We start from the raw sequence: 54,859 nt of genomic DNA, 5'->3' as shown, positions 1-54,859 counted from the left end.
CGTTCAGTGGCACATACTCAGTAACCCAAGCTGACCAGAGGTTCATTGAAGAAATACGTTCATTTAAAAATAAAGAAACATGCCTGGTGCATGTGCCGATTTCCCCCATGAGGCAATAAAGATTATTGACAAGGTAAATGGTCTTGTGCTGCTGACATTTTCGGGACCGACATTATCCGACCCACAAAAACCCGCCATATACCTCCACTATAAACTTTTGCTGTCAGCTGTTCATCATACCAGTCCACAAATGGTTCGATACGGCTGCTTGTTCAATGCCATTGAGGCCCCCGCGAGGCCTTTCGCTAAGTATAGCCCAAGTTGCGCGCATATTTTCTCAAAGCATCGTCCATCCCGGCCGTGTTCCTGCGGTTGGGTCGGCCAACATGGATCACAATCAATTACCGGCGATGAAGATGCTTGAAACCCACCGCCTACCCAGACCACAGTCGAAGCCGCGTTGCTCGGCCACGGTATGGTCATCCTGAGCACATTCAATAGTTCCTTATAAAGCTTTGATCCCCCTACATGCATTCTTTACGCAGCACTACATATGTCGTATGGTTTTCGACTGCTAAGAGCACACGGAAAACACGTAAACATTCATAAGGGCGCGCATTTTTAGTTCAGCCCCGTTTAGCCCAAACTTGGTACGGGTATATAATACCCGCGTGTGGGCTCTTTAATGAAATAAACAAAGAAAAAAAGAAATAGCTGTAAATAATAATGATGAGCCTTAAGCAATGCTTACATGATAGCTGAAGTAACTTGAAGCCTAAAGTTTACAAGAAAAAGTGTAACGTTTAGGGGAAGGAATAATAGCCCACGCGGCGGTTACGAGCGTGTCACGCCACCCTATAGACGCTATTGCGGTTCAGGATAGGCGTTTTCACTGCAGATCTCGAGCTCTCCAAATGGCTTCCGAGTCTGAAAGTCCCGTATCCACCGTGATATTTCAGTGTAACGTATGTTTTGTGGCATTCTGGTTAAAACTGCGACACTGCTTCCCACTGCTGCTGCTGCTGCTGATGATGATGATGATGACGACGACGATGATGATGATTTTTTAGGCAATGGAACATATCCCCGATGGGCTATACTGGCCATGAAGCTGGCGGTATACTTAAAATAACAGGAATAAGTATCTACAGAAACCACCTCAGGGTGAATGTCGACGTTAACACGATTAGAGAAAATTTAGTGCAACCCATCCCATGATGACTGTCGTCGCTAAGCGTATAGCATTGAATCGACATAGCGATATAACCTATTGACACTTTAGGGAAGTGCACGCGTTGGCCCCGAGGCGAGGAGCGTGGCACGCCGGTGGCTGCAAACGCTGAGAATTGTTCCCTCGCGTGCCGCACACTCAGTGGCACGTAAACAGTGACCCAAGTTGACGACAGGATCATCGAAGAGCGGCACATACCCAGTGCATTTGTACAGCACTGCACTACCTTCAGGATCGGCCCATGTATGAGGAGTGCATAACGCATGCTTCACCTCCGCCGCGGGTCGGCCCTGAATTGCCCTATCTTCGGGATCAGCCCGCGTGTGGTGAGTGCTTTACTCTTGCTTCACCTCGGCCGCGCGTGGGCTCGGCATTGTGCTAGCTTCGGGATTGGCCCACGTATCGCGAATTCTTAACTCCTGCTTCACCTCCGCCGCGGGTCGGCCCTGAATTGCACTATCTTCGGCATCGGCGCAGGTATGGTGAGTGGTGAACGCCTGCTTCACCTCCGCCGCGGGTCGGCTCGGCATTGCACTAGCTTCGGGATCGGCGCACGTATGGCGACTGGTTAACGCCTGCTTCACCTCCACTGCGGTCGGCCCGACATCGCAGTGGTTTCGGCATCGGCCCACGTATGGTGAGTGCTTAACACCTGCTTCACCTTCGCCGCGGGTCGCCCTGCCATCGCACTATCTTCGGGATCAGCCCACGTATGAAAAATTGTCTACGCGCGGTCGCGATCAGCCAGATCCCAGTCATAGGCAGCTTAGCTGTAAAACCGTGCTCGAGATGAAGGCTTCTCTCGCGAACACGCGGATGCCAGCGCGCTGACACCGTTGGTAACTGAGCAATGTGGCTGTTTATGCTGTCGTGCCGAGTGCACCGTCTCTTGCTTCCGGTTTGGTGCAGAAGTAAACATGCACCTCTGGAATTAAGAAATGTGTCAGCGTAACACGTACAGACCCACCAATCTACGTAGCGGATGCGACGGGCAGCCTTCGGTAACGGTGATGTAAAGATGATGGCACCGCGCTGTGTCACCGCTTGCCGCCTAATGTGTACGTGCCGTCCGAGGTGAATAGGAGTTGATCTCAAATCGCCAAGGCCAGAACCGAACTATGAAAGGAATTTCCTTCGTCCTAAATTGTTTACTTATCAGTTCAGGTCCGCCGCTATCGGGTGCACGAGCTCGTCTGCTCTAGGCCAACCTTCGCTGAACAGGATCAACATTAGCTCGGACCTCATGTGCATGGCTTGAGAGGGTTGAAGCGCGTGCATTTCAACTTCGAAAGTTCGAAGGCCCATTTCGAATCATTGTGAGCGCGAACTTATATATATATAAGAATGCGCTGCGGCTATCGCATGCTCGGTTCGACACCCGATTGCACGGGGTTCGGTCGAACGATGATGGCCAGCACGCGGATTATGTCGGTGCTGTCGACAAGAAAGCCCTTCGCACTGGTACAACTCCAGCTCGTCGGTTGCGTAGTTGTCGGCCTGGTGTATGACAAGATGGTCTTATCGATAGACTGTGCTCAATAGTGGGCCAATCGTTGGCGTCAGCACCTTGTCGGTCTATCGATCACCGCACCTTTTAAAGGAGTATAAGGCTGGCACGCACTGCCACCACCAGCAACTGATGGCCGACGCTGCAAGAAGACTTTGCCAGCCACAAGTGTTTCAAGTGCCACCAAAGTGTAAGGCGGCGGTTTTTCGATAAATTCACTAGGCCTCAATTAAGCGTAGACGTACATTACGAGGTCCAGGGTGCAGTACGGACTAAGCCCTGACCGCTTTGGGTTAAAGAGGAGTAGCTTCTTACGCTACGCACGTTCTCGGCACAGTACCGACGCAGAACCACAAGTGGAGTTGCGACGTGGTACACAGCACGAGTGCTTGCTGCAGTGCGGCGTGAAGAATTCAGATGACGTAATTTAGAAGAGTTGATTGTTGGGCTAGTTGGTCGTCTATATATTAGTTTATTTTAGAGGGTAATTATTAGAGGGAGATTACGTATTTTCTGTAGTGGGTGATTACTGGATACTATCCCACACCACAGCATCCAAGACTGTCAGCAAGCTGCAAGTAGGCTGAAAATCCTTGGAGGCATTTCAAATGCAAGAGATATCAGAAGCTGCGCTATCTACTCTAGAACGAAGTCCAAAATTTTATTTCAGTTAGCATATAACACCAGTGAATGCCGAAGCGTTAACAGGAATATAGAATACAAAAAGAAGAAATTGTTTATGACTGTACAATGTTCTCCAGCCAGCAGGATATAGTGCTATGAAATATAACACCTCTCATTTTATTAAGTACAGTGAACATGGCATAGCGAGTACATGTTATAAAAAAGTACAAGTGAGTGCAAGCAGGTGAACTTGTACAGGGCAGGGAACACTCAAGGACAAAAGGAACGGTAAGGAAACAGTATAGCCAAGGCCTAACATGGCAGGCATGTGTCGTGGTGGCGGTGTCAGATCAATGTGCAATCTTGCTGAAGGTAGGTTCAGGAGGTGCTTTGTGTTGCCGTGTAGAAGTGCGGAGCTGTACCGCTACAATGAATAACGACTATACAGGTTGAGGAATAAGCTTGGTGCCATGCCAGCACTATGTTTGCAAAGGATAAGCCCATAATCATGATCTTCACAAGCTAACGTGAATGTTTTATTACCTTTAATTCACATTATATGCTTTTCGTAATGGTACGCCGATGTTTCGCATTAGCCATGATGAATCCCTTGAGAAACAAGGATAATGGATAAGGTACCAACAGAGACTCCTTCGAGTAAAAACAATTTGAAAATGGAAGGTCCAGACAAATATAGGAGTGGACGGCTGGACACCCTTCAAGTGAGGGGAATGCCCAATGACAAAGTTGGAAGGGTTTCCGAAAAGATGTGCGACCATCAGTGCAGAACCGTCAACGAGCTTTCCGAAGGAAATCACCTGATAGACGAGGCCAGCGATCAAAAATTCCATGGAAGTGAAAACGGACCGTACCACTCCAAGGGCAAATCATGCCAACAGGATGACACACACACACACACACACACACACACACACACACACACACACACACACACACACACACACACACACACACACACACACACACACACACACTGCGAACCAGCATCAGCGTACCATAACTAGAGCACAGAATGAATTAACGTGCATGAATCCCCAGATCAACCGAACGCTTCACCCTGAGCAGCGTACTGCCGATGAGCCAGCATGTTACCTGGAATTGTTTTGATGCACTTGTTAAACAGCCATGGACTCAATACGAGTGTATATCGAAATGCTATGATACAGCTACCGGGCAGAAAGAACTGTTACAGGGATATCGTTGTCGGTCGGCGTCATGTCTCCGTAGCCGTGCAGCGTCGTCGAGGCCGCACGCAGAAAGGGACTTCCTCCAGCTTAACTTCATCGGTTGTAGCAGTATGATAGACTGGCGACAGCAAGGCCTGCCAGACGACAGTCAGGACGAGGTGGCATCTCCTACTACGCAGGCGGGACAAATCTTGACGGGCGGTGGATGTCAACACAAGGGTGGCAGGCTGAAACGAAAAAAGATGCGCGCTATGAATCACACGTCAGCACAATGCCAGGGTACGGGTCGGGAGAACCCGATTTACTTACGCGTAGTCGACGTACTGCAGGGCGAGTGGCGCAGGCATCTTCATTCGCCAGGAAGCGAGGAGCTGCGACGCTCGAGCAGAAGTGCACCGACGGAGAGCCCCAGGACAGAAGCGGTGAACGCCAGCCCTCTGGGAGACGGCAGGGCGCAGGGAAATCCGCCGCACTTGACCGATGGCCAAGGCTAGGGAACTGAAACGACAACAAGGCGTCGTGTTAATCACACGTCAGCACAATGCCACAGTACGGGTTGGGAGAAACAGATTCACTTACGTGCAGTCGACGTACTGCAGGGCGAGTGGTGCAGGCATCTTCATTCGCCAGGAAACCAGTAGCAGCGAGGCTGGAGCGTAAGTGCACAGACAGTCAGCCGATGGACGACAAGCGCTGAACGTCGTCCGTCTGGGACACGGACGTGCGCTCTGGGCGTTGGTGAAGTGTGCCACACGCTAAGGCCCAGGTTATGAACCTGAAACTAAAAAGGGGGAAACTTCTCGAATAATGACTAGAAACAGAAAGCAGGTACTCACCATGACAGGCGTCGTCGCGCGAGCGGTGATCGATGAACTCGTCAAACATGGTCCGCGCGTCGAGCGACAAAAACACAGCGTAGCACGAAGAATAGAGAACAAATTATCCACATACTTTGGCCGCAACGCGCCGCGCTGCGGACCGAAGGCAACGTCCATTCTTCAGTGACGCTCTGGAATACGCCACTGGTTAACCCACACACACTCCATTTCCGGATGCCATTTACTTCCGCGGTTCAACATTTCGCGCCCTTTCGCGTGCGTGGTCGCGAAATGGTGGCCGGGAAGCAATAGCACTCGGAACGGGCCGACATCCGTGTCGCAAACGTGAGAGGACCCCTGCCAGCTGTTGCCTACGAGCAGCGCCAGCTACCTTCCTAGTGTTAGCTCAGCCTGAAGCTACAATCGCCCCACCCCGTCCTCTCCGCTTCCGTCACGGCGACGACCCGATGTGGCTGCGGCCGTCCTAGGAAGCTCGTGCCGAATGAAGCACCACAGTTAACTGCACCTATTTTGCCAATATTGTCAGTCAGTTTTTTTGATAAAGTTAAGAGCCGCGCCGCCCTCGCAAGCTATACGCACGCACACACACTTTCCCACCTCGTGGGTTAGATGCCGAAGCCACGCAGCGACGACGGTAGCTCCGTTGTCCCGCAAGGTAGCGTCACGGTCACTTGGTAGCACGAGCTTCACCTATGGTTGAGAAGATAAAAAGAACAAGTCACCGCAAGCACGGGCGTTCTGAAACGTACGTATGCGCCCGTAAATATTGCGGCCACGAATACAAAACGAGGGCGTTGGGACTTTTTGGTCCCAGAAAAGGTCATTGATGCATGCATATATACGTATTGCATGCGCGTTACGAATACAACGCCAACTCATGTCGAAGAAGGAAAACTCATAAAAGCGCATGCTCACAGGGCTTTGTTCATCGTTACCGTGAAATGCCGCTTCAAAACGAAGTCAAAGGGCGGGCTCTGACGTTTCACGTGCCGGCGAGAACGGCGTGACCCCTTGTTCCCACCAAGGTTATTGGACAGACAAGCGCCTCAAATATGCCAGCGACACAATCGAAAGCGACAAAAAGGCCTTTCCCGGTGATTCACCGCGAGAACATTTATGCGGCAGTAATACAGCGTTCTAAATCAGAATACGGCGCAAAAATACGCAGTCGCAGCGCGGGCACGGCGAGCTGGAGTATAGAGTTGCGCAGCCTTATCTAGAGCGCACCGCTATAGGGTGGTGAGGTGCAAGACAGTGCTATCTAACGCCAGCTGCTGGGCTCGAGCAGCACTGCGCACGCGCGAAAAAAAAAAAAAAAAAAGCCGGGTGCCTCGTCGCGTCAGTGTCCAGTTCCCACCTTGCGCCTTCGCTTATTCCCGCCGCCATGGCTGCGCTGAACGTCTATGGTTTTAATTCGAGACGCGGTCACCCGCCACCACTCGCGCTTGCTTGCCCGGCCGCCTTGTTACACGCGAAAGACACGGCGGCATGGTGCTGCGCTGGCCGCCGTGGCCACGTCGTCGTAAAGCCACGCAGACATGCAGCCCGATCACGGCGGCGACAAGCGAACGCACAAAAATTAAGGCAAGCTCGACAACGAAGCGACGAGCGGGCACCCGGCTTAACGCCGCGCGTGCGCAGTGGACACCAAACTGGAGCCCAGCGCTTAGCGTAAGACACGTAAAATGTCTTTCTGCCGCGTTGCATTATCTCGAACTGTTCCAATGTTTGCTGCCGCAGTGAGAAGCAAGGTTTTGAAATCGGTGTCCGCCGTCGCGTTAAGAAGTAGAACTGAGTTGCAGGCTCTGCTATGCTCCGCAAGCAGCAGGATACTAAAGGGAGAAATTAGCGGCGCCATACTGCCTTTATTTCTTCAAACCCTTCAACAAGCCTTGAACAAGAAATGCACACGAGGGTGTCACTACAGACAGCTGCGGCAACGCTGACTCATGCGCGAGAATATGCGGTGCACGGTGCTGTGAAGTTCCAATTACAGTTGCACCCTTGTGAATCGGGTCGGGGTGACCGACCCGAGTCACTGGTCGGGGTAACCTCCGACAGACTCCGTTCTTGAGGGCACTTAGGACAAGCCAACGTGCTGCTGTTATTTTCGGAGATTATAACTTTCACAACTGTATGCATGATTTCACTACGCTGTGAATTTTCCATAGGCGGCTATGACACGTCGGAGGTGCCGTGGCATGCACTCGTAACGCGACGACATTGTAGACCCCGACCAGTGATTCAGGTCGGTCACCCCGACCCGATTTGTAAGCGGCAACTGTAATTGGAACTTCACAGCACCGTGCACCGCACAGCTGCACTTGATTTTGCATTCTCGCGTATGAGTCTGCGTTGCCGCAGCTGTCTGTAGTGACACCCTCGCGTGCATTTCTTGTTCAAGGCTTGTTGAAGGGTTTGAAGAAATAAAGGCAGTATGGCGCCGCTAATTTCTCCTTTTAGTATCCTGCTGCTTGCGGAGCATAACAGCGCCTGCAACTCAGTTCTACTTCTTAACGCGACGGCTTACACCGATTGCAAAACCTTGCTTCTCACTGCGGCAGCAAACATTGAAGCAGTTCGAGATAATGCAACGCCGCAGAAAAGCCATTTTGCACGAGTCATCTAAAGGCGTCAGAGGCGCCAGTGCGGCGCGCGATAATCCCCCCAAAGAAAGAATGAAAGCGAAGCCCGGCGTACGCGCGTGCCAGCCCAGCCGCAACCGCTGCGTAAAACAATTGCCTAGATAAGACGGAACATTGAAAACGACGCCCAGTGGACGTATAGTCTACGAGCACCATAACTTTTGCTCATGGGTGTACGTGACAGTGTCAGAGAAAGGCACTCTTGCAAAGAATCCGAAGACTTGGCGAGGCGCGTTGAAAGGCCAGAAATATCGAGGGGGGGGGGGGGGGGAGCGTTATATTCGTGGTAATACTCTACTAACGTATTAACGGCTAAGCATAGGATGAGGCACGTGCAGTCATAAGAGGGGGAAAAAAGATATGCATAAGAATAGCCGCGCCACCGTAAGATATATATGGCGTTCCAGCTAACGTTAGACAAGCTGTTACAGGGGGAAAAAAAACGAAGAAAGCACAGTGCAAGACACTTAATGCCTGCGGTGTTCGCTTGCCGGAAACCTGATGACAGAAAACGACAAGCTTTATAATATTGTCTTGCACGGTAAATTCTAGAGCTTTTTTTTTTGTACAGTTTAGATAACGTTAGCTGCGACATACAGTATACACCCGCGCATACACACATACCCGCTCACCTCAGACGTTAGTTGAAGAACGCGACGACGACAGCTGCTTTGTTGTCCCTCCCAGTTCGTCCGCGGGAACACGCGCACAAAACAAAAGACCGCGGAAGACGCGACTCTAAACTTATCGGCAGCAACGGCTCAAGGCGTCGTCGGCGTCAGGCGTGACAGCTCGTGCGTGAGAACGGATGGAATGGTCGCCGTGCGTCGCATACGTATTCCGAGAGCTCCAACCGAGAACCCCGGAGGAACAGAGAGTCCCGTAAACGCACTTGCAGAAGTCCAGGTCTTGAGTGGAGTAGCCGCGACGTAAAGCTTCGATGCAGGCTTTGCAGCAGAAGTGACTGGCGGAACCCATGGCTGTTTCGGAGTCGGTGAAGTGGCAGACACCGCGCCTAACGTCGACAGTCGCTGCCAGAGCGTACGTGGTACGACGCAGAGGATCAGCTGACGCGGGCGGTGGCGGCGTGAAACGCAGTATGGCGAGCGGGACTCCCGGGGGCCGCTTCTTACAGCAAAATTTAAGCGCGATTCTGGGCTGTTGGCGCATGCGCTGCTGTGCCCAGGCGTCTTTCCTTCGTGCGCCGTACGTCATCGCTCGTCGCCGCCGATTCGCAACAGCCGTTATCGCCGATATCAACTCCGCGCAACCGCTGGTCTGCAGAGAAAAAAAAGAAGCAAAGAAAAGAAGAGGAAAAGTAAAAACAGAACAAAAGAAAAGACGACGAAACTTACCGAAAATCATCGTTGCCAGAATCTGGCCTTCCATAATCCGCCGGTTTCGGAATATTACAGTAGCGTCTATCTACTCTGGTCAACTACGGCTCCGTGCCGCATCGTCTATCTACGGGGGCACGCGTACGCAACCGCCGCTCCGCGTACTTCCCGCCGCCGTCGTGTTTGCGATACGCCATCACAAACTGTGTGACTTGCAATCCGCGGGCGCGTATACTGCGTAACGTGTCGGTACCCCTTTCGAGCTTCGTTATCGATTTCATTTCTATTCGCCCCATCTTGTTATACGGACTACTATATATAGCTATACCAGGGTTCGCCGTCCATTTGATGCGACTCCGCATTCCAATTATTTTGATTTCATATCGCGCGCACTTACATTGTGACACCGACATCCTGAATATGCACGCTACATCGCTGTTAATGGTAGAACAAATAATAATAGTAACGCAAAGGTCTCTTCTTCGATGAGGCCGACCGTCGAGGCGAGGCGCGCGTCTCGACGACGACGCTATCACGTTGCGAGAAACAATTAGCGGCGACGACACGGATGTTTGATAATGGCTGTTTCTACGCCTGTTTTTCAGAGCCTGCTTTACCAGCTCGCTGTGCTTTAGCTAGCCGCTCACCCTCGATATACGTATATCCTCGAGCTGCCCGCCGCAGCTATGGCGGTGGCATTCTGCTCCCCAACACGAGGTCGCCGGTTCGTCTCCCGGCCGTGGCGGCTGCCACATTCTGATGGAGTAAGAAAAATTCCCGTGAACTTAGATGTACACGGTCGTCCACTTCCAATTTGAACACGGCTCCGGGCGTCCGGCGAACCCAGCGCTCCGCGGAGCGCCGCTCGTGGGCGCCGGCCTCGCCGGCCGCGCGGAGCCGTGTTCAAATTGGAAGTGGACGACCGTGTACAGTCGGCGTCACCCTTATGTAGAGCGCGGGAACGGTGGCTGCCGGGGCGCCTAGGATCCAGCTAGCGATGTGTAACGCTAGCCGCTGGGCACGTTTGGACCAGCAGCTACCGTTATACGTTGCTGCCTGGCTCCTGAGCGCCCCGGAGGCCTCCGTTCCCGCGCTCTACACAAGGGTGACGCCGACTGTACGTACGTCTCTTTAGATACAAAATCCCTGCCGTCGTCATGAGCGGTCGCGTCCGACGTTTGTCATGTCTGGACCAATTCTCTGGCATTTTCTATCTTGATCACGGTTGTCAACAACACAGAGCGCAACGCTTGTCTTACCGTCAACGCATCATTTGGGTATTTTAGAAGGGTAATTCACGTGCGTCAAGGAGGAAAATTAAAAAAAAATATAGTAAGAAGACAACGCAATACCGAACGACGACCGCGACATACCAAGCATACCTACACTCTATAAGGTTCTATCCTACAGTGTCATTGTCATACCATAAATGAAGCAGGTGTGCTGTCCCAGCTTGTTGACCTGACCATAAAAGAAAGGTCATCAGGCGCTGATGGAATGCTCAACGCCTTTCTTTTGAGGTATGCCGAACGATGCGCTAAGTTCCTCTCCTTTATATATGATAAATTTGTCGCGTGGCAATTACATTGCATTGGAACCATGCAATAAATATTCCTAAATCAGAAGATCGCTCGTTCCTTCCTCCGACCGTCCCATATCCTTACTTTGTAAGTGATCAAAAATACAAGAACATGTGTTATTTAGACTCAGCTTGGAGCCTGTCTCACGATGACTATCGACGTTAACGCGATTAGCATTCAACCAATGCAGCGACGAATGGTATTGCTGAAGAAACCTCTATTTAGAATCTGTAGTGGTCGTTCTGGGATTTGTATTGCTTCAGCTGTACACCACATACACTGTCTCCGGGATCAGCCCACTTTGCAGTGACACTAGCTTGCTATGTAGGGTCGGCCTCAGGCATAACAACACATAATGACAGCTGTACGACGACCACCCCTGCAAACCACCCCTGCAAGCACACCAGTGTTCTCGCTGAGTTCCTGTGTGTGAGTAACGTTCAGAACGGTAAAAGCCAAGCCAAGACCGACGGTTCCCCGTCGCTCTCGTCTTGTGCCCCATCGAAATGCGACACCTGCTGCTGCCAAGCGCTGTTCCTTCTCTTGCGTGCTGCGTACAATTAGTACCCCGACTAAGGAGTTGAGGTGGTTCAAGCACAACGACGAAATCTATTGCTTCGCCTATTACTTTGTCCTGGCTCTTATCACCTCCTGAGTTCCGGCTATGGGGCATTTGTCCAATATCATCATCATCATCAGCCTAGTTACGCCCACTGCAGGGCAAAGGCCTCTCCCATACTTCTCCAACTACCCCGGTCATGTACTAATTGTAGCCATGTTGTCCCTGCAAACATCTTAATTTCATCCGCCCACCTAACTTTCTGCCGCCCCCTGCTACGCTTCCCTTCCCTTGGAATCCAGTCCGTAACCCTTAATGACCATCGGTTATCTTCGCTCCTCATTACATGTCCTGCCCATGCCCATTTCTTTTTCTTGATTTCAACTAAGATGTCGTTTACCCGCGTTTGTTGCCTCACCCAATCTGCTCTTTTCTTATCCCTTAACGTTACACCCATCATTCTTCTTTCCATAGCTCGTTGCGTCGTCCTCAATTTCAGCAGAACCCTTTTCGTAAGCCTCCAGGTTTCTGCCCCATATGTGAGTACTGGTAACACACAGCTGTTATACACTTTCCTTTTGAGGGATAGTGGCAACCTGCTGTTCATGATTTGAGAATGCCTGCCAAACGCACCCCAGCCCATTCTTATTCTTCTGGTTATTTCAGTCTCATGATCCGGATCCGTGGTCACTACCTGCCCTAAGTAGATGTATTCCCTTACCACTTCCAGTGCTTCGCTACCTATCGTAAACTGCTGTTCTCTTCCGAGACTGTTAAACAATACTTTAGTTTTCTGCAAATTAATTTTCAGACCCACCCTTCTGCTTTGCCTCTCCAGGTCAGTGAGCATGCATTGCAATTGGCCTCCTGAGTTACTAAGCAAGGCAATATCATCAGCGAATCGCAAGTTGCTAAGGTATTCTCCATCAACTTTTATCCCCAATTCTTCCCACTCCAGGCCTCTGAATACCTCCTGTAAACATGCTGTGAATAGCATTGGAGATATCATATCTCCCTGTCTGACGCCTTTCTTTATAGGGATTTTGTTACTTTCTTTGTGGAGGACTACGGTGGCTGTGGAGCCGCTATAGATATCTTCCAGTATTTTTACATATGGCTCATCTACACCCTGATTCCGTAATGCCTCCATGACTGCTGAGGTTTCGACTGAATCAACCGCTTTCTCGTAATCAATGAAAGCTATATATAAGGGTTGGTTATATTCTGCACATTTCTCTATCACTTGATTGACAGTGTGAATATGGTCTATTGTTGAGTAGCCTTTACGGAAGCCTGCCTGGTCCTTTGGTTGACAGAAGTCTAAGGTGTTCCTGATTCTATTTGCGATTACCTTAGTAAATACTTTGTAGGCAACGGACAGTAAGCTGATCGGTCTATAATTTTTCAAGTCTTTGGCGTCCCCTTTCTTATGGATTAGGATTATGTTAGCGTTCTTCCAAGATTCCGGTACGCTCGAGGTTATGAGGCATTGCGTATACAGGGTGGCCAGTTTCTCTAGAACAATCTGACCACCATCCTTCAACAAATCTGCTGTTACCTGATCCTCCCCAGCTGCCTTCCCCCTTTGCATAGCTCCTAAGGCTCTCTTTACTTCTTCTGGCGTTACCTGTGGGATTTCGAATTCCTCTAGGCTATTCTCTCTTCCACTATCGTCGTGGGTACCACTGGTACTGTATAAATCTCTATAGAACTCCTCAGCCACTTGAACTATCTCATCCATATTAGTAACGATATTGGACATCAGTAATATATTGGACATCAAATACTCCGCCACTACCCAGGCCGCAGCATGTTTTAGCCCGTAAAACCGTATTGTCCAATATTTCAGACACCTACTAGCGCCACCTATGAAGTTTTGTTGAAAATGCATTAGTGTACGTAGTTTGGCCACCGGGGATGTTTGCAAAGGCGCCATTCAGCAGCAGGGCTTTCTACGGCGACCGCCGAAAAAGTAAGTTCTATTTCTCATACTTTATCGCTATCGTTCTTTTTCTGTGATGCAATTTTGATTAATAAACAGATTTTGCACTTTTGAAGCCATTTTTAATACTAACTGTGCCCTTTGCTACTGCACACACACTAATCCAAAAATGACCGGGTAGAGTTCCAGTGTCCAATATATTGGACATCATGCTGTGCTAAAACAGCCGATAATTGTGAAATACTAAAATTCACTTTTCGTCTCTGTAACGTATACATCAATTTCTGAAAAGCTCACAGTAACCTGTGAACATTAAGGCACCTCAAAACATGGGTGAAGAGCGGTTTGCGTATCCGAAGCGCTGCATCAATACGTCTAGCATGACATCCCTAAAAATCTTCGTAGTAGCTCCGACAATCCCAAATGCATTACTGATGTAGTTATTCAAAACTTCTGGTAAATGTAAAACGCCATGAACCTTAAATGTCACTTTGCTCGGAGCGTATGTCTTTTAACCCAAATTCATAACTCTTTGAGGTCTCCAGTCCATGATTTAAGCCGCGTTCATCACATTGCAAAGTGTTGTTTAGGAGCTCGCTCGGCACATTGTCCGGCTTCTTCGAAGAGCGATGTGCAACAGATGGTAGTCCGAAGAAGACCACCGTCAATTGCAGTATTTATTGGCGGAGAGCTCCACCACTAGATAAGCTAGCGCCACCGTCGGCGTGACATGGCATGAGGGATCACGTGGACACAGCGGCAGCGTCGGTTGCTTCGGAAGCGCCAAAGCGAGCTGAAAGCGAAAGTTTAAAGTCCCACTTGCGCCGCGGTTCTGATTAAGCGGTGGAGCTTAAGCGCCTTGGGTGTCAACTTGACAACATCTGAAACTACTATAATAGGTAGTGGCTGCCTTTGGAGGAGTGTAGCATGGTAGGCTACTGCTCGGTGCCGCAGTGCAGGACGTACGCAAGGGAGCCCAGTGTCAGCCTTATTCACACGTAGCCGCAGGGCAAGGAGCTGCGTGAAACTTGGCTGGCGAACCTTAGAACTGGCAGACAGCCATCGGCTACAACTCCGGTATGCAGCAAGCACACACGCGAGGAAGATTTCTGATACGGCGCCGGGACTGCGCGATGTTCGACGAGTAGCAGAAAACGCGCACTGAGACGCTCGCCCGCGCCCGCTGCCCGGCTAATGTCAGGACGGTTTGGTCTATGAACTTAATTGCTAATGCTAGATACTGGCAAGTTCAATGGGACGAAAAGGGAGCGGTAATACGCCCATTACAGAAAGGCATGGCATATGGTCTTGTTTGTGTTAAGAATTAATGCACTTTTTTTAAAAAAAAGGAGCAGAGGGAAATCGCACAATGAGAAGACCGATAAACATACAGTGCGAGGCAACTTGCTAAATAATATTGAAAAGTCGAAGAATTTAGAAGACAAAAGAAGATTGAATCGTCGCGACGGCACATCACAGTCGCTGTAGGCGTCGAAGTCTCTATAACGAAATTATTTTTGAACAGTTCTGATAGCGTCCACGCAACAATGGTTGTAGTGTACTGTCAAATGCTCATATGCTGCGGCTTAAAGCTCACGGCATGCACAAACACACACGGTGCGAAAATGCGCTAACAGCAAAAGCAAAACATTGTGCGCAGGCATGCATGCAGATGCGCAGTCGGACGCTGCGAACCCGTGCGATCGCTGCATTGAGGCTTCATTCCATTATGCCCCATTTGGTTATACAGACAGCCTACTATAAGGACATATTTCACAACCCGCCGCTTCACAGGAAAGCCGTCGCGAGGAGGATGATAACGATCCGGCACGTATGGCACCACGCGATATTCTTGCTCACCAGCGCGGCATGCGGCAAAAATACGGCACCCCCCACACATATTTGCAAGGGGAAGACGCAATAGATCTCCGCAGGATTCAAACGGGGGTCTACCCAAATTTATTAAGATTGAGCAAAATTTTCCCAGCGATGTACGAGCGCGCCTGTTCGTGGTGTAGCGACTCACCACCATCTTTATACTACATCTCATGGGGATGCCAAAATAGACCGCCAAATTTAAATGCCTACTTAGTTAGGTATAATCTAACCAACACACTGGAGCAATGGGAGGCACAACTCGCCAGCTCAGACCCGAAGGTGCAGAAGGCTCTTCTTGGTCACGTTCGGCTAGCGGCAGAAGCCAATGGAGCCCTGGACTTGGGGCACCACCCATAAAGCTCCTAATCCCCTATCCCCATTTCCCCAATTCAATAAAGTTATTCTCTTTCTCTCTCTCTCTCTCACATAGTTTACTTTCAGCGTTTGCCTACCTTTCACGCAACAAGCCGGTTCGGGAGACTCCATCGCGGCGACCGCGCGCAGTGGCGTTCACTGTGCGTATTCGGTAAAGAGATAGCGTCTGTAAAGAGATAGCGTCTTTTAGTTTGCCCAAGATTATTATATCGACAGTGAAAAACTTCCTTCGTTTTGAGGGTACCTACGTAAATGTACCTCCGTAACTCCTCGCCGCCAATGTTATTGCTTAGAATTTGACTTCTCTTCCGCCGTCATAATGGGGATGCCACGTTTACGGGGGTATGAGCCATTCATTGACTTACCTGACGGGCAGATTTAATTTTGAAGCAATTTAATTCTGAAGAATCGCAAGCAGCAATGCCGGGCGGATGCTGCTAACCACGCCGGCGAGCAAACTCGAGACGTCGAACGCAAGCGACAACGGTGGTCTGCGGGCACACCGTCACTGACGTCGTTCTCTCCGTCGCCACCGGACGTGTGTGTAGACTCATTAAGAAACACAAAGACGTCAAACGTCAAACCAATCCAAGCAATCGTCAAAACTATTCCAGCATCCGAAGCTCCAGTGGTGGGCCTTGCAGCCAATATACGGAGCTTTCGATTAGTGGTTCCATACATTCCATCCCAGCTACAACTATGGGAAGACCACGAGGCGGAGCAACTTGCACGCGAAAAAAAAAATACACGGCAAAGAGAGAAATTTATTTACAGAAAGGCAGAGAGGTCGGCCTGAGCTATAACTTGCTCTGGCCTGCTACTCTACTCTGGGGAAAAGGGACGGGGAGGGAAAGGGCTGATGAATGATGATGGTATAAGGAAGAGATGCGTATATACAAATTCACAGAGTTGTGGTATCTCTAAAGGCGTGCGTCCAGCCCAGTGGCTTGGAGAAAAGCTACAGCGGCTCTTGTTACCAGGGCTGCGCTGGTTGCAGTAGGCCAAGGACCTAAAAGAAACTCGTCCGATAGCGGTCTCTCATGGATGTTTGCTATGGAAGAGACAAGTTGTTGTCGTTCTTGCGCGTACGCGGGACACACGCAAAATATATGTTCAAGTGTTTCTGGCACCTCACAGCATTCACAGTTTGGGCTAGTATCACTGGCACCTATCATATTTCTATAACGGTTGGTGAATGCGACACCAAGGTGAATCCGGTGCACCATGCTCGTGTGGTTTCTATTGAACTTGTAAGGCATACGAAATCTCATTTCTTGGTCCCATTTGTGTAGTCGCTTGTGTCGTCGATCTGGTTGGGCCCAGTGTTCCAACGTAGAGTTGCGGTTTACGCGACGAAGTAGGGCGTTTGTGTCTGTTCGTGAGAACGGAATGCGTACTTCACAAGCATTATCTAAAGCAGTTTTTGCTTCAGCGTCTGCCTGTTCGTTCCCTATCACGCCACAGTGTGATGGTATCCACTGAAAGGTGACATTGTGGCCATTTCTTGTTGCGTGGTCGAGATACTCTGTAATTTCTATAGCCATAGAATAATACGGGCCCCGTCTGAGGACACAGTCAATCGTTTGCAGAGCTGGCTTGCAATCGCAGAATATCGTCCATGCGCGAGGACGCTCCTCGGAGAGAAATCGAAGTGCTTCCCGGATAGCAACAAGTTCTGCGGCAGTTGATGTTGAGCTATGGTCTAGTTTAAACCGGCGAGCGATGATCATATGTGGAATGACGAAGGCCGCAGTGGAGGCATATGGTGTGACAGAGCCATCGGTATACACATGTACAGTATCTCCGTACTCTGTAGAAATGTGCAACAGGGTGAGTTGCCTGAGGCCAATAGATGGAACGAAAGACTTTTTAGTAATTCCAGGGATCTGCAATGTAACGACAGGTTTAGGCAGAACCCACGGGGGTGTTCTCGGAATACAGTCGGGAGAGAATCTTGTCGGCAAAACACTCTGATGCCGCGTTATAGTCGTTGAAAAGCTGGAATCTGGGTGTGTGGTAGGGAGCGATGACAGAGGATGGTGCCTGTGTCGGGTCAACACGCGGAGGTACATTCGAAGAGGCTCGCAGAGCAAGTACACCCGAATAGGACAAGCACGAGCTTCCGCTATTGTTCCATTGGTTGACGTGCATCGTGGGAGGCCCAAACATGTGCGCAATGCTTGAGCTTGAATGCTCTCCAGCGCGCGCACACAACTAAGTCCCATGCTTGAGAGCGCCGGCATGCTGTACCGTATATACCCTACGAATAGTGCTCGGTACAATTGGAGTAATGACGACTCCGAGGGGCCCCATCTTGTTGCTGCCACGACGCGAAGGACGTGAACAAAACTCTTCAGCTTTGACTTCAGTGCGGCGACGTGTCTTGACCAAGATAATCCCCGGTCTATGACTAAGCCAAGGAATCTGTGGTGTGTAACCGTAGGTATCGCTACGCCGTCAACAATGATCGGATACATGCTCATTCGTTTTCGCGTGAACGCAATCACAGAACATTTTTCAGTTGAGAGTCGGAGGCCTTGACGCCGAAGATACTTAGCTGCGATTGTCACTGCACGTTGAAGCCTAGCACGCATTTGGGGACGGGTGGCTCCAGATGCCCATATGCATATGTCGTCGGCATATGTGCTAATCTTTACCGTGCTAGGAAGTTCGGATGCAAGGCCAATCAATGCAACATTGAAAAGAGTTGGACTGAGAACTCCCCCTTGTGGAACACCTCGATGTATATGGTACTGTCCGGTGTCGCCATCACTTGTCGACATATACACCGTGCGGCCACTGAGGTAGCTAACAACCCATGTATATAGTCGGCCACCGATGTCTAAATCTTCCAGTGCATCAAGGATTGCATAATGGAGTACATTGTCGTATGCACCCTTAATATCCAGAAAGACAGCTCCAACTAACCGACGTCGACTTCTTTCCTGTTCAACAGTGGAGACCAAGTCGATAACTCCGTCAATCGAAGAACGGCCTCTTCTAAATCCGTGCATAAAATCAGGAAAGCAATTATTTCTCTCTAGATACCATTCCAGTCTTGACAAAACCATTCTTTCCATTACTTTGCCGACGCAACTGGCTAAGGCGATCGGTCTGTAGGAGGAAAGCTCGTTGGGGCACTTTCCCGGTTTAAGCAGCGCTACAACGCGACTGCATTTCCAACCATCTGGAACATTTCCTTTCTCCCACGTCGCATTATAAAAAGATAGGAGAAGACGTCGTGATTCGGTGCCAAGATGGCAGAGTGCAGCGTACGTGATTCCGTCTGGTCCTGGTGCCGAGGAGCGTCGAGAAACTGAAAGCGCAGCGTCAAGCTCTTGCATCGTAAACGGTACTTCGAGCCGCTCATCAGGTGACGGGGGTGCGATGGTGACAAGGGATGAAGTCACTGCATTAGATGCGTCCACAATCAGTTTACAGTAGTCCTCTGCTACCTCCAATTCGGTCCGGCGTTGATGTAGAGCCACCGCATGGAATGGGTGTCTTTGTTGTGGAGTTGCCTGGAGACTTCGTATGACCCGCCATATTTTAGATAGAGGCTGTCTTGGATCTAGGGATCCACAGAAAGCCCTCCAACGCTGTCTGTCAAGCTTCTCCAGATGTCGAAGAACATGTCGTTGAGCTCGGCGACTGCTCGAAAGATCGGACGGTGACTTTGTTCTTCTGTATCGCCGTTCCGCGCGGCGACGGATCGCACGAAGGGCCTCATATTGTATGTCGACCGATGACCTGTGCCTCGGTATGCTGACTTCTCTAGTTTTGTCCCGCAGGGTAGAGGCAATGATGTCCTCTATTTCGGATGGAGATGTCATACTCTGACAGGTGGTGTCGACAGAGGTCTTAAATGCAATCCAGTCTGTTTGACGAATGCAACGTGAGGCTGAACGGCGAAACCAGCTAAAGTGAACGTAAGTGGGGAGGTGGTCGCTACCATGAGTCTCTAGATCCGTCGACCAGGATGCTGAAGACAGAAGGCTCCTTGATACAAACGTTAGGTCAAGACAACTGCTGTAGGACGTGCCACGAATAAATGTAGGAGACCCGTCATTGAGCACATTTAGTCCCCGACTACACATAAAGTCAGCCAAGTATTTGCCACGAGAATTCATCGAAGTGCTACCCCACAGGGGATGATGCGCGTTAAAGTCACCAATCACAATATGAGGGCCTTGCGATGCTTGCAGCAGAGACATCAGGTGCGAGCAATCGATCCTCGCTCTTGGGTGGATATATCCTCCAATCACTGTAACCGTGCGACATCTGTATTTTATGGTGAGGCATACGTAATCATTAGTAGTATGCGATGGGACGTCATGTCTGAAATACACCAGGTCGTGACGTATACAAACTAATACTTTGCTCGAGGGTTGGTCGTTACGAGACCACATCTGGACATAACCAGAAATACGGAAAGAAGAATCCATATTAGGTTCACAGATAACAATAACTGGAAATTGGTATTTAAATACCCGCTGTCGGAAATCCGACAAACGACCACGCAGACCGCGAGCATTCCATTGCATAACAAACGATTGACGCATCCGTTCTTCAAACATTATCGCCATACTTGCTTAGTGAAGAACCACTAGCAGTGGTTCCAAGACTTCAAGTAGCTGCACGGCAGCCTTGGCAGCCGGGGTATTTAGGCCGGAAAGAATCCTGCGCATGGAGCCCATCAAATTTTTCACCATACTCGTGACGTCAATGTCATCCATCTTTTCATTTTCTTCAGTATGTGTAGGAGCGGTGCATAAGGGATTTCCCACAGGCCTTGATGGTAACGAGGGCCACTGAGTCTCCGATGTGGCTAGTGCCGATGATGGGTCGCCTTGTACTTTCGCGGCATACAAAGGCTTTGAGGCACGTGCTTCTTCATTCCTGAGACGAAGAGGGGGTGGATGTTGCACTTGAGCTGTCGTCCCTCCAACGCGAGGAGGGCTGCGATCCCGTTGATGTCGGTTTCGTGAACGACGTCTGCGGTGGCGGATAGCCCTTGCCGCTTCCCTGTGCGTGGAACGATCTCTACCCATCTTCTTCAGAATACCCATTTCCTTCCTGATCTTTGGGCACTCTTTTGACGTTGCGTCATGAGCACCAGAACAATTTGGACATTTCGCAGCAACGTTGCAATTGCTGCCTCCGTGAGGTCCACCACATCGTTTGCATGTTATTGCACCCTTGCAAACTGCACTGACATGCCCAAGTTTCATGCACCTGTGACACTGTAAAAGCCTCGGCACGTAAGGACGTACCGGATGCCTCACATATCCAACCTTGACGTGTGTTGGCAAAGTTTCCGATTGGAACACTAATTTCACACATCGGGAACGTCCAAAACGGTGAAAGCTGAGCACAGGAGCTGACGATGATAGTAGTTTGGCCAGGTCAGTGTCTGTAATGTCAATGTCCACATCGTAGATGACGCCTGTCGTCGCTTCCTTGCCGTATGTGGGGAATGCGCGAACAGGGATGCTTCCCAACTGAGTGATGTTTTTCAGTGTCTCCAGTATGGTCGGCGTATCGACTTCCACCGAGAGGATGTTCTTTCGAGCGTTTATACGTATTTCTTCTACTTGACCATGGGCAGTTCGTTCAAAATATTCCGACAGGCTCTGCCTGTTCAGTGAGTTGAGGTTGTCTGTTGTCGTTGTTGGTATATATGCAATGGTGTATGATTGCTTGCCACTTGCCTTTTTCGTCGCCTGGCGACTGGTCGGTGATGTTCTTCGTATCTTTCTCTTCAGACGTCGGCTTGACACCACGGTAAAATCGCTGTCCGAGCCCATCTCATCAGTAGAGGAGCCATCAGATGACTCAATCGGGACCATGCTGGGGTCGAAGCGGTCACTCACGTCACCGGCATAATGAACTGGCCGTTCAGGACGAAACTGCTGGGCGGGGTTTGGGTCCCCCATTGCAGAGGACGACGTCCCCCAGTTTTCTTGTCACTGATTGCAGAGATCACAGAAAATAAAATAGAAAATGCAGAGAGCTCGAAGCTGTTGTTGTTGTTGTTGTCCTGAGTGGCCGTGGCACATACCCACAGTGGGGGATTGGCCAAGAATCGGGCGGTTTAATTAGGTGCCTAAATAATAATGATAACAAGGGAGTTGCTGAAGCTGCTCGCTACGATCACTTCTTCTTCTTCTCTCCTACACGGCAAAACACACACACAAACCACACAAACAAAAAAAGCACTCTAAAGCATGCTCACCACGCGAAGCAAGCAAAAGCGAAAACGAGGTGAAAAAATGGTGAAACAAAATATTTACGATGTAGACTGCTTGCGAAGTTTGATTGCATGGTAAGAACACTCGGTGTAACTAACACAGCTTTGCTGTTTTGCCGTCTTCGCGGACTGGCAGGGGCAGTGATTTTTTCCTCTTTTTTTTTCACTTTGACGCTCCTAATGCTAACGCATTAAGACACAAGAAAGCAGTCGGGAAGCAAAAAGCCATAGCCAACGGCCACAAAACGAACTAAGGCTGTGAGTTTATAAAGCACCAAAACAAACAAGGGCTATGGCCGGCCGGCAGCTAACGCAAACTGCAACTACCCCGCCGGTACGCTGGATGCTATGTTCTAGACTAAATTCTAAACTATACTCCATGCGACCACGAACTGCTTTCCTGTTTCGCACGGAAAACTACTGGTGCAACTGATAGGGTGTGGCCACAGCACCAACAAACCAACCAGTGCGTACATTATCACCAAAAGAAAACGTCATATTTATTGAACTTTTGAGTGAGAAATTTAAGAAAACAAAGAAACGAGAAATGCTTCATTCAGTCAGGAGACCAATGTATGATCAAGTATGGCTTGTCTATGGCCAGCCTCGGACAGTGACGCTTCCTGTTGCCAGAAAGTTAGCACCAGAGACCAGCGTACTTTTTTCCTTGTTTTCTACGTTGTCACGCAACACAGACGGATAAGCTGTTAATGAGTTGATAAGGATGCTAAGCAGTGATGAGGGGTTAGATGAGTTTTATCGCGGTTGATGATGGCTTGACGCGGAGGGATAAGGAATGATAAGGGCTTATATTGGCCGGAGGGATTCTGATAAGGTTGATGACGACCGATAGGGATTGATAATGGTCGGATCAAGCCCCCATAAGATTGATAAGGGCCAATAAGGGTCGGGTCATGTACGATAAGCTTGACACGATCCGATAAGGGTTGACAAGGGTCGGATCAATTCCGATAAGGTTTATAACGACCGCTAAGGATTGATAAGGGTCGTATCGAGTCTTATAAGATTGATGGGGATCCATAATAGTTGGGTCAAGTTCAATCAGGGTTAACAACGACCGATAAAGGCTGATGATAATTTACAAAAAGGGTTGATGAGGGTCGTACCAAGTCTGATAAGGTTACTAATGACCGACAAAGGTTGATAAGGATCGCATCGAGTCCGATAAGGTTGATAATGACAATTATACTAGTTGTATCAAGTGTCAAAACAGATTACAAAACCAATAAAGCACAAATGTGTAAGCAGTATACTGCTTCGTCAATCGCGGTGAACAATCAACGTCGCGTCGTATGCGCGGAGATGAGCAAGTGGTACAATGCTTATGCATACTTAGACAACTCCAGTGAAGTTACTGCGTAATTTTCTTATTAATCTGTGTCTCGTGCCTCCACGTCTACAATGCGCAGGCTGCCGAGCGATCAACCGAGAAGTCGTCCGCTCAGAGATCGCTGCAGACGAAGGGCAAAGGGCAAGCCTCCATCGCCAGCTGCACTTCCGTACCTGACGTCATTCAGAACGTCCTTGGCAAGCCAGCCGTCCGGGGCTGAGCCCTACGGCGGTTGTTAGCGGCAAGGCGACATGGGGAACGGCGCATAAAGCCGTCGGGCAGTCCACCTCAGCGGAAGCCTTCGAAGGAACACAGCCCGATAACGTATCGGCAACTATCCGTGGCGTTACCTCTTTGTCGCAGCCTGCGCACTACCAGATTCCAGTTGGGAAGGCGGCGATGACGACTGCGGATAGTATGGATGGCGTCTGCAAGCCGATGACACCTTCGATCTGCGCCGAGCGATACCAGCAAGGCAACATTAGAAGCTAAGAATGACGCCGCCCCGGCACCGCTAGCTGCGAACGAGACCGGCATCAGGACGCCTTTTGAAGTCCGTACCCCTGAAGCCACCTTGGGGATCACTATGGGGAAATGCAGACGCGGCCGGTGTAAATGGGATCCCATGGTGGCTACCAGTGTCGGTTACGTGGCGATAACGTCACGACGAGTGTAAGCGGCTTGCTGGAATAAACCTACGTGTTTCTATATCGGAGGACACCGAGGATGATCAGGCTGCCTTCCTTTACAAATAGCCATCACCGACAACGACAACACGCGGCGTCAACCTGCTAACCCGTTAAAACTAACACTTCGAGGATAACAAGGCCGCCTTAGGCGAAGGTAGGTCCGTTTATTTATGGCAACGCCGGTCAGCCTGTCTGAGGCGCTTCGCCCCCGTTTACATATGATATTTATACCCATAGTAAGCGAAGAAGAGAAAAAGAATAAAATGAAAGAAGCACGGGTGGGAGCAGAAAAGAAAAAAGAAGGGGGAGCGAGGAAAACGAAAAAAAAGAGAACGAAGGCAAATAATAATAATATTTGGGGTTTTACGTGCCAAAACCACTTTCTGATTATGAGGCACGCCTTAGTGAAGGACTCCGGAAATTTTGACCACCTGGGGTTCTTTAACGTGCACCTAAATCTAAGCACACGGGTGTTTGCGCATTTCGCCCCCATCGAAATGCGGCCGCCGTGGCCGGGATTCGATCCCGCGACCTCGTGCTCAGCAGCCCAACACCATAGCCACTGAGCAACCACGGCGGGTAGAACGAAGGCAAACGAGGGAAGAACAAGACACGCCTTTTAATTCCGTCCGAATGTTGGCCGATCCCCCATAATGGTTACGAACCATTACCAGAGGGAAAACAAACAGAGACACGCTTCTCCGTACAACACAACACTACGACATCCGTCGTACGGCATACATGTCCCCACAGTCGTGAACTGCTACACAACATTAATGAACAATGTTTAGACGACAATCGCGCGTCTAAATGCTTCGTAGTCCAAATTGATCTAGACGAGCTATGTGGCCATGATCGCGTCCACAGATAAACGAACACCGGATATATTGACGGAGATCCACGGGACATATCTTGCTTTGTTTTTGGTCAGTGTATAACGGCGCAACTTCCTCCGTCGACGAGGTCGAATGGTGAAAACGTATCCAGAGCGCAAAAGCGAGAACCAACTATTTGGAAAAGGCCTGCGATTATTGTCCCATGCTTAACCAATTCTCCCAAATATCCACTCCTTACATTCCCTTGGAGCAGAAATTTCTGCCTTTTTCGAAGAATTGGGTGACTTCTGTTTCACTAAATTGCGTTGTCCTGTAACTATCTTAAACATTATTTATCATGGATGTGCTCTGGCACTGTACCCACTATGTGGTGATGATGAGAGGGTAAATCCATTATGAGTCCGCCATTCCTCATCGTAAGGAAAAAAAAAATTTTCAAGTGCTATCTCGCCGTATTATACTGAATGTCTTCGTTGCTTATATACTGAATGCGTAAGCCTCTTGCAGTGTCAAGTATGAGATATTGTCATTGGGATGTGTGTACACCCATCGGAAAATTTCCATTGCATTTTATTTCATTACTTTATAGATTGGTAATAAAATGGGCATTATATAAAAGGTGCGTACATAAGTCACAGAGATATGTTAACGTATACACAAGTGATACAGATGTAGTCAAGTCGTAAAATGAACGCAAGTGTGAAACTTGTGACACAAGTATATACTTCAATAAACAGATGTTCAAGAACGCAGGAGATTACATAAATCGTCAGAAAATGGTATTTGTGAGCTGATAGTGGCATTGTTCCCGGGAAGGCCGTTCCAGCCACTGACTGCTCTGTAAAAACAAGATATGCTAGAAGGTATCTTATCGACACGTGGAGGGGCACCTTGAAAGGGATTACCAACGCGATTGAACACTATTTATTTGATAAAATTTGAAAACATGTATGTCATATTTTACTTTTCCGTTTGTCTTCTTAATATTATCGATATTCTTCATTACTGTCCTTTCTTGTTTGATATAGATACGCTCCACCACATCACATCTATCCACAGAAGACCCAGTCAATTTTAGACAACAACAACAACAACAAAAAAAAACACTTTCGCCCCCGGCCCATTAATTTAGGGTACATATCCAGCCAACTGCGACTATAAATGTGAGAACTGTCAAGTGCCCAACACTCTCTACCATGTGGTATGGGAATGCGAGCAGAACACATTCGCAGACACCAATCACCAACCAACCGCGGAGCAGTGGGAGGACGCTGTGCCGCACTGCGTGCCTATCGTCGAGGCAACGGACGCTCCCCCATCGTTATTCTGATGAGGTTACCCTTGGGCTGAGCTTGAAACATCCACTGACAACCTTGACATCGTAATGCCAGGCCAACTCGCCCAAATATGCGCACGAACCTCCAATGTTCCACGAAACTGCCGACTCCTTCCCGTGGGTCGAACTGAGAAATCCGGTGGCGCGCCGCACCGAGACTACTGCCGCGACGAAAGGGGAATGCGACGCGTGTGACGTCATCACCCTCGCGCCTCGTTTCTGCCGACGACAGACCGCCAAAGAGATTTAAGGTGGAACCGGCCCATTGTTAGAAGAGAGAGTCGCCAACACCCACCCGTCTTTCTGGTGCTCTCTTCGGCACCGCTACTTGTATGCCATTACATGCTATATCTGTACGTATCGTATAAAGCTTTTCATCTCCTCTTCGTCTGCTACAAGAGTCCGTATCTCGTCCTCGACCACGAGTCGCAACAGAGGACTGGCTGACCAGCTCAAGACCCGCGGCCCAGTGCCTAGTGGTGAACAGGGCCAGACTGGCCGCGAGGTACCCTTTCATCCTGGACTGATCAAGCCACCCACGTGGGCACATCAAAACTTTTGCTCGCTAATTTTCAACAAAATTTTTTCCTCCCTCCTCCCCCCCCCACCCCCCAGTAACATGACCTTATTGTTTATAAGCCACAACTGGGTATGATCCATATATAGAAGGCAGGCTCGAGCTGTCACGTGCATCGCGCGTCAGTGAGACGAAGAAGAAGAAGAAGCCGTCACGTTCGGACGTCCACGTTGGAACGAGCTCTCCAGACAGCGCAGGGTTTCTTACACAAAGCACCAAAGAAGCCACACTAGGCAACGAAAAAGCGAACGCCGTAGGGGACCTTCCATGCCGTGGCCCGACAGGACCGACGCGACCTCGAACGAGCACTCCTGGACGGAGCTACGTGGCCGTCCCGCGGCCCATGTCCAGCGAGCCGTACGCGGACGCGGTAGGGGTAGCGCTGCTGGTGGTCGCCGCGCTCTTCCTCGCTGCCGCGGTGTGGCTGCTGGTGCGCAAATACCGTGCCGAGCGGTCGCACAGCATGGAATGCACGCCGCCCAAGCTGGCCAGCCCGATGTCGACGCCCGTGCTGGACAGTTCGCAGCTGAGGGACGAAGACCAGCAGCCGCTGTCGGGGACGCCCGCAGACAAAGAGCAGAAGGCGAGCGCGCTCCTCTTTTCTTTCTTCTCTTAGTTCCTTAACCGCTTGCTTGCTTCTTGCCTTTCCTTCCTTCCTTCCTTCTTCCCGTGCTTGCACCTTACTTCCTATTTCTCCTTCGGGCAGTATTTCCAGTGCTTCTTTCGTTTTCGTCTTTCCTCTCTTGCTTACTATTTTTTCTTCCGTTCTTCATTCATCTTTGTTTTCATTTTCCTCTTGCTTAATTTATTTCTTTTCTTTCTTCCTCTCTTAATTCCTTGCTTCGTTCCTTGCTTCCTAGCTCCTTTTCTGCCTTGATGTCTGCCTTCCTTACTTTACCGATTTTCTTTTTCTTCTTTTACGTTCAGTCATTATATAAAATTAGTTTTTTGCACTGCAAACATTGCAAACCTTGGTAGGTCGGGCGAACAGTGGGAATAACCCTACAGTTTGGTACCTTACGGTAGGGTGCGGAGTCCCTCTGTATCCTACGGTGTATAACTCTGCGGTGCGAAACCACGTGGAGACCTGGGGCTCACGGAATTTTCTGAATGTGCTTTTGTGCTTTGAGACGCTTTTCTGGTATATCCAAACCGAGATCATTTACAAAAAAAATGGCTACTAGCCATAATCCTTCGACAGCAACGTCACTTCCTCGAACGTTTGCTTGCTTCTTCCTCTCCCTTGCTGCTTCCACTTTCTGCCGGCGGCGCCTGTATTTAGTCACACTGATAGTTCTGTGTACGCCATGCGTTGTCCTTAACGTATCTTGTCAAAGCACCAATATCTTTTTACTAATCGTAAAACTGCGGCAATGACGGTTCGGCACCCATAGGGGCATCGTATTCACAATAAAGAGAGTTCTCGAACTCGTCAAGTATAATTTCAGACGTCAACATTGTCGTTTTAGGATGTGACAAAATTTCCTATAATATTATCCAACTTTGGCAGGCGGTTCTATACACCCTCCAGCAAGAAGAAAATTGGTTATCCTTCAAGAGCTTGATAAAAACGATGAAACTGACATTATGATGCCCATCCGGGCACTTTGTTCACATTACGCAGCGTTAGCGTATACTCTTAAACCTTTTGCCGCAACGTTTTGTAGTTCTATGTCCGTCCTATTGTTCTACTTTGTTGCTCTAAGATCATTCACAAAGCATTTAGTGTAGCGGTACGGTCTCACGTGGCCTCACGATTCTGCTTCAGATCTTGCACTAAACAAATCTGATGTCCCAAGCCGTACATGTGGCTCGTTCCCAGGTGTTGGCAAAGGATTCCTCGGCAATAGGGAAATCGCCAAGTCGACCGCTCGACGTAGCTTCAAAGTCGGAGTCCCGTTCGAGGTCCAGCGTCGCTTCGAGGTGGCACTCAGGCTCGTACGTCGGAGAGCACGACCAGGCACCAGCCACCCCGCGAGACCATACGACGGAATTTGAGCCGACCTGGGACATACCGCACATCAGGTCAACCATAGCGACAGAGCCGATGGGCCGACAACACTGGAGTCGCTACCACTCCAAGGGAGTGACAAAAACTGGATATCAGAAGAAGCCGCCGTCGAAGGAGGTCGGGAACGGATTCAAGATCGATCATCGCGCCCCCACGGTACTTGCTGTTGCTGGAGGCCAGAGGGCGGCCACAGCCCGGGGAAAGGACCAGGACAAGGAACCACGTCGCGTGCCCCGCGAGGAGCAGAAGAGAAGGGGCAGTAAATCGTCCGGCGGATCCAGCGTGAAGTCTTCCACGTGTAAGCAGGCGACACGGTGTGCTTTCAAGGAAGGGATGGTTGAAGAATTTTTTTATTCCACTAAAGTGTAACGTTACGTGAAAAAAAATTTACGTGAGACATCCAGTAGTGTTGCCGCATTAAATTGACATGTAGTTCTTGACGCTCGCTGATGAAGCAGATATCTGTAACCGATCCAAATTCCTCCTTAAAGGGATTCTGAACAAAAATGTGAAAAAATGAGGGAAGCATCAAAATTTGACTTGAAAGGCGTTACTGTTCCGATACGCAGTGTTTATTTCACACATTTTTTAACGGATGGCTGTACGCTGGTACGCGCGGCGTTACGTCCCCACTACCGTGACGTCATGTGTACCGGCTCGCAGCAGCAGCAACAGAGCTGGGCAACGGGCACTTGCCTGGCGTCCGCGTCTCCCAGTTCTTCGTGAGCACGCGACCACGCAGGGTGCGAGTGAAAGCGACTGCACGAGTGGCGCAACTGCATAAAAGTGCGACGTCAACATGCTCTGTAGTCGGTTTGTAACGACGGAGTAGTCCAAGCGTCTGCTCCCCCCAACCTTCTACTTGAGCCAGCGCTGCGCTGTGTCCACTGCGGACGCTACATGTGCCTTGGGCACGCTTGCGAAAAGAAGTATGTGTCCAAGAAGCAACTGTGCTGTTGAGACTTCGTTCGCTGCCGTCTGGAGCCGTCCATGCGGGTGGAGAGACGCGGGCTATGGCTGGCACGCACGCCGCTATCCGGCACAGACAACGTCACAGAAACGTCACTGCAACCCTCCCCCCCCCCCTTGTTCACGGCGCGGCCGCTAGGCAGGTTATTTTGCGAAAATGCATGAAATTCCTTATTTTTCCGTTAGCTTCTGCCTGAAAACAAATTGTCAGCCACTTTCAGTACCCAACCTTTCATTTGGTCTAAACAATCTCGGTCGCAAAAAAATTTCTTCGGTATCCCTTTAATGATGTCTGTCACATACAATTGCGTAGCACTTGCATGTAAAGCTTCAATTCAACAGTCAATCCCTCGTTCCTACCAGCGTCAGCGAGGCGTCAGCGAAAGCACTCCCACCCGGAGACGCTACCTGCAGTCGATTCGGTCAAACCTTCGGCCTCTGGAAATCCGGTAATGACGTCAACCTACCATGCTCATATGGAAGCTGCAGCCGGGGCTGCTCCCCCTGCCATCGTCACGGCTACGGCGTCCACGGCTGCTACTCCTACCCGTGTTAACGCTGCACTCGCCGCAAGAAAGGATGCCACAAAGGTAGCAAAACTGCGATTCCACCAAAGCAACGTGAAAGTGATAACGCGTACGAAAAAGAGGAAGTCCACTTGATCTACGCGAACACTTGGCGACTAGCTCATATTAAGAAGGCTAACAGGCCTCTCAGGCTTTTTGCCAGCAGGCATTGGTTTAGAGGGTACGTATTAGCGTGATGTGGAAAGAAAGACTTAGTACTTTCATAGGAAGGAATAAAGCGAGCGCTAATTCCTTTTGCTTGAATGCGGCGAACCGATACGATATGACACAAGTGGCTGATTCGACGAGAATCAGAATTAATAAAGAAGACAAAATTAAAATTATGAAGTTTTACGCGTCAGAACCACGATCTGATTATGAGGCATGCCGTTATGAGGGACTCCGGAATTATTTGGACCACCAGTGCTTCTTTAATGTGCACCTAAATCCAAGTACATGGGTGTTTTAAAAGAAGAGAACATTTTGGCGACCACTAGGAGTAGTGATGAGCGCGTTTATGTTAGGCGGCCATCTCATCTGTATACATATATAGGATCACTATGGCGTCTAGCGAGCGCGGCGAGCCCCCTTGTGCAAGTGAAGGTAGTTCCCTTTGTCAAAACGTTTCCTCAGAACTGAGTCTTTCCTCGCTGGGCCGCTGTAGTGTTTCTGCAAGTATTGCAGCCGCCACGCATTCGCCTCGGCTTGCCGTTTCCGAAAGGGCTTGCGCGGCTCTGCACTGTGATCGCAGTGCCAGCAAACAAACTGGCACGCTCGATACTTGAAGAGTACGCGGTTGAGCATCCTCGCCTAACGAGCGTGTCTCGCGCCTCTACCTTGCGCGAACGTACAGGTGCGGGATGACGAGCGGTCGTCGAGGAAGTCTCAAGCGAGGAGGTCGCAGCGCAGCAAGAGCAAAGGGCAGGTCTCAACTGCCAGCTGCACGGCCACACCTGTATTTGTCCGAGACGCCACCGGCGAGCTATCCGCAGCTGCACGCAGTCCGGCGTTGCCAACCGCCATCGCCGCGTCAGCCGCTTCCTTCGGCGGGATTGCACCGAAGGCAGCTGTTCAAGAGCCCGTCAGGCCCGCGGTGACGTCACTCCGCGACCGAGTGACGGCCGAGAACGTTAACGCGGCAATGCCATCGAAACCCTGGGGCTGGGATTCCCTGCCCTCGAGTGCGTCCCACCCGCCACCCGCGAGCATCACGACGATTACTGCTTCGTCGGGAATGGAGGACGTCTACAAGACGGGCAAGGCTTCTCGCTCGTCAAGTGTCGCCGTCGAGAGGACCTCGAAAGCCGATAAGGACGCAGCCTCGGGGGCAGTGCCCGCCAGCGTGCCCGTCTTCGCACCCTTGACCACCGGCCGTGGCCGTTGCGCCGCAACCGCTCCTGGTATTACGGGAACCGACACCAATTCGTTGGTGGCAGCGCCGGACTTGCGCTCCACGGCGCCATCTTCGCGGGCTCGCACTTCGGCCGGCAAGAAAGGCTTGACATAGCACGCGGAATGTGCCGGTCCGCGATGCAACGCAGTGCCACGTACTCCGCAAAGTATGCTGCACAATTGCAGCTCGTTGTATGGGGATCAGCACAGGGATCACGGTGTTTCCAGGGGGCATCGCCGAGTCGCACGTGGTATACACCCTCGACCACATTCTGCGTGCTCACTTAGGTCGGCCAAGCCGGCTCTGTCCATGGTCATCGAAGCGGCGTCGGTTTTGTGTGCGTCATGCACCGCCGTTCGATGTCTGCCATATTGCAAAACCTTCCCAAGTTGCACATTTTCCTTCTCCTCCCGGAGAGAACTATACCGAGAACAATGGGCCAATCCAAAGCCGGATTTTAGCCGAGTAGAGCCGGTGCAGGTGGCCGACCAACTTCCACGTAGCTGCGAGCGGACAATCGCTGCTATACAGCCGCTGAGGAATTACTGCGGCACAATTTCCTTTTATCAATTTCAGCTCGTTATTTTTTTTCATCGTGTATTTGGTCCACTTCTAATTTTGGACATTAGGCTTTTATTGGTGCCTCAAGGACATGCTTTAAAATGCAACGAGCTTGTTTGATGTGAGAATTTTCTACTGGGTCGGGACTAGTGGAGTGCTTCGACTTCACCGCCACGCTTAATAAACTGATATCACCGTCCCCAAATCAAACTTGCCACTTCGACTGCATGTTCTACCTCTAATGGCGAGTTACAGTGCCTAGCATCACCTAATTAACTAATTAAAGTCGGAAGCCATGATGTTATCTCGGTTGCCTTGGGTGTTGCTATCTACAATTTGATGAAGGTGGATGCCGATGTCAAAAATGCGCGTCTATGAAACTAGTTAACCGTACAATGATTTTAGTGCTTCCAGCGATACTCGTATTTAAGGTTCGCAAAGCAGACTCATGTGGCAGTGGACGAATATTCCGAATATTGAATTGTAACCGCCGGTCTCAAGTGGAAGTTGGTGTCACGTGAAGGAATGGGCGCTTTCCAATTTAGCAAAGTGTTAATCTATTTTGGTAGCGTCTCGTTTCGATGCTACCCGATCGCCGTATGACGACACCCTGACAGGTCGCTTAGGCTTGTCCGTAACGGAGGGTCATTCGCGGCAGTTCGGTTGAGCACAGCGCCTCAAAGAGGTCGCCGTTTAAGCTGGCATTCGTCGCTCCATCTCGGCGTTCCACTGAAATGCCAAAACTCTCTACTCGGAAAGATAGATTGGAAAGCGTGACAGCTAGGGTGGAATCTATATTGCGGACGCGTGCGAGTCCCACGACGAGGTGGCTGTTATCGTAAGCTAGTTTTCGCACGATCATTGCCATTTATAATTTTCTATGTGGCACAAAAAGAATGCCTTGTTAATACTTCTTAGTGTCCACAATTGATTTACTTCTACTTCAGTCTAGAAAATTCAAAAAGTAAAAGCACAAATGCACAATTTAAATCCTACTAGTATCATTATTCAAAAAATTTACCTTACTCAAGTTTAAGTATGTTTCTTTTTATTATTATTCTCTTTTTTAGTATTCCTATCAACGCAAGGCTTACTATAGTATTGATCACTACTTTTACTCATGTATTCACAGTTTATTTTTCATCTTGGATTATACATTTATTTTACTTTTTTCTGTTAGTTATTAACCAATTTCTTTTATTTATTCAATCATATTACCACCCGATTCGCGGCCTATCCCCCATAGTGGGTTTGTGCCATTGATTGAGGCTTCATCTTCATCATCATCACCATCACCATCATCATCATCATCATTTCCCCCATCGCGAAGAGTGCAGCCGTCACATCATCATCACCACCGTAGTGCGCAAACGTCATTGGATATGAACAAGAAAAACAAGAGCGCGCGCCAACGGTCGACTCTGCGTGAGCTCGGGGTGAACTGAACGTTCTTCCCGAACCGCTACAGCAGAACTTGCGCGCACCAACCGTCACCCAGGCGTTCTAAAGCGAACGCCAAATCCCCGACAGTCATGGCCTCGACAGGCCTCCTCCTCGCGGCCGTCGCCGTGGTCGGCCTCGTCGCGCTGCTCGCAGTGCTATGGTTACTGAGGCGCAGGTACGCACTAGCACCCTCTGCCACTGAAAGAGCCGCCGGCGAGGCGCTGAGCGCCGCCTCCGAAACCCACCAACAGGGGAAGACTGGTGACGCCACGATCACGCAGTCGCCGTTACTCACGGATCACAAAACAACCGAAGCGGCGACGTCGGTGACTGCGGAGCCGACTTCAATTGGTCCCCTCAGTGGTAGGACGTCCGTTGACAAGGCGGCGGAGGGCGCCAGGTCGCGCGGCCGCTCCATCGCGGACGCGGCCCGCAGGTCTACCGTCCCCGTGAGCTGCGCAGTCAAGGAGCAGACGGCAAACGCACTGGAGGCCCTTTCGTCCGGCGCCGACGCGGTAAAGGTATGGTCGCTGACAACCCTCGCGTTTGTAGATATACTTTATGCTCTAGTTTGACGTATCGAACCAATGGAGATGACGTAGGAGCTCGGATGCCACGCAAAAGGCAAGTGCGCAGACAAAATTACTCATACGCTGACGCAGCCTACGTATGGGGAAGGCGGCTTCCCATAGCGGGGCTGGCTGCTGCCTACTGCCAGCCCTGCTATGGGACGTCAACTTCCCCCACTAATCATTTCCTCCATTCTTCTATACTTTTCCTTCGCACTTCACACTCCCCGCAGACACTGAGCCTTGCTCCCGTTAGGCCCGCAGAAGCATGTGTCTCTTCTTCACCTCAACCTCAGGCACCTCCCCTGTGTGCGTACGAATCATCTGTGTAGCTATCTTACGCGATGGAAAAAAAAATAAACTTCTGTGTAAAACAGTGGACGAACATACCCATATTAGGCGACTCCTGCGACACAGGTGCAGTAAGAGATGTTGTAATGAAAGAGGGCTTCGCTTTATGTGGGCCACCTGGGGTTTTTACATAAGGTGCTACCAGAGCTCCGTGACCGGGAGAATCCCGCTTCCCCCGTAATGAGACTCACCCAAGTTAGTTTGTCTTGCAATGAGTTGACTACAACTGAGTAAAACTGATGACAGGATAGGACACACCGAACAGGAACAAGTACTGTCGGCTCAGTTGAATACCCAGCGCATTGCAAGATGAACGAGCGCCATTACTATAGTTGGTGCTCGTTCATAAGCCAATTTATCGTTTTAATCAATCACAGCCCAGAATCGAATCGCCCCATTGTCGTGTAACCGAAGGATTCTATGAACTAATCATTACGACGGCCATTTATTGTGGTCCACGATCTGCCGATCGTTCCAGAGTATATGCTCTTGTGCCTAACTAGCCACCTGACAGTGGCCGGAGAGGTAGTGGCTAAGAAAATGACCAACAGCTCGTAAGTTTACATCACCCTCTTTGATCCTCATACACCACACACTACCAGAACGCAATCTCTGCTGAGCCGCACCGGCGACCATATTTTGTGCAACAGTACCGTGTGACATGGCTAAAATTGGTTTTAAAGCTTAGCTTTCATAGCGAACCCTCCCAGTTTTTTTTACCCTGCTGCCAATGGTTGCTACTGCTGCGGTCTTGCTTAATAGCTCAAAACAATATATCAGAACAATAATGCAGGACGGTTTGATTTCTTTATCAAATTAGGTTACCACAAAAGCTGCGAGGTCAGTTTAACTCTTTGCCATCGATGCAGCCATCACTCCTGGTACAGGCATAGCGAAGTTGTCCACACTTTTTGTAGTATTTCGTGTTCCCGTTTGTTTCAAGTATTGCTGAGATTTAGTTTTGTGTCACTGTTCACGTACCCATTGTGTAACACACTCCTGCATGGGCCCCCGAAATTGCATGCAGTGAAAGCAATAAATGAATAAATAAGTAAATAAATAAATAAATAAATAAATAAATAAAAAGTTGACCGTCCCATTACACTGCGCTAAAGAGGGAGAACGCGAAAGCCTGCGCGCTCACAAGAAATTCGTTAAATTACTGGACGTTCTTATTCGAATGCGTTTTCACTTCCTATTAGTTGTCCCCCCCCTCACCAAAGGTCGTGGGTTCGAGTGCCTTAATTCCATTGTGACGAGATTTATGGAGTCGTCTAGCGATAGCCAGAAACAGCGGTAGCAACGATAGCTACGAACTGACCCCGCGACACGCGATGGCGACGGCGCTTTCTGATGTGCCGATCTTCTTGCTCCGAGACAAGCGATGGCGATGAAACTGCATAGTGCCGTTCTTCCTTACAGCTGCTGAAAACACCCCCCCCTCCCCCCCTAAAAAAAAAATTTGCTCGCGGTGGCCCCTGTAAAGCGTGCACCACCGCATATTAACCTTTGCTGAGGTAGAGCCGTCTTTACCAGACGTGGCGAGGTTTATTGGAGTCGTCGAGCAATGGCCAAAAGCACAGCGGCGCCAACGATTGCTGAGCCGGATGGGCGAACTCGCCGCGCGACGCGCGATGGCGACGGCGCTTTCTAGCGCGCCGATATTCTTCTGGCTCACATTATATTAATTAACTGGGCCTTATTTCACTTTATTTAACACCAAAAGTCGTGGGTTCGACTTCCACCAATGATAGTGGCTTTGGCCAGCAATGGCGCCGTTATAAAATTTTGTGCCATTGAATTCTGGTCCCGCCAAAGGTCGAGGGTCTGACTCCCACCAAGTGTCGTGGGTTCGAGCGCCTTGAATAACACCGATGATCGCGGGTTCGACTCCCACCAATTGTCATTGTTTGACCATGAATGGTGGCACCATCAACTTTGGCGCCATTGTATTTTTGTCGAACCAAAGGTGCAGCGTTCGACTCCAACCAAAGGTCGCGAGTTCGAGTGCCCTAATTAACTGTGTATTAACACCAATGTTCTTGGGTTCGTGCTCCTTAATTAATCCTATCTTAATTAACTGCGATTTATTTAACACCAAAGTTCGTGGGTTCGAGTGTTTTATTAGCTCTATCTTAATTCCGTCTTAACACCACAATTTGTCCCTTCGACCAATTAATGGTGGCACCATCAATTTTAGTGCCATTGAATTTGGGTCCCACCAAAGGTCGAAAGTACTAGTCTCACAAAAGGACGTCGTGGGTTCGAGTCCCACCAATGGTCGAGGGAAGCAGCATCAATTTTGGTACCATTGAATTTTGGTGCCATAACGCCGGACTGTCCATTTTTGAGATAACGCCAGACAACAGATTTTTCGATCCATTAGCAACTTAAGGCTTTCGCCTTAAGATTTCACTAAAAGACAATATCAAGTTTAGCCAGGAGAAGCTCATGCATGGAAGGTGCGTTAAGGAGTCGCGAATTGTTTGTAAAACCAATTTGACGAGTCCGAGCGCTGATCCACGAGCAATGGGAGCATGTATGCTGACGTGTATGCTGCCTGAGGAAACGTCAATCCAAGGTGATGGAAAGTGACTGTCGTCCGCAGCGACATGGCTCAAAAGATGCCGATTTCCCTGCAACGGAGAAGTGGCGCCTTCTGTCACCACTTGGCTTGTTCCGGCTGCCGCAGCCGGAATTTGATCCCGCAACCTCGTGCTTAGCAGCGCAACAATGTAGCCGCAAAGCCGCCACGGCGGGTAGAAAAAGTCTACAACACCATTCACTTGCCGTGAAGGTGGCAAAAGGGTTTGAGATGGCTACCCGTTCGGCCTGAAACAAGTAAGCCTTGAGAGGTCAGATCCCTCCGAGGCAGTGACGTAATTTTCCTTCCATCCGTGCAGTGGCAGACGGCGGGAGAACGCGGCAGAAACCACTTCTGTGCTAAAAATTACGTGTCCCATGGTAAGGCGGAATCACGGCTCCCAACGCAAGATCCCAATGCTGCAAAGATAGTGGACCATAATCGGGCCTATAATTTTGCCCAACCAACGCGATCTGCCTGTTCAAGACAACTGGCATGTGCTTCATGTCGCCTGGCACGTGCCAAGGACGTGCACAGGTTTTCATTTAGCCAAAGACGCCAGAATGAAACGGGCGTATAACAGCCATGTTCACCACTGTTTCTCGCGTTGTACTTTACCCTGCCATACACCTCTCCTCGTCGTACTTCCCTCAACAAACATCAAACATCGTTTTCGTGCTCGTGAAACCACCGCGTCGATGCCTCCATGTGTGCATTCGCATGAAATAACATTTGCATTTCGTCATAGCCTTTGAATGGCGGAGTGCGTAAACATAAACACTGCATTAGATTACGTGTTACATAGAATAACAGTGGAAACAGTTGTACGCATCGCATCTACGTTTCTAACATTTCAGGAGCTTCTTGATGAAAACTTCCTTTCCCACAGATCCCAACACATGCATTGAATCATCACAGCTTTTTTTTTCAGTGCCGAAAGATGGTCGCCATTTGGTGAGACTGTTTGGATGCACTGTTTCCAGAAAGGGACGTGGAAGCTTGCTGCGTCGGGAAAAAAAATATTTTTTGAGTCGTGTGTTGTAACAACCAACGGGGAGATGTATAAGCCATTCTTCATACTCTCTGGGTCACGTAACTCTTCCTCCGCCTTCGACGCAATCTCGCATTCTTAGTCATCATCCCTACGTTACGGCACTGCCCCTACCACATAAAGTCATGACGAAGCAGAACAACTACATCTGCTGCACTTATGATTCCTTATTCTCTCATTTCTCGACCAACCATTCCTATGCACTTGTTTGCACGCATATACGTATATACACGCACATGCATATGCATATATATATATATATATATATATATATATATATATATATATATATATATATATATATATATATATATATATATATATATATATATATATATATATATATATATATATATATATATATATATATATATATATATATATATTTACGTAAGCGTTTATCGATGACCTAGCTACCTACATAGATACGTTTGTGCGTGCATGTGCTTGTGCGTCTGTGTATGTGTGTGTGTGTGTGTGTGTGTGCGTGCGTAATGCTTAAGGCAGCCAGTCTTTATGCAGCTCAGCGCTCAATCTCGGCACAGGTGTCGGGCCAAGCTAAGACAGGTTCAACGGGGACGCAGCAGGGAAATCCCACGACGAGCGTCACTTCCAGCGGTGAACGTGTGGCAGCTAAGGAGAAGGAGGTCCCTTCACCTCTTCCTCAGGAGAGCCAAGTTAGAACGGTGACGGCCCTCGCGGACAAGCCGGCTGATCCGCCAAAGAACGAGGCCGCCGTCCACAGAAAGGTGAGCGACGGCCCCGAAGTATGTAATTACCGTAGCTATAGCAGCTTTGCCGCGGAATCACATTCACCTGACGCGCTAGCGTCACGTGACGTCTTCCTTTATTACGAAGTGACGTTGCACAAATGGTTCCACGATACTGAAGTTGCTTTGTATGCGAGTATCTCGGTAGAAAGAAGAATGGAAAGAAGACTGATGGGTGTAACGTTAAGGGGGGATAAGAAGAGAGCAGATTGAGTGAGCGAATAAACGCGAGTAATGACATCTTAGTTGAAATCAAGAAAAAGAAATGGCCATGGGCAGGGCATATAATGAGGAGAGAAGATAACCGGCGATCATTAATGGTTACAGACTGGATTCCAAGAGAATGGAAGCGTAGCAGGGGGCGGCAAAAAGTTAGGTGGACGGATGAGATTAAGAAGTTTGCAGGAACAACATGGCCACAATTTGCACATGACCGGGGTAGTTGGAGAAGTATGGGAGAGGCCTTTGCCCTGCAGTTGGCGTAGCCAGGATGATGATGATGATGATGATGATGATGATGATGATGATGATGATGATGATGATGATGATGATGATGATGTCTCGGTGACGTATGTAGCACGGGCAAACTCGAGTCCCAAACGCTTCTTGCACTGAGGTGTCGCTTTTCGCTTTTGGCGTATTACATATAAAGCTGATTCTGCATTGTGGTGACGGGAGTGTTAAATATGGAACTAAGGACGTGAGTGGATGCCGACAGGCGCAGACATATCTAGCTTAGGCGTCACCTCTGTCGCTAAATCTCCTATTCATTGCTGCCGTTTTCGTTAAAAGTGTTTTATCACAAGGCCAGGGTGGTAGGAGAACTTTTCGCAAAAGCTTGTGCTGTCAAGGTTCGCCGTTCTTGCCAATGGCTCTCCGTTCGCTTTCATAATATTTAGGATTCTGTACGCACATAGCTTTTCTCAGATGAAATATATTCCCTAGAATGTATCGCTTCTGCGTACCTTCTGTGTATCGTTTCTGTTCTTTATTAAACGCCGAAAATCAGGTAACCTATAGGCTACCAAACATTCGGCTGTTCCAACGACGTATCCTGACTTAGTTTATGGCTGTGTCGTTCTGTATAATTTTTTTTCTGTTCTCTATAGAGCTGCAGTCGCTGTTTCCTGCCAGCACGTACACATACTTAGTTTAAACTATCTTCCTTTAATTGCCTCTATAATAGCCGTGCTCAAAATGTCCGTTATCAAATAACACGGACTCACAATGACTGCACTTTTTGCTTATTTCCCGTTCCTGGGACGGATGCGTCGACAGCCACCGGAAGCCAAATATGAAGCCAAGCCGAGCGAAACATCGCTGCCGAGTGGTGTCGATGTGGGATCGCTTCCAGACGGCGCAGCGACTTCTGCCAGCGGCGGAACCGTCAGGATCAAGGACATGTCCTCTCCAAGACGCGGTCGAGGCATTTCCGGTGCGGATTCATCCGGAGCACATGCCAGCAGTGCGGAACACGCATCCAAAGGCCACAGTACGCCATCGTCGCGAAAGCACACGTCAAACATCAGCAAAGGTGCGCATCGCCACCGGAAACAGTCTGAAAACAAGTTTCTCTAGTGGCGCCTTTAGCGTAAGATGAAAAACCAATATGTATATTAGCAATTGGCACCGACTGCAGGGGATGGACGAGCAAAATCGACAAACAGATTCACTTCTTCGAGAAAGCAGCGTTGTCTCGGGAGCGCCTATCTAAATACACGGGAACGGGGAAGTTGTTTTCCTCTGTAACGTACCGGTCATGGTTAGGTTGGTTGCATTTAAAAGGAAAAGTTAACGGTACTTGCAGGAAATGCATTTTTAATTTGTCATGAAACGCATGTTGTTTTGTAATATTTGAAAAATTGAGAAATTTCAAGAACTAGAGTATCAAGTTTACAACTCTGTGTCAAATCGATAAACAGCGGTACCACAGTTAAACAAACTGCGCCTAACAGTACATCTAAAGCTGACAAAACTGATGCATTATACACCGCTCTGGAATGTACCGCTACTCTGTGAGTAAGGCTTCTGCAAAATTCCTCGTACATTGTCACAATTTCAATTAATCTAAGTTCATATACCACATTTTTTCAATTACGATGTCTTGCAGCCGCGGTTTAAGAACTGCGAGATTTGTTTGTGGTAGAGAGTTACGAATTTTTAAACATCGTACGTACTTTCTTGTTGTTGTTGTTGTTGTTTATTGCTTTTTGACAAGTTTTGAAAAACCCTCGTGGCCTTAAAATACAACTGTTACCTACAAGAACATAAATTTACCTTTCTATCTCAAATGCAACAATTTTCATTGAAATTGGTCCAGTCGTTGTCTCATTAGTGCCTTTCTACGTTTTACATATTACTTGAAGAGGGAAATGACATGCTGGCCCGGAGCGGGAACTTCTATTAGACAGATCCTTCTAGCCCCAACGCTTCAAAAGATAATAAAATTAACTTTGGTAAAGTGATACGGACGAAACGCTAATTTGATGTACACAGCAGAATCTCGGTGAACGGAAATCGCTGAAACGAAATTGCCCCTCGAAGGGGACAACAAACTTATTGTTGGTTGGCTTTGCATTAAGTCAACGCAATAACAATACGGAAACAATACGTGAAATGGAACTATATTTTTAAAAACTACGGGTAAGCGGAACTAAATATATATCTGCAGACCAAATTGAGCGGCCAATATCAGCGGCATCACGATACCCATCACTGTTTGCGCCTCTCCTGCATGTCTTCCCACGTTCTCGTTATGGCGGCTTTTGTTAGCGCCTTCCACGGTTTCTCCGTCATTTTGTGTCGGCAACACCGGTGAGCTGCGAGTTTTGCTTGGCGTTTCCGATGGCGGCACAAAAAGGCCCGCACAATGCGCTCGAAGCAGGACACGAAGATCAACGTTATCGGTGACTTCGAGAGTGACTGCTTCGCTAAAACGGCTATTTCTAACCAAATTACTGTTCTTCTTTTTTCCTTATGTAGTTGTGTTTCGTGCTCCTAGCTCTAGTCGGCAGCTGCGCGCACGTAGAAAGACGGAGATTTGTGACCAGATCTGCTAAACCCATTATTAGCTTTTGGCAACAAAGTATCTGCCCCTTTCAAAAAGTATCTCGTGTACCCTTAAGCTCAATCTCTCGGTAAATTGAGCGTCTGATAAACGGAAACCCATTTCAACGGTCCCTTGAGGTTCCGTTAAACGAGAGTCCAGTGCGTATCTGACAAGTATATCGGTATGCCTCAGGAACAGCCTCAGCAACTTAGATGATTAACTGAGCCTTGTGCCCCCATTCATATCCGGATATCCTACAGCACAGAAAAGCAGGGACGCTTACGAGAACGAACCATTAAGTTTGAATCTTCGCTCTCTTTCAAAGACAACAAATGCTCTTAGAAGTACTGGATTAAATGTATTGTAGTACTGCGCTCGTGTAGTGTTTCTTTCTCGTATTTTCTTTACGGCGCTATTCTTCGTCAGTAGGAGATGCTCCCGCGAGCGTTCGTTCAAACGAGGACCGGTATGGCCACTGTCTATGGCTAACTCTGTCTCATGACAGAGGAGTTAGCAAAGCACCGAATGAAAGCATGAAACATTTTGCAGGTATGCTTCACGTAACATTCCCTCTTTTCACGACGATTTTCACGGTGATTACACCTCACTTCTAACACTGTACACATCTGTATGTCTGTTCCTCTTGGCATATTGTGGTTCAAGTGCGCCATTCACAAGTATGCCGTTAGCGTCCTCTCCGGTGCAGCCTCTCACGCTTGCTCATTCACTCTGACGTCAATCCCGTCGTCGGTGTGCAGCAGTGCAGTCTACCGCTAAAGAAAACCGACGGCATTTAAGCGAAGACAAAATGTTTTCACGAATATTGTATACTCGCTCGAGCTCCTTGCAAAAGCTGCGCGTTCGCTTCCGACAAGCATTTTATAAATGTTGTGATTTCCCTACTGGTAAGCTCCTGGTAAAGCATAATTATCTTTGATTTTTCACTGAAGGCCGTGCCAATGCTTACGACAAATTTGTGACCATGGCCATTACTCCGTTTACGAGTGACCTTTGAGAGAAGCCTTACCTTGGCTTTCGAAAAGCTCTTGACGAAGGTTATGAAACCCTCGCTTTAAACAGACCTTTGGGAGTCTCTGAGACTGCACCTTCGCTTTCGAGAATCGTTGCCCAAAGGCTGTGAAACAGCCGCTTTTAACGCCTTTTGCGATTGATGGACATTCGCTTTCGCCAAACTCTTGACAAGCGCTGCACCTCCACTTCCGACAAACTGCTGTTAAGGCATTCACGGCCTTCGATTTCTACAAACCTTTGACGATGTGCGTAACTCTGTTTTCAGCGGACGTTCTTATAAAGGCTGCACTTTGACTTTTTACAAACTACTGACGAAGGCTGTGAAACGCTCGCTTTCGACATACTTTTGAGAAAGGCCGCACACTTCCGCGTCCGCTATGCAGGCACTCCTTCCTCGAAACGGAAGCGCAAGTCTTTGTCTCAGCCGCAAGGCGAAGTCGGAAGCCTGACCTCGTCCACACTGGACAAGAAGCAAGCCGGCGGGAGGCCCAGGGCCTCCCTGTCGCGCAGGAGGTCGTCGACAAGGTCCAGGAGCTCGCGGAAGTCTGCCCGGAGCGACATAAAACCCGTGAGTAGAAGGGGGGAGGGCGGGGGGGGGGAGGGCTTGGCCTCTCGTGAACGCACAGCGTCAAGTTGACGTGGCTGAATAAACGTACACTCGCCAACTGAAAAAATTCAAAACACAGAATGACGTTTCGGCGCCCAATACGGCTGCCTTGTTCACAATGAACGAATGCATGATGGTCTTTATTATATACGCGTCGGAAGACGTAATGCGCTTGCGTACAACTCAGGGAGGGCTCCCCTTGGCCGGTTTATCGCGTCAGTAGTAGATTGTATGCAGAATGATTGAAGGAGCAATCGGGATTATAATTTTTTCTCTCTTTCGATGATAGAAGCCGAATGCCAGTTAATACTGTGTCCAGTCTTTTCGTGATGCTCTACCAGGGCGCTAGAAACCGTGTGTCCTTTGGCTACATCATTGCGATGCTGCTGTAGCCTTCTTTTAAAGTTCCCCGTCTCGCCTACGTAGCACGCATGGCAGTTCTGGCAAGGAATATTGTAGATGACGCCCGGAAATTTATCTTTTTCGAGGCTGTCTCTCACTCGTACGAGTTGTTGTTTTAGCTCGCTGGAAAGGACGTGGCAGATTTGTACATCATAATCTTTGAAAATTCTTGATATTGACTCGCTCACGCCTCGTGCATAGGGGAGAGACGCCCGTTTTCTCGTTCTCATCGGCCTTACAGGGGGTTCAGCTGCACGCCTTTCTTTCTTCAGTCTTTATAAACTGGCCGGGGTAGCCATTGCTGACCAAATCCTACGTCACTCTCTTCAACTCAGCTCTGCGTGTGTCAGTAGTTGAGCACAATCGGAATGCACTGGTGAACAATGTCGAGGCAACAGATCGTTTTTGTCCAAGGGGATGGGCCGAATTAAAGTGCAGATATTTCCCTGTGTGGATAGGCTTTCGGTAAACACTTGTGGAAAGGCCGGATGCAGTGCGCATGACTTCAACGTCAAGGAAGGCCAAGCGGCCATTAATTTCTTCTTGAACGGTGAATTCTATTGTGCTTTGGAAAGGGTTCAGGTGCTGCAGAAAAGGTATACGACATCTTCGCGGCGGATAATGGAAAAACAGTCGTCGACATACCGCAGGAACAATTGTGGTGCGGGCTGAAGTGTCGTGAGGGCTTTGTCTTCGAGGGCTTCCAATGCAATGTTGGCACAAGACACTGACACCGATGCTCCTATTGTCGTTCCAAACACCTGCACGTTTATTCAGCCATGTTCTTTCCTCGCCAGACGAGTTTTCGTCAAACCCTAGACTTCAGCGTCAAGTTGACCTAGCACAAGGGCATACCCTCAACGACGCTCTCGCAGGCGGTTACATTCGAAGCTCGCCAGGGCGGTGGCTTGGGCGAACTGGTGAGGCACGTTTTTGTAGGCACAGCGCACACTAAATTGAGACACGAAAGAAAAAAGAACAGCACGCAAACACAGCGATGCGTCTTTCTTTGGGTTTCGTCTTTGTGCACGCTGTACGTAGAAATACAGAATTGTCACAGTCTGGCAATATCATACTGTATACTTAGCTTCATCGATTTTGTACAGTGCAGCGAAGGCTATGCCTCGTGTCAGCCAATCAGCAGCCGCGCTTGTACGACTGCGGCTCTACCGTGCCGCGTTTCCTAGCGCATCGCGCTAATGCTTTATGGGACAGCGTCCAGTGTTTACACGCACAGCTTGAGACGACGCATGCCCGGTCTTGAAGTACTCTCTCCTGGCGCATCAATGCGACTCGCCTTCCTAGCGTATTAGCGCCTAATACTTGGATGCGATGCGCTAGACGTATGACGCGAAGGTCACGGCGCTCGCATTTCGATTGGAACCAAACGCGAAAACATTCGTGTACTTAGATTTAGGCGCACGTTAAGGAACCCCAGGTGGTCCAAGTTTGTGGAGTCTCTAACTATGGCGTCCCTCATAATCAGATCACGGTTTTGGCACGTAATACCCCACAATTTAGGAAGTGTGACGCGATGCGCCACTTGTGGCATTCATCTCAAAGGGCAACTCCGGCGATTTTTCGATATCCACTGATCTTAACAAAATTTTGAATATAGGTTCTCTTTTACACTCTGATTATCTGAACCAAGCAATATGGCTGCGAGTCATTTAGTTTTCCTGAAAACGAATTTTAAAGATTGGTTGCATTCCCGACTCACGACTTTCTACTGGCCACCTTGTGTTTGTGACGTCAGAAACTACATCACCAGCATCTCTGAAATTGCCGCTGTATAGTTCGGAAACTCTGTAAAAGCTCCCTTTGTCGTCAGAAGACATCATCGGCTTCGCTTGTTTGGCGTTAGCCTCATGCGTACTTCGTGTTCAGCACGCTTTCTGCGTGCTTACATTATGGTAGTGTATAGGAGCTGACGTCATCGACTCATCGCGACGTCACACGAAGCAGCTACCCATTTCGGTTTCGGTATCTCGTTTTTTGGTTATTTAAAATTATCGATGAATTTCTAAGCAAATTGAACCACCTCACAGGTGACAGGACTGTCAATGCCACTTGAAAATGACAATATTCTAATATGGTTAAAAAATGCCGGAGTTGCCCTTTAACGCCGCTATAGTAACGATAGCCGGCGGCAGGTTACACAGAATTGAGGAAGGTTGGCCAATTGTGCACAACTAATCATTCTGTGAATCTTGTAGTGGCCTTACAATCTGACTTTTTTTTTATCAGAACCAAGACCCAGAACTTGCATTGAAACAATGGCATCCACTATGGGGCCGGGTGCTTAACTTAAAGAGAACTTTATTTATGCGCAACCCCGACCATGCTTACACAAAGACACGTTTAAGAGATGTCGAACCTTCCATATTCCTTCCTAAAACACATCTTAAAGGATGCATCCCTAAAGAGCTACATCATATTGCCTTAGAGTTGTAAGGCATCTTCAAAACATGGAAAGTGGTTGACTATACTAGTGGGACAAATGAAGACATAACTTGCCTTTATTAATTCGGGCAGAAACAAGTTACTTCCATTATTTGGGTCCTTTTGGCACTGGCAATATTAACTGAACTCGCTATGTCAAATCTTTTGGCTTTCTTTAATAATTAAGGTATCCTTCAAGGGTACACTTTTTTAATTAGGCCCTAATAAACGCTGCCAAAATACATAACGTCCAGGCGTGCTGGTATGAGAACTTCAATGTGGCCCTGCCACGTATCTTTCCTTCTTTCTTTTCCGTATTTCCTGGCTTATTAGGCATACTCTCACAGTGCGTGTGGCCGCTTTGCTATTGAACAAGCGTAACTTACGAATGCAGTTCAGTTTAACGATCCTCTTTCGTGAACCTTTCAGAATCTTGCATAGGCTGTGCCACGAGACTTTCCAATGAGCAGCACTGCAGAGAACGCTAGACGTGGTGGCTTAGTGGCTAGGGCGCCGTGCCTTGGAGATCCCGGGTTCGATTCCCGGCGGTAGCCTTGCGATGGATGCGGAGTGAAAAAAAAATTGCACTCGCGTACCGTGTTTTTCGGTGCCTTTCGAAGAACCCCAGCGGCCACAATTACTCCGCAGCCTCGCCACTGCACTGACCCTCATAACCCACTCCGCGGTTTCACGGTTTGCCAAACGCGACAGTTCAACTCGATATTGCGGAGAAATTTTGATTGCAACAGAACCGAAACAACGAGGCCAGTCTCGGCGGGCTCGTGTACCGTAAGGGGTAGGGGGGGGGGGGCGCTACAGCGCTGTTATTTCTAACTCGTCCTCTTCTTGCTACAGGAGGGCGCATGGTCTGAGGACGTGTCCCCTCCGCCAGGCTGGCTAGATGCCTCCATCATCCGCGACCAGAGTTCGTCCACCGGGCCCACATCTGTCGTCATCCCCCAGGGGCCCCCGTCCGCGGCGGATTCCTCTCACGAGTGGCAAGTCTGCAACACGTAGTTCAAGGCGACACATTCGCGACGTGCGAGATATTTGCAGCGATCGTTATCGTCCGATTGGCCTCCTGTTATCTACTAAAGGGTGTCGGTATGAGGCAATGCAGTAGTTCAGAAGCTGTGGGAATCAAGAGCATATGCCAAGGATAATTTCAAGCGTAGCTTTCTTTGTCTCTTCCTGCCATACTGCGGGTGCTGTCTTCCCGACTAGGCAACATGGGCAGCCGGCTATGGGCCCCAGTAGACGGTTTGGGCCATTGGTTACGTCCAGCTCGCACTGTGACACGACGCTGTGCGCGCACTCTTGGACAATATTCTAGAAAGGGCCTGGGCCACTGGGCATGTTGCCAAACAGACAAGCGGAGCAATAATAAAACAGGTTACTGAGCTAATATGTACAATGTTGGCGAGCTAACATTTGCTTTAACATTTGCGCAAACATCAAAGAAAGCATCGCTTCACTCCGATTTCCACGTAAGCGCAGCAACCACCGAATTTTTTTTCAACAATTAGACAGCGTTTCCCCTAAACCAATACAGTGCGGCTTCTCATGATTGCTATTTCTTGTAACCGCAATTAGTTCATTATTACCTTGTCTCCTATATGTGCTTACGTATGCCCACTTCTTATGTAACATCCCCGTGAGGGGTCTTTAAGATAACAAAATGAGACGAAATGAAAATGAAATGAAATTTCAGGTCCGAATCGACTCAGTGCCAACCTCGAAATGTCTTTTTTTTTTTAGTTTTAGAACAGCGAAGCGTGTTACGGGGGCTCACAACTGTTTCATTTGATCTAGCCTCATTTCCAGCGATGATAAGATCGACACTTTCGAACATGTGAGGCGAGTCGCTATATTGAAATGATCCCCGCGGTCAAGCAAGAGGATACCACCTGATGAAGTGAACGTTACGACAGAAGCGCCTGTATTCATCGAGGCTCATTGTCAAGTCTCTTTGTCGAAACATTGGTTCCAGTTTATTCTCTCTCTCTCATGGTGTTTATTACAGTAAGTAAAGTGACATGCACAAGTATCGCCACCTCATATTTCTGACATTAGTGACAGACACTGCAGCAGAATAAACCAATCACTAGATGTGAATACTATAGTGGCATTGGACACGATTGTCATAATGACAATCACAAAAAAAAGTGTACCATTGCGCCGTTGATATTTCCAGCAGGAATGACTTGAATAAAATTTACATATTGCAACATACAAGGGTGGTAAGCCTAAGCACCGTCGAAAGTCACCGTCGCCACAAATATATTCTATAGGCGGACACTCACGTAAGTGAAAGGGAACCGTGAAGGATAACTGGCTTCGACGTTGCGGCCTGTCAGAAGCGTTTTCCACAAAGAGCACCGCAGAAAATATAAAAGCCTATCTAACGGTCCATTATCATTAAATGTTGACAGCAGCTCTATCATAAAAGGCTGTAAGCCCCATATCCAACAATCCCATAAGTGCATATGGGGATACCACTTAAAAACCCGTATATATTCCCATACACCATATAGGACACCCTCTAAAAAACGCCCTTCTACGTCGCATAGGTATTGAATGGCGAGCCGCGCTTCGCGGTGCTGCCTGTGTAATCAGCTTAATTGAAGGAATAATTTGACGCCAGTTATTCTGATCTGCATGACCATTTTAAAATGTAGAAACACAGGATTAGAGATTTATGACGGTTATCTTCAACTTTCCAATATCAACGTGCCGTAAAGATTGTTGCTAAAAAGTTATTTAATTGATCTAATTTAATAATTGAATGAATTGGTATGGCTTTTCTTTTCTTTTGCAAATGATGTCAGCACAGGTGATTCATCGGGATGAACGTTTAATATTGTAGGCATTCTTTTAAACGATGTGTTAAATAACGTACTATCACATGAGGGGTGCCCGATACAACCGGATATATTGGAACATTCGTGTGCTTATACGCGACACCCATAGGTTCACATGTTTTGAATTTGGGTCTATCTGACAGGTTGTCCCATATGTGATATAAGAGAACATGTGAGATTCTATAAGGGATCTCCATATGCGCATACGGGATTATTGGATATGTGGCATAAATATATATTTTATATAAAGACAAATGTGGCCTAGACTCACCCATGCATTCTGACGCGATCCTCGACTCGAAGCTATTCCTCCACTTACCGAATTAAGCAAAGCGCCATCTATCGGCGGAAGAATACGCTACAATTATCAAGAATTGTCGCGGAGGGTCAATGAAGTGCAGTGACCACCTCTGTCCAGGTGCGGCACTGCCCTCCATTGCCTTGCATGCTCGGTTGAACTGAAGTTGAGTGCAGTGAAATATCTAGGTTGAGTGTAAGAACGTTCCAGAATACGGGTTAAAAATACTTGTGCCAGGGACGTCTCAGGCTTGAGCCAACGATTCAAGCTCCGCGAAAAGACGTAGGCTCCATGCAGCCTAGGGTATCATCCTTTCTTTTTTTGCTTCACTGTTTATCGATTCAAATCTCCAGCTTTCTTTCAGCCTCTGTGTTCTAATTATAGGTGACTGGTTGAGAATCAACACCCAACATCGTTATTTCCTGGATTCTAAGCTATTCTTTTTTTGCTCTCATCTTTTTACAAACAGCCAAATGATAGAAACTGGAGGCTGAATGTCGCCTTTGAGAGAAACTTGCAGTGAGAACTTAGCTCAAGAAATTTCGCTCGATGACACGAGATCCCAGTTTAGATGGATCCATGCACTGTACGCCCATCGTTTGTTTCTGTCAGTGGCCGCATGGAGGTGGCGCACGTAGGCGCTAGCGCTGACTTTTCCTCTCGCATCCTCGGTATAAAACTGGTGATGTGATCGCCACTTGTTCACGCGACGAGGGCGGTATATAACATGAGAGCGGCAGTTTGAGAGCGCGGATAGAGGTGACGTCGAGTTCCCAGCCCTCTGACGCCACGAAAGTTAGCTGTCCGCTCCGCGCCGGTTTCCGCCGTCGACGCATACGCATGTAAATATTGCATCCTGACCTCTGTATTGCGAAACGTGGAGTTTTCCTACAAAAAATTACTTTTGTGAATTCTTGTTCTCCCGTCGTTCATTTAGCATGGAAATGATGGTCAATACATGCGTATGGCCTTCGCACTTGGAGTTTCAAATTCTCTCGTGACATTATTTATTAAGCTTGATCTTCCTGAGTTTCTAAGCAATCATAGTATTTTCAACACAGCAAGGCACTTATAGCGTCTGCCAACGTGCACAAGCGTTGACAATTGTGTCCTTTATAACGCTATATATTGTTGAAAACCATCAATTTGCAAACCCACGAAGCCGTTTGAAGCCATATCAGGACAAAGTTTAAGAGAACCAAATTACTTCCCATCATTTTCATGCTGGCTAAACAGTCATACTTGCAGTTCCCCTAAAGACTAGCGCCACTGTTACCTCTAGTAGTTCTTGTAAGATACACTATGGTGCGAACTACGTCGGTGTCATCTGTCACAGAACGCTTGGTCAATATAAACACACTGACGTCATGCAGTTAGCTATTTCACACGCAATTTTAGTTCTGTGCCTGTAACGGCGTCTGTTTCACCCTCCGAGATGACAGCGGTATACAAAATGGCGTTTCATGTGAATATAGCTTAAAGCAGCCATGGGTGATGCACCGGTATAAGTTCTATGCGAGAGACATTGCAAGGTAATCTTAGGCTGGTAGCGAAGAATACGTCGGAAAGCACTAACAATCACTTCTCACCCCAATTAACAACAGAAAGGTACACAGGAATATGGGGACCTGTGAAATTCAACAGTCTTCAAACAAGAGATGCCTCTGGCAAGCGTTTAGACACGAATACCTTGTCTTCGTCAGGGCGAAGACAAGTATACAGCAAGCGCTGTGTAACAACAGATATGCACCAGTAACCAAAATTTCGTCAAGAGTACTCGTCTTCGTCAGGGCGACAACAAGTATACCATAGTCGAAGTGCTGCTTCCAGGTACATACCTATTGTTCTGTGGCTCTTGATCAACATTGAGAGAGGCAAAGTTTGTCTCCGTTCACAATGTTTCAATAAACAGTTGTAATTTTCTCCGAACGTCTACTCCAGTATCTCTGAGCGTGCTCTGGTGGTACTTCTCCGTGGTGCTTACGCAGGCCTCCGCAAGTCGCCCCGTCGCCCGTGGTCCCCAATTTGGACATATTCTCGCGGGAACTTACTCCTAACGTGCCGGCGTCCCCGGCCGCACCAGCTGGCGGTAACCTGTCCTACCAGCCACCTACGCCCCTTGTGGGCAACACGGACATCTTCTCGAGGGATCTCTCACCCTACATGCCGGCGTCACCGGCCGCACCAGCTGGTGGCAACCTGCCGTACCAGCCACCTACGCCCCTTGTGGGCAACAAGGACATCTTCTCGCGGGACCACTCCCCCTACATGCCGGCGTCACCGGCCGCACCAGCTGGTGGCAACCTGCCGTACCAGCCACCTACGCCCCTTGTGGGCAACAAGGACATCTTCTCGCGGGACCACTCCCCCTACATGCCGGCGTCACCGGCCGCACCAGCTGGTGGCAACCTGCCGTACCAGCCACCTACGCCCCTTGTGGGCAACAAGGACATCTTCTCGCGGGACCACTCCCCCAACATGCCGGCGTCACCGGCCGCACCAGCTGGTGGCAACCTGCCGTACCAGCCACCTACGCCCCTTGTGGGCAACAAGGACATCTTCTCGCGGGACCACTCCCCCAACATGCCGGCGTCACCGGCCGCACCAGCTGGTGGCAACCTGCCGTACCAGCCACCTACGCCCCTTGTGGGCAACAAGGACATCTTCTCGCGGGACCACTCCCCCAACATGCCGGCGTCACCGGCCGCACCAGCTGGTGGCAACCTGCCGTACCAGCCACCTACGCCCCTTGTGGGCAACAAGGACATCTTCTCGCGGGACCACTCCCCCAACATGCCGGCGTCACCGGCCGCACCAGCTGGTGGCAACCTGCCGTACCAGCCACCTACGCCCCTTGTGGGCAACAAGGACATCTTCTCGAGGGATCTCTCACCCTACATGCCGGCGTCGCCGGCCGCACCAGCTGGTGGCAACCTGCCGTACCAGCCACCCACGCCCCTTTTGGGCAACGAGGATATCTTCTCGAGAGATCTCTCACCCAACATGCCGGCGTCGCCGGCCGCACCAGCTGGTGGCAACCTGCCGTACCAGCCACCCACTCCTGTTGTGGGCAACAACGACATCTTTTCGAGGGATCTCTCGCCCAATATGCCAGCGTCGCAGGCCGCATCAGCTGGCGGTAACCTGTCACACCAGCCACTGACGACCCCGGTGGCCAACAAGGACAACTCTCAGGATCTGTCACCTAATATACCATCTTCGCAGACAAGCCATGATGCCGATGGCGAAAGGAAGATTCTGTCGGTGCCACCGCCGAGTGCTCCTTGAGTTGTCGCTGACTTTTGTATCTAGAGATCCTTACGTGCGCGAGCGCCAAGCTGACAGTGGAGGTGTTATGTAAGAAACCTGTGTACTGGATGCGTTAACCAGTGGAAACGGCATCTCCGCCACTATAGTAACCATTTTATTTTTGTTTGTTCACACCGAAAAGAGTACGGAAAATGACGAAGTGCCTTGTCGCGTATGAGGACGCAACCCGATATGCATCAATGACATATCTCTGGAGGGATTTTAACTGTGCTTCTCGCAGGCCATGATGAGCCAGGTGGCGATGTGCGCATATTGCGATGACTTCGCCTCAAGTGCGTGTGTTCCAATACAGATGCACACTCGTATGCATGACGTCTAGGTGCACCTATAAACTCGTAAATCTACCTGTGCACTATGCTCGTACACTGTACATCTTCATCCGAATAGGTATAGCTGTAATATACGTCATAATGTGGATGTGCAGATCGCCAATTCGGTAGTGTTTGTTACAAGACTTGCCCTGCTGCTGCAACTTGCAGACTGTTAAAAGCTTACGGCCTTCTACGCCGTACGCTATTTCCGTCGACCTACCTTTGCCCTAAATATTGGAATAACAAGGCACATTTTACTGTCAAGCAGTCAACACGTCCCGTTAGAATTTTTGTTGTTATATATACACTGTAAGTCGTAAACCATCGTCTCAACATACTTGCAACGTGGGAGTTTTTCAAAAAGCTTTAGTACTAGCCGAGATAGAAGCAAATGAAATACGACGAAGTGGCGGCGTGAGGAGGTGATGCTGTGCATTCTTCTTGCCAGAAGCTCCCCCGTTTAATGCATCCGCTTCCCCCGGCAGCAATCCGCCGTTTTCAGCAATCTGTTTTCCCATATCGCAGCCGAGAGCCTACGCCATATGCTTTGTTGTTGGCTCGATACATGGCGCATGTCCACGAGGGGGATTGGACACACTGGATTTATTGAAAAATACGGCCAACAAAACCAAAAGGGTTAAAAGGCACAGTCACAACGAAGCATTAGGCAACTAAAGGATAACACAAATTTTGAGAGGACTCATTCAAAAACATAGTTACATCACGGGCCATGCCTGTTTTCTCTATCTTTCCGCATATCTGTCATTTTCGCGCGCTCTGCGTTTTACCGCAATGTCTGCGTTGTTTCTGACCATTTAATGTGCACCGTATGAGGGAAAGGTGGAAAGGCTGGCTGCTCTGAGAAGTAGAGGTCGAGTTAGTGGGCACGCGAAATTCTGCAAGTGCGCTACCCCACACACCTTATTTGACGCACCGTAATGACAGAAGCTGCCCTAGACGTGGAAATAAAGTAGGAGCGCGCGAGACGGTGCTGTCTTTCTTTATACTCATTGAAAGCGATAGCAAGGTTCGTCGTAGCACTCTATCTCCTAGCCAGCGCTGTTCTAAGGATACGTGGGGTCGACATGGTGGCAAGAATACGCAGGAACAGCGACCTGGCAAATGCCGGCGTGCAACGCTGGAGCGATGAGGAACGTTGTCATAGGCATCGTACATCTATGGTGCACGAGATGAGGCGTTTGTCAGCGCCCACTGAGAAGATCAATTAGACAGCTTAGTGTCCGTTCTGCTCAGGTATGCACCGTGATGTGGTATCTACGCAACCAGAATGCTAAGAGTTTGTGCGCTCATCCCATCAAGGGAAGGCATGACGCTTCCCTGGCTCCGGCAGTGTCGATTGGCAGGACCTTGCGTCCATTTGGCTTCGTCCTTTTTTGTAGTCAAACGCTCTGCGCCTCTGCAGAGGCCTTTTGTAGCCTCCAGCCCCCCCTCCCCCGGCCTCTCATAGAAGCCTCAGAACGGCTTGGGGTGGTTA

At 49.1% G+C, this 54,859-nt stretch overlaps 2 protein-coding genes across 2 annotated transcripts; both read left to right on the top strand.

Annotated features, from left to right (window-relative positions):
- The first annotated feature begins 27,460 nt into the window (after positions 1-27,460).
- Positions 27,461-32,769, top strand: LOC142589706 (uncharacterized). Its single transcript, XM_075701255.1, has 3 exons — positions 27,461-29,073; positions 30,108-30,334; positions 31,164-32,769. The coding sequence occupies exons 1-3, from the start codon at positions 28,554-28,556 to the stop codon at positions 31,815-31,817; spliced, it is 1,401 nt and encodes a 466-aa protein (XP_075557370.1). The 5' UTR covers positions 27,461-28,553; the 3' UTR covers positions 31,818-32,769.
- Positions 32,770-33,315: 546 nt separating this feature from the next.
- On the top strand, positions 33,316-47,582 carry LOC142589707 (uncharacterized). Its single transcript, XM_075701256.1, has 5 exons — positions 33,316-34,228; positions 38,808-39,011; positions 40,311-40,566; positions 43,497-43,681; positions 47,420-47,582. Exons 1-5 carry the CDS (start codon positions 33,797-33,799, stop codon positions 47,579-47,581), a joined length of 1,239 nt encoding a protein of 412 aa, XP_075557371.1. The 5' UTR covers positions 33,316-33,796; the 3' UTR covers position 47,582.
- Positions 47,583-54,859: the final 7,277 nt, after the last annotated feature.

Source organism: Dermacentor variabilis, chromosome 8 (assembly GCF_050947875.1).
Source record: "Dermacentor variabilis isolate Ectoservices chromosome 8, ASM5094787v1, whole genome shotgun sequence".
Taxonomy (NCBI): Eukaryota; Metazoa; Arthropoda; class Arachnida; order Ixodida; family Ixodidae; genus Dermacentor; species Dermacentor variabilis.
This window is presented reverse-complemented; position numbering and strand designations above follow the sequence as displayed.

What these genes read in the sequence shown, in the direction of transcription:
- LOC142589706 (XM_075701255.1), top strand. Translation starts at nt 28,554, where the DNA reads ATGTCCCAAGCCGTACATGTGGCTCGTTCCCAGGTGTTGGCAAAGGAT. An exon ending in CAGCGTGAAGTCTTCCACGT is followed by an intron (nt 29,074 to 30,107) that starts GTAAGCAGGCGA and finishes CGTTCCTACCAG; the next exon opens with CGTCAGCGAGGCGTCAGCGA. An exon ending in CAAGAAAGGATGCCACAAAG is followed by an intron (nt 30,335 to 31,163) that starts GTAGCAAAACTG and finishes GCGAACGTACAG; the next exon opens with GTGCGGGATGACGAGCGGTC.
- LOC142589707 (XM_075701256.1), top strand. Translation starts at nt 33,797, where the DNA reads ATGGCCTCGACAGGCCTCCTCCTCGCGGCCGTCGCCGTGGTCGGCCTC. An exon ending in CCGGCGCCGACGCGGTAAAG is followed by an intron (nt 34,229 to 38,807) that starts GTATGGTCGCTG and finishes ATCTCGGCACAG; the next exon opens with GTGTCGGGCCAAGCTAAGAC. An exon ending in CCCGGAGCGACATAAAACCC is followed by an intron (nt 43,682 to 47,419) that starts GTGAGTAGAAGG and finishes TTCTTGCTACAG; the next exon opens with GAGGGCGCATGGTCTGAGGA.